Below are 72089 nucleotides of genomic sequence, written 5' to 3'. Positions count from 1 at the left end.
GAATTTTATTAAAACATTCTGTACCCTTTATAATATAACCCAACATGTAAGTGTTTTCTGTAAAACTTGCGTTTGCTGTATAGGCTTATCCGAACGAATCAGAAAGATTATGATGTAACAATTTGAAACAACTCATTGCTGAATATTATTTATAATAAAATACGCTTTTGCGGTGAGAAAAAAAAAAGAAGAAAAAAAAAAGAAAAAAGAAAACAACAATTGAATACACTTAAAGAAAAAATCGACCACCACGGGATTCGAACCATTCGCATCAATCAATAGTCAAAAGATTACCAGTCGAAGGACTAAGCCGTTGAGCCACGCTGCCATTTCGCAATCGAAGTAACCAGTTTTGGTCTTTTATAGTAGTCAGGTATCGGGGAAAGTGTAAAGCTGTATGGTGCAAACGGCAAAGTGCATCAGTTTACCATAATGACAAAATGGTCCAAAATCGAGAGTTTATGGTTTTTAGGCCGCATCTCATGACGCGTGATGTTCGTTTACATTGGCTATACCAATTGAGAATGTTTGAATACAAAAGTAATGACACATTGATCGCATTTATGAAATTTGTTAGCAGTTTGCCATTTTGAATTGAAATAGATATCTATACGTATATATTAATATTAATACAGGGCAATCTGCTCAGTATGCACGTTGTTCAATTCAGCTGTTTACCATTACAGATTACCATTATGGGTTTACACTTTACACCATTTGACTATTCGTGTTTTAATTGCGTGAATCATTGCTAAATTATGAATTCATTATTTCTATGCTTTTTTTCTTTCTTTGTATTAAAAAGAAAGAAAGAAAGAAAGAAAGAAAGAAAGAAAGAAAGAAAGAAAGAAAGAAGGAAAGAAAGAAAGATCAATTAATGAATCAATGACAGAATGAACGAAAGTCATTTTAAATAAAATACTTAGTTTCAATCAATGAAAGAATGAACGAAAGGCATTTTAAATAAATAAAACATGAACTTGGAAAAAAAGTTGAAGTGACCGCTTATAGGTTCAAATTACAAGCGTCTTAATCACGAAGCTCCCGTGGCGAAGTGGTTAAGGCAGAGGTCTTGTAAACCTGAGGGTCTGGGTTCGATTCCCATGCGGTATCACTTTTTCTGTCTCATTTATTATTTGCGACGGTGAACCCGGTGAAAATTTTTGTTTATTATAAATACATGAAGTATACATTTTGGCTTTATTTTTTCTGTCTTTTTTCTTCCTTTCTTTCTCTATGTTTGATTTTAATTTATTTAATCATTTCTTTATTTCTTTCCCAAAAGCTCCCAAATAAAATACTTTCCGATTTAAATGTGATCTTATAATAGTCCTACAAACCCCCTCCGCCCTACCCCACATACATCCCACGCCCTACACCATGCACGCACACACCCCACGCATTATACATACACAAATTTGTGAAGCACACATCTGCTGAAGATAGTTGTTACAAAAAAAAAAAACAAGTTAATGCTATCTACTGAAGATAGTCGTAGTTTATTATTTACTTCATTACAAATCGTAACGTACATGCGGTTTTAGTATTAAATTAAAACTCAATTTTCTTTTTCTAACGTTCATTCACCTATCTGACAAGTGCTATGAAGGTGAACTTTAATATTAATTTTAAATATAAATTAGGCAACTCGGAATCATGCAGCTTAGAGCCGTAATTACGAGATATGTGTTTGAAACGATTTCTCGGTTTTGAGATATAGCATAAAAATTTCATTAAATGCGTGTAAGTTGGGGTATGGGGTGTTTCAGTGCCCACTCCCTGAACCAACCAATTTCTTTATCAGCAATTGTATTATGATTCCTAAGTACATGGTGTACTTCCAAATCCTGTGAAATATGAAGCTCATACAACATTCTGTTTTTGAGTTATGGGACAAAAACGACATTTTAGAGCAGTTTAGAGCTATAATTGCGAAATGTGTGTATTTTAGCATAGGGGGGGATTGCAGTGACCACTTCCTAGAGAAACCAATTTCTTTATCAACAATTTTGCTATGATTCCAAAGCATATAATCCACTCTCAAATCGTGCAATGAGAAGCTCATACGACATTCTGTTTTTGAGTTATGAGCCAAAAACGAAATTTAGATGAAATATTTTGCATTCGGCAGAGACAATCTACGAAAAAGTCCTTGGAACGCTTGGTACACTCTGTCGAAATTCCGTGCAGAATTTCATATGATCATGGAAATGACGTATATTTTGCCCGGGAACAAGAATGACATCTACAACAATGATTAACCCTTCCCCTCTCCCCATCAATCAATGTTGGAACACATTGGGAAACCGCTGAAGACTTTGGTATTTCTCAACATTGAACGGGGGGAGAGGGGTGACAGTTTTCCGTTATTTAACCGCAAGCGTTCCAAGATTTTTTTCGTTGATTGTCTCTACCGAATGCAAAATATTTCATCTAAATTTCGTTTTTGGCTCATAACTCAAAAACGGAATGTCGTATGAGCTTCTCATTGCACACGATTTGAGAGTGGATTATATGCTTTGGAATCATAACAAAATTGTTGATAAAGAAATTGGTTTATTTAGGGAGTGGTCACTGAAACCATCCCCTATGCTAAACAACACACGTTTCGTTATTATGGCTCTAAACTGCTCTAAAATGTCATTTTTGTCCCATAACCTAAAAACAAAATGTTGTATGAGCTTCATATTGCACACGATTTGGGAGTATATAATATCCCTTTGAATCATAATAAAATTGTTGATAAAGATGTTGGATTATTTAGGCAATGGTCACTGAAAACACCTCCTATGCTAAATTACACATTTCGTAATTATGACTAAAATCTCGTTTTTGTCTCATAATTCAAAAACACTACAAATATAGTTTTTTAAAAATATTACAATGTTTTGCAGCATGTTTTCCAAAATGTTTTTGAATTTTATTAAAACATTCTGTACCCTTTATAATATAACCCAACATGTAAATGTTTTCTGTAAAACTTGTGTTTGCTGAGTATAGGCTTATCCGAACGAATCAGAAAGATTATGATGTAACAATTTGAAACAACTCATTGCTGAATATTATTTATAATAAAATACGCTTTTGCGGTGAGAAAAAAAAAAAAAAAAGAAAACAACAATTGAATACACTTAAAGAAAAAAATCGACCACCACGGGATTCGAACCATTCGCATCAATCAATAGTCAAAAGATTACCAGTCGAAGGACTAAGCCGTTGAGCCACGCTGCCATTTCGCAATCGAAGTAACCAGTTTTGGTCTTTTATAGTAGTCAGGTATCGGGGAAAGTGTAAAGCTGTATGGTGCAAACGGCAAAGTGCATCAGTTTACCATAATGACAAAATGGTCCAAAATCGACCTTTATGGTTTTTTAGGCCGCATCTCATGAAGCGTGATGTTCGTTTACATTGGCTATACCAATTGAGAATGTTTGAATACAAAAGTAATGACACATTGATCGCATTTATGAAATTTGTTAGCAGTTTGCCATTTTGAATTGAAATAGATATCTATACGTATATATTAATATTAATACAGGGCAAACTGCTCAGTATGCACGTTGTTCAATGCAGCAGTTTACCATTACAGATTACCATTATGGGTTTACACTTTACACCATTTGACTATTCGTGTTTTAATTGCGTGAATCATTGCTAAATTATGAATTCATTATTTCTATGCTTCTTTTTTCTTTCTTTGTATTAAAAAAAGAAAGAAGAAAGAAAGAAAGAAAGAAAGAAAGAAAGAAAGAAAGAAAGAAAGAAGGAAAGAAAGAAAGATCAATTAATGAATCAATGACAGAATGAACGAAAGTCATTTTAAATAAAATACTTAGTTTCAATCAATGAAAGAATGAACGAAAGGCATTTTAAATAAATAAAAAACATGAACTTGGAAAAAAGTTGAAGTGACCGCTTATAGGTTCAAATTACAAGCGTCTTAATCACGAAGCTCCCGTGGCGAAGTGGTTAAGGCAGAGGTCTTGTAAACCTGAGGGTCTGGGTTCGATTCCCATGCGGTATCACTTTTTCTGTCTCATTTATTATTTGCGACGGTGAACCCGGTGAAATTTTTTGTTTATTATAAATACATGAATTATACATTTTTGCTTAATTTTTCTGTCTTTTTTCTTCCTTTCTTTCTCTATGTTTGATTTTAATTTATTTAATCATTTCTTTATTTCTTTCCCAAAAGCTCCCAAATGAATTACTTTCCGATTTAAATGTGATCTTATAATAGTCCTACAAACCCCCTCCGCCCTACCCCACATACATCCCACGCCCTACACCATGCACGCACACACCCCACGCATTATACATACACAAATTTGTGAAGCACACATCTGCTGAAGATAGTTGTTACATCATGTCAAAACAAGTTAATGCTATCTACTGAAGATAGTCGTAGTTTATTATTTACTTCATTACAAATCGTAACGTACATGCGGTTTTAGTATTAAATTAAAACTCAATTTTCTTTTTCTAACGTTCATTCACCTATCTGACAAGTGCTATGAAGGTGAACTTTAATATTAATTTTAAAAATAAATTAGGCAACTCGGAATCATGCAGCTTAGAGCCGTAATTACGAGATATGTGTTTGAAACGATTTCTCGGTTTTGAGATATAGCATAAAAATTTCATTAAATGCGTGTAAGTTGGGGTATGGGGTGTTTCAGTGCCCACTCCCTGAACCAACCAATTTCTTTATCAGCAATTGTATTATGATTCCTAAGTACATGGTGTACTTCCAAATCCTGTGAAATATGAAGCTCATACAACATTCTGTTTTTGAGTTATGGGACAAAAACGACATTTTAGAGCAGTTTAGAGCTATAATTGCAAAATGCGTGTATTTTAGCATAGGGGGTCATTGCAGTGACCACTTCCTAGAGAAACCAATTTCTTTATCAACAATTTTGCTATGATTCCAAAGCATATAATCCACTCTCAAATCGTGTGCAATGAGAAGCTCATACGACATTCTGTTTTTGAGTTATGAGCCAAAACGAAATTTAGATGAAATATTTTGCATTCGGCAGAGACAATCTACGAAAAAAGTCCTTGGAACGCTTGGTACACTCTGTCGAAATTCCGTGCAGAATTTCATATGATCATGGAAATGACGTATATTTTGCCCGGGAACAAGAATGACATCTACAACAATGATTGACCCTTCCCCTCTCCCCATCAATCAATGTTGGAACACATTGGGAAACCGCTGAAGACTTTGGTATTTCTCAACATTGAACGGGGGAGAGGGGTGACAGTTTTCCGTTATTTAACCGCAAGCGTTCCAAGACTTTTTTCGTTGATTGTCTCTACCGAATGCAAAATATTTCATTTAAATTTCGTTTTTTTCTCATAACTCAAAAACGGAATGTCGTATGAGCTTCTCATTGCACACGATTTGAGAGTGGATTATATGCTTTGGAATCATAACAAAATTGTTGATAAAGAAATTGGTTTATTTAGGGAGTGGTCACTGAAACCATCCCCTATGCTAAACAACACACGTTTCGTAATTATGGCTCTAAACTGCTCTAATATGTCATTTTTGTCCCATAACCTAAAAACAAAATGTTGTATGAGCTTCATATTGCACACGATTTGGGAGTATATAATATCCCTTTGAATCATAATAAAATTGTTGATAAAGATGTTGGATTATTTAGGGAATGGTCACTGAAAACACCTCCTATGCTAAATTACACACATTTCGTAATTATGACTAAAATCTCGTTTTTGTCTCATAATTCAAAAACACTACAAATATAGTTTTTAAAAAATATTACAATGTTTTGCAGCATGTTTTCCAAAATGTTTTTGAATTTTATTAAAACATTCTGTACCCTTTATAATATAACCCAACATGTAAATGTTTTCTGTAAAACTTGTGTTTGCTGAGTATAGGCTTATCCGAACGAATCAGAAAGATTATGATGTAACAATTTGAAACAACTCATTGCTGAATATTATTTATAATAAAATACGCTTTTGCGGTGAGAAAAAAAAAAAAAAAAAAAGAAAACAACAATTGAATACACTTAAAGAAAAAAATCGACCACCACGGGGATTCGAACCATTCGCATCAATCAATAGTCAAAAGATTACCAGTCGAAGGACTAAGCCGTTGAGCCACGCTGCCATTTCGCAATCGAAGTAACCAGTTTTGGTCTTTTATAGTAGTCAGGTATCGGGGAAAGTGTAAAGCTGTATGGTGCAAACGGCAAAGTGCATCAGTTTACCATAATGACAAAATGGTCCAAAATCGACCTTTTATGGTTTTAGGCCGCATCTCATGACGCGTGATGTTCGTTTACATTGGCTATACCAATTGAGAATGTTTGAATACAAAAGTAATGACACATTGATCGCATTTATGAAATTTGTTAGCAGTTTGCCATTTTGAATTGAAATAGATATCTATACGTATATATTAATATTAATACAGGCAAACTGCTCAGTATGCACGTTGTTCAATGCAGCAGTTTACCATTACAGATTACCATTATGGGTTTACACTTTACACCATTTGACTATTCGTGTTTTAATTGCGTGAATCATTGCTAAATTATGAATTCATTATTTTATGCTTTTTTTCTTTCTTTGTATTAAAAGAAAGAAAGAAAGAAAGAAAGAAAGAAAGAAAGAAAGAAAGAAAGAAAGAAAGAAAGAAGGAAAGAAAGAAAGATCAATTAATGAATCAATGACAGAATGAACGAAAGTCATTTTAAATAAAATACTTAGTTTCAATCAATGAAAGAATGAACGAAAGGCATTTTAAATAAATAAAACATGAACTTGGAAAAAAGTTGAAGTGACCGCTTATAGGTTCAAATTACAAGCGTCTTAATCACGAAGCTCCCGTGGCGAAGTGGTTAAGGCAGAGGTCTTGTAAACCTGAGGGTCTGGGTTCGATTCCCATGCGGTATCACTTTTTCTGTCTCATTTATTATTTGCGACGGTGAACCCGGTGAAAATTTTTGTTTATTATAAATACATGAAGTATACATTTTGGCTTTATTTTTCTGTCTTTTTCTTCCTTTCTTTCTCTATGTTTGATTTTAATTTATTTAATCATTTCTTTATTTCTTTCCCAAAAGCTCCCAAATAAAATACTTTCCGATTTAAATGTGATCTTATAATTGTCCTACAAACTCCCTCCGCCCTACCCCACATACATCCCACGCCCTACACCATGCACGCACACTCCCCACGCATTATACATACACAAATTTGTGAAGCACACATCTGCTGAAGATAGTTGTTACATCATGTCAAAAACAAGTTAATGCTATCTACTGAAGATAGTCGTAGTTTATTATTTACTTCATTACAAATCGTAACGTACATGCGGTTTTAGTATTAAATTAAAACTCAATTTTCTTTTTCTAACGTTCATTCACCTATCTGACAAGTGCTATGAAGGTGAACTTTAATATTAATTTTAAAATAAATTAGGCAACTCGGAATCATGCAGCTTAGAGCCGTAATTACGAGATATGTGTTTGAAACGATTTCTCGGTTTTGAGATATAGCATAAAAATTTCATTAAATGCGTGTAAGTTGGGGTATGGGGTGTTTCAGTGCCCACTCCCTGAACCAACCAATTTCTTTATCAGCAATTGTATTATGATTCCTAAGTACATGGTGTACTTCCAAATCCTGTGAAATATGAAGCTCATACAACATTCTGTTTTTGAGTTATGGGACAAAACGACATTTTAGAGCAGTTTAGAGCTATAATTGCAACATGCGTGTATTTTAGCACGCGGGTGATTGCAGTGACCACTTCCTAGAGAAACCAATTTCTTTATCAACAATTTTGCTATGATTCCAAAGCATATAATCCACTCTCAAATCGTGTGCAATGAGAAGCTCATACGACATTCTGTTTTTGAGTTATGAGCCAAAAACGAAATTTAGATGAAATATTTTGCATTCGGCAGAGACAATCTACGAAAAAAGTCCTTGGAACGCTTGGTACACTCTGTCGAAATTCCGTGCAGAATTTCATATGATCATGGAAATGACGTATATTTTGCCCGGGAACAAGAATGACATCTACAACAATGATTAACCCTTCCCCTCTCCCCATCAATCAATGTTGGAACACATTGGGAAACCGCTGAAGACATTGGCATTTCTCAACATTGAACGGGGGAGAGGGGGTGAGAGTTTTCCGTTATTTACACCGCAAGCGTTCCAAGACTTTTTTCGTTGATTGTCTCTACCGAATGCAAAATATTTCATCTAAATTTCGTTTTTGGCTCATAACTCAAAAAACGGAATGTCGTATGAGCTTCTCATTGCACACGATTTGAGAGTGGATTATATGCTTTGGAATCATAACAAAATTGTTGATAAAGAAATTGGTTTATTTAGGAGTGGTCACTGAAACCATCCCTATGCTAAACAACACACGTTTCGTAATTATGGCTCTAAACTGCTCTAAAATGTCATTTTTGTCCCATAACCTAAAAACAAAATGTTGTATGAGCTTCATATTGCACACGATTTGGGGAGTATATAATATCCCTTTGAATCATAATAAAATTGTTGATAAAGATGTTGGATTATTTAGGAATGGTCACTGAAAACACCTCCTATGCTAAATTACACACATTTCGTAATTATGACTAAAATCTCGTTTTTGTCTCATAATTCAAAAACACTACAAATATAGTTTTTAAAAAATATTACAATGTTTTGCAAAAAGCATGTTTTCCAAAATGTTTTTGAATTTTATTAAAACATTCTGTACCCTTTATAATATAACCCAACATGTAAATGTTTTCTGTAAAACTTGTGTTTGCTGAGTATAGGCTTATCCGAACGAATCAGAAAGATTATGATGTAACAATTTGAAACAACTCATTGCTGAATATTATTTATAATAAAATACGCTTTTGCGGTGAGAAAAAAAAAAAAAAAAAAAAAAAAAACAACAATAGAATACACTTAAAGAAAAAATCGACCACCACGGGGATTCGAACCATTCGCATCAATCAATAGTCAAAAGATTACCAGTCGAAGGACTAAGCCGTTGAGCCACGCTGCCATTTCGCAATCGAAGTAACCAGTTTTGGTCTTTTATAGTAGTCAGGTATCGGGGAAAGTGTAAAGCTGTATGGTGCAAACGGCAAAGTGCATCAGTTTACCATAATGACAAAATGGTCCAAAATCGACCTTTTATGGTTTTTAGGCCGCATCTCATGACGCGTGATGTTCGTTTACATTGGCTATACCAATTGAGAATGTTTGAATACAAAAGTAATGACACATTGATCGCATTTATGAAATTTGTTAGCAGTTTGCCATTTTGAATTGAAATAGATATCTATACGTATATATTAATATTAATACAGGCAAACTGCTCAGTATGCACGTTGTTCAATGCAGCAGTTTACCATTACAGATTACCATTATGGGTTTACACTTTACACCATTTGACTATTCGTGTTTTAATTGCGTGAATCATTGCTAAATTATGAATTCATTATTTCTATGCTTCTTTTTTCTTTTTTTGTATTAAAAAAAAAAAAAAGAAAGAAAGAAAGAAAAGAAAGAAAGAAGAAAGAAAGAAAGAAGGAAAGAAAGAAAGATCAATTAATGAATCAATGACAGAATGAACGAAAGTCATTTTAAATAAAATACTTAGTTTCAATCAATGAAAGAATGAACGAAAGGCATTTTAAATAAATAAAACATGAACTTGGAAAAAAGTTGAAGTGACCGCTTATAGGTTCAAATTACAAGCGTCTTAATCACGAAGCTCCCGTGGCGAAGTGGTTAAGGCAGAGGTCTTGTAAACCTGAGGGTCTGGGTTCGATTCCCATGCGGTATCACTTTTTCTGTCTCATTTATTATTTGCGACGGTGAACCCGGTGAAAATTTTTGTTTATTATAAATACATGAAGTATACATTTTGGCTTTATTTTTCTGTCTTTTTTTTCTTCCTTTCTTTCTCTATGTTTGATTTTAATTTATTTAATCATTTCTTTATTTCTTTCCCAAAAGCTCCCAAATAAAATACTTTCCGATTTAAATGTGATCTTATAATAGTCCTACAAACCCCCTCCGCCCTACCCCACATACATCCCACGCCCTACACCATGCACGCACACACCCCACGCATTATACATACACAAATTTGTGAAGCACACATCTGCTGAAGATAGTTGTTACATCATGTCAAAAACAAGTTAATGCTATCTACTGAAGATAGTCGTAGTTTATTATTTACTTCATTACAAATCGTAACGTACATGCGGTTTTAGTATTAAATTAAAACTCAATTTTCTTTTTCTAACGTTCATTCACCTATCTGACAAGTGCTATGAAGGTGAACTTTAATATTAATTTTAAAAATAAATTAGGCAACTCGGAATCATGCAGCTTAGAGCCGTAATTACGAGATATGTGTTTGAAACGATTTCTCGGTTTTGAGATATAGCATAAAATTTCATTAAATGCGTGTAAGTTGGGGTATGGGGTGTTTCAGTGCCCACTCCCTGAACCAACCAATTTCTTTATCAGCAATTGTATTATGATTCCTAAGTACATGGTGTACTTCCAAATCCTGTGAAATATGAAGCTCATACAACATTCTGTTTTTGAGTTATGGGACAAAAAACGACATTTTAGAGCAGTTTAGAGCTATAATTGCAAAATGCGTGTATTTTAGCATAGGGGTGATTGCAGTGACCACTTCCTAGAGAAACCAATTTCTTTATCAACAATTTTGCTATGATTCCAAAGCATATAATCCACTCTCAAATCGTGTGCAATGAGAAGCTCATACGACATTCTGTTTTTGAGTTATGAGCCAAAAACGAAATTTAGATGAAATATTTTGCATTCGGCAGAGACAATCTACGAAAAAGTCCTTGGAACGCTTGGTACACTCTGTCGAAATTCCGTGCAGAATTTCATATGATCATGGAAATGACGTATATTTTGCCCGGGAACAAGAATGACATCTACAACAATGATTAACCCTTCCCCTCTCCCCATCAATCAATGTTGGAACACATTGGGAAACCGCTGAAGACTTTGGTATTTCTCAACATTGAACGGGGGAGAGGGGGTGACAGTTTTCCGTTATTTAACCGCAAGCGTTCCAAGACTTTTTTCGTTGATTGTCTCTACCGAATGCAAAATATTTCATTTAAATTTCGTTTTTGGCTCATAACTCAAAAACGGAATGTCGTATGAGCTTCTCATTGCACACGATTTGAGAGTGGATTATATGCTTTGGAATCATAACAAAATTGTTGATAAAGAAATTGGTTTATTTAGGGAGTGGTCACTGAAACCATCCCCTATGCTAAACAACACACGTTTCGTAATTATGGCTCTAAACTGCTCTAAAATGTCATTTTGGTCTCATAACTTAAAAACAAAAGGTTCTATGAGCTTCATATTGCACACGATTTGGGAGTATATAATATCCCTTTGAATCATAATAAAATTGTTGATAAAGATGTTGGATTATTTAGGGAATGGTCACTGAAAACACCTCCTATGCTAAATTACACACATTTCGTAATTATGACTAAAATCTCGTTTTTGTCTCATAATTCAAAAAACACTACAAATATAGTTTTTAAAAAATATTACAATGTTTTGCAGCATGTTTTCCAAAATGTTTTTGAATTTTATTAAAACATTCTGTACCCTTTATAATATAACCCAACATGTAAATGTTTTCTGTAAAACTTGTGTTTGCTGAGTATAGGCTTATCCGAACGAATCAGAAAGATTATGATGTAACAATTTGAAACAACTCATTGCTGAATATTATTTATAATAAAATACGCTTTTGCGGTGAGAAAAAAAAAGAAAAAAAAAAGAAAACAACAATTGAATACACTTAAAGAAAAAAATCGACCACCACGGGGATTCGAACCATTCGCATCAATCAATAGTCAAAAGATTACCAGTCGAAGGACTAAGCCGTTGAGCCACGCTGCCATTTCGCAATCGAAGTAACCAGTTTTGGTCTTTTATAGTAGTCAGGTATCGGGGAAAGTGTAAAGCTGTATGGTGCAAACGGCAAAGTGCATCAGTTTACCATAATGACAAAATGGTCCAAAATCGACCTTTTATGGTTTTAGGCCGCATCTCATGACGCGTGATGTTCGTTTACATTGGCTATACCAATTGAGAATGTTTGAATACAAAAGTAATGACACATTGATCGCATTTATGAAATTTGTTAGCAGTTTGCCATTTTGAATTGAAATAGATATCTATACGTATATATTAATATTAATACAGGGCAAACTGCTCAGTATGCACGTTGTTCAATGCAGCAGTTTACCATTACAGATTACCATTATGGGTTTACACTTTACACCATTTGACTATTCGTGTTTTAATTGCGTGAATCATTGCTAAATTATGAATTCATTATTTCTATGCTTCTTTTTTCTTTCTTTGTATTAAAAAGAAAGAAAGAAAGAAAGAAAGAAAGAAAGAAAGAAAGAAAGAAAGAAAGAAGGAAAGAAAGAAAGATCAATTAATGAATCAATGACAGAATGAACGAAAGTCATTTTAAATAAAATACTTAGTTTCAATCAATGAAAGAATGAACGAAAGGCATTTTAAATAAATAAAAACATGAACTTGGAAAAAAAGTTGAAGTGACCGCTTATAGGTTCAAATTACAAGCGTCTTAATCACGAAGCTCCCGTGGCGAAGTGGTTAAGGCAGAGGTCTTGTAAACCTGAGGGTCTGGGTTCGATTCCCATGCGGTATCACTTTTTCTGTCTCATTTATTATTTGCGACGGTGAACCCGGTGAAAATTTTTGTTTATTATAAATACATGAAGTATACATTTTGGCTTTATTTTTTCTGTCTTTTTTCTTCCTTTCTTTCTCTATGTTTGATTTTAATTTATTTAATCATTTCTTTATTTCTTTCCCAAAAGCTCCCAAATAAAATACTTTCCGATTTAAATGTGATCTTATAATAGTCCTACAAACCCCCTCCGCCCTACCCCCACATACATCCCACGCCCTACACCATGCACGCACACACCCCACGCATTATACATACACAAATTTGTGAAGCACACATCTGCTGAAGATAGTTGTTACATCATGTCAAAAACAAGTTAATGCTATCTACTGAAGATAGTCGTAGTTTATTATTTACTTCATTACAAATCGTAACGTACATGCGGTTTTAGTATTAAATTAAAACTCAATTTTCTTTTTTCTAACGTTCATTCACCTATCTGACAAGTGCTATGAAGGTGAACTTTAATATTAATTTTAAAAATAAATTAGGCAACTCGGAATCATGCAGCTTAGAGCCGTAATTACGAGATATGTGTTTGAAACGATTTCTCGGTTTTGAGATATAGCATAAAAATTTCATTAAATGCGTGTAAGTTGGGGTATGGGGTGTTTCAGTGCCCACTCCCTGAACCAACCAATTTCTTTATCAGCAATTGTATTATGATTCCTAAGTACATGGTGTACTTCCAAATCCTGTGAAATATGAAGCTCATACAACATTCTGTTTTTGAGTTATGGGACAAAAACGACATTTTAGAGCAGTTTAGAGCTATAATTGCAAAATGCGTGTATTTTAGCATAGGGGGTGATTGCAGTGACCACTTCCTAGAGAAACCAATTTCTTTATCAACAATTTTGCTATGATTCCAAAGCATATAATCCACTCTCAAATCGTGTGCAATGAGAAGCTCATACGACATTCTGTTTTTGAGTTATGAGCCAAAAACGAAATTTAGATGAAATATTTTGCATTCGGCAGAGACAATCTACGAAAAAAGTCCTTGGAACGCTTGGTACACTCTGTCGAAATTCCGTGCAGAATTTCATATGATCATGGAAATGACGTATATTTTGCCCGGGAACAAGAATGACATCTACAACAATGATTAACCCTTCCCCTCTCCCCATCAATCAATGTTGGAACACATTGGGAAACCGCTGAAGACTTTGGTATTTCTCAACATTGAACGGGGGAGAGGGGGTGACAGTTTTCCGTTATTTAACCGCAAGCGTTCCAAGACTTTTTTCGTTGATTGTAGTTTATCGCTTGGAAAACCAGGTTTTCGGCGAAAAACGAAAAACCAACGCCCAATGACAATCTCTTGCTGACTTTTTATGGGGGTATCAAATTAAGGAGCACATCTTCCGTAATCAACTTCACCTGCTTATAAAAATAGATGCTTCCTGGCGCGACTTAAAAAAGAGTATACATTTTGTGCTATGTGCGGCTAACAAATCGCCTTATCTCAATGGTCTTGCTTGTGATATGTAATGAGATAAGATATGAATAAATAAATACAGATTTGCTGGTATTATATTTAATTAAACTTTGGACTTGACTACTCACCTATTTCGGAAGCCTTCAGTTGAAATGTCGGCGAGATTAACCAGGGATATGGGTTAACCAACTGGTTTCATCAGGTAAATTTGTTGCATATTAGGTGGGGGGTGTGTTGGGTGGGGTATGTTGTGGGTGGGGAAGGGGGTGTGTATCAAAGAAAATAACATTATTCAACACTGATCTTATAGTCATTCATTCATTCATTCATTCATCTTTATTTCATTCAAATATAAAATATAACAGCACAACAATTAAACACATACATTGAATGAGGAGGTTCTCGGAAGGCCGGATGGCCTGTATTAAGAACCCCTGTCCTAACAACAACAAAAAATGTTTCAAAATAACAACAACAACAAAATATACCGCAAAATGTCAAAAACACCCCCCATTTACCCTAACAAAACCAAAAGAGCCTGTTTTGTGATCAAGAATATGCAAGAAATTACCGAGATAAATTCAATACTACATTAACTATATTACAGATAATACGATACACAATTAAATTACTTTAAGCCGTACAAGGAAGTTAGATAAAATACTAAATGTAATTAAGAATAATATTATCTTTCACTTTGGTTTTGAAATGCTTGATCGTCTTTATAGTCTTTATATGTTTCTCAAGTGAATTCCACTTAATTGGGCCCGCTGTTTTTAAGGTTTTATGAGCGAAATTCGTTTTAGATTTAGGAACCTGGTAATCTTCATTGTTTCTCGTGTGGTACTTGTGCAGAGTACTCTGCCTTACAAAATACTTTTGAAATGCTTCAGGAAGTTGATTGGTAAAATGTTTATACATAAAAGTACTTAATTCAAGATTATAGGTATCGTAGACATTAAGTACTTTATAGTTCTGAAAGAGAGGAGCTGAATGACTTAGGTAATGACTATTTGATACAATTCGAAGTGCCCTCTTTTGCAGCTTGAAAAGTTTATCTAAGTATGTTTTACAAGTGCTGCCCCATGCTATAATACCGTAATTAACATAAGGAAGTACCAGTGTACAATATAATGAATATAGAATATGCTCAGGTACGAAATGTTTAATTTTGTTAATGATTCCTATACCCTTAGACATGTTCTTTGCAATGTTATCAATATGATTTTTCCATGTCAGGTTCTCGTCAATTGTAACTCCAAGAAATTTTGTATTTTTAACTCTTTCCAAATTCGTTTTATCCAATACAATGTTAACACTATCATTGCAAATACATGTTTTACGACTTGTACCAAGTAGCATATAATTTGTCTTGCTTGCATTTACAGACAGCTTATTTGCTTTAAACAAATTATTGACCTCTTCTAGTTCCTTGTTAATGAGATCAAATTTAGATATAATATCTGGGTGTGAATAGGTAATAGTAGTGTCGTCTGCAAACAAAACAAATTCTAGAACAGAGGTAGTATTTATAATATCATTAACATACAGTATGAATAGTAATGGGCCTAAAATCGACCCCTGAGGTACACCACATGAAATGCTCATATAGCTGGATTTACATGAATTGTAATATACATATTGTTTCCTATTGTACAAATAATCTGTAAACCAATTTAATACATTTCCCCTGACCCGTAATACTCTAATTTGTATAACAAAATGCTGTGATCAATTGTGTCGAAGGCTTTAGACAAATCTAAAAATATTCCTGCTGTACTTTCATTATTTTCAACTGAAGTACTGATTTTATCAACTAATTCCAAAATTGCCATATACGTAGAATGATTAGACCTAAAACCAAATTGTTTTTCATTTAAAATATTGTATTTATTAATGTAATTCATGCATCTGTTGAACACTAGTCTTTCAAGAATCTTTGAAAAACATGGAAGAACAGAGACAGGTCGATAGTTGGAAAACACGGCATGACTATCCTTCTTATAGATAGGGATTACTTTTGCAATCTTCAATTCATCAGGGACTTTTCCAGAAGTAATGGAAATATTAAAAATTACAGTGAGAGGTATTGATATTTCATTTGCTATCCTTTTGACAACAAAATTGCCTATATCGTCATGACCGGCACTTTTATTTTGGTTTGAACTTATGTATAATCTTTACAATTTCCTCTTTTACAACTGGTTTCATATACATGCTACTATTTGATGGTGTTTTCAAGTAATCATAATAGTTCTTCCCGTCTGTAACTATTGTGGATGCTAATTTTGGCCCAATGCTTGTAAAAAAGTCATTAAATTCGTCGGAAATTATTTGAGGATCAGAGATCACATGACCTTGTGTACTTGTGAATTGAGTTTGAATGTTACTTTTCTTATTACGGCCAATGATATTATTGATTGTTTTCCAAGTTTTTCGTAAATTATGCTTTACTGTTTCAAATTTCCTTTTGTAATACTCCCTTTTAGATTTTCGTATTAAACTGTTTAATTTGTTTCTGTATTTCTTGAATGTATTAAGCCTTTCATTACATGGCTTCTGTACATACCTCTTATACAACTTATTTTTAGTATTTATGCTTATGAGTAAGCCTCATAAGTCTTTATTCAAGTCAGTATCCACCCGAAGCCACATGCTACATTACTGTGTAGTGCTGCTGCTGAACTTGCCGGTGACATACTACGTCAAAGATGGTTAAAGATATCGTCTTGTTGAGCCTGTATTCACTGCTTAATGTTTTACTTTAAAAAATCGTGAATCCGGGGACTCTTATATTCAGGTATATTCAGGTATATTTATTAAAAACACTCAAATAGCAGCCAAAATGGCTGAATTGCATGGTGAATTACAATAATTACAATCATTCAATCAAATTTATATAAAGAAATGCAAATAATAAAAAATACATAAAAAAACTTGAATTATTGCACAATACATACTCAATGAAAATTTTAAAAGGTACAATCAAAGAAATAATAAATAGCTATAGCTCATACTCAACCGAGCTCACCAACACCATATCTCAAACACATCCCTGCACACACCCCCCACACACCCCCTCCCATACCCATACACACCCACCAACATCCACTGATACACTCCCACACTTACCATTGCACAAAAACTCAACCAAATAGAATATCAATGTGACGGCATAATAAAAAGATATGATAATATGACAATATGACAGGAGAGGGAATTGCACTAAAGGGGTTGGACTACCAAATCACACCAGCCCCTCCCATCCATCCGTTCGCACAAAACAATGATTCAAACCAAATCACTAGATGGACAGGAGAACACTAAGCATGATTCAGGAGTTCAGCCATGTATGGAACTGGGCTTTCCTTGAATCTTTTGGTTTTCCACCTGTAACTCTTGACTTTAGGGGCTTTCTTAGGGTCATTGAGGATGAATAGTCAGTGGCAGGGAACCATCTGGAGAATTTTTCAGATGCATGTGCTTTGGAGGCAAACTCCTTGCAAATCTGCAGTCTACGGGAGTGTAGAGGCTCAAGATCCAGAGTTGCAAGGGAGTCGGGGTAAGATTTATACTCCTTTCCAAGGAGCAGCTTACATACACGTTTCTGAATTCTCTCCAGACGGTCCTCCTGGCTCTGAGCGAGACCTGCATGCCATAAGGGGGCTGCATACTCTAACACTGGTCTCATATAACCTTTGTAGACAGAGAGGATTTCACCTGCATTGAGACCTGCTTCTTTAAGTTTGCGTAACATGAACATTTTTCCATTAGCTTTGGAATGCATATTGTCTACCTGGCCTTGCCATTTCAAATCATTTTGGATGATAACTCCCAGCAACTTGACTTTCTGGACTACTGCCAGGGAGTGCTCAGAGATGCGTAGATCAACATCCGGGGGATTGTTTTTACCAAAGTACACACTCATGGCTTGGCATTTACTTGGATTCAACTTAAGTTTGTTACTGACAGACCACTCATGGAGAGATTCCAAACACTTCTGTACCTCAGTGACATCATCAATGGCTCTATTTTCACCTATTGTAAGGTCGTCAACATACTTCCAAACCTTCATTCTGTTGTCATCAAACTCAGTGAGCGCATCATTGATAATGCCTAAAAAGGCAATAGGGCCAATGAGAGTTAAGAATACCAAATATAGAAAATAATGAGATGTCGCTAGCTAAATATAAATATCTATGAGTAGTCATCCAATTATGTACCGAGATAACAAAGTTCACGTGTTCGTCAAAGTTTGTTGTACGTATTAATCCACGTATTCCCTCATTTACATGTGAATGGACTACAATTTCAACAATACTCATGGCCACCCATTTAATTTTTATGTGGCGTAGTATTCCGTTAAGGGATCTGGAATGAGCGTTTTGAGCGTTTCGACAGTATTTTTTGTGGGACATGAATTCTGAATACGAAGAATGTCTTTCTGATATCAAATAATTTTCATTTTTTGAAATTCACGATATAATACAAATTTTATGACAAATTATTAAAATTTGATATTGTGTAAAAAATGTGTATTACATTGCTAATTTCAAAATTCAAAATTATTTGATATCAGAAGGACATTCTTCGTATTCAGAATGCAATTCGATATGTCTGATGTGCTCTAATGTCCCACAATAAATACTGTCCAAACGTTCATACCCCACCCCTTAAGTATTACGAATTTACTCAGCGAATTCAATTTTTAAGATCCCACGGGCATGAAATTACTTTTTATAGTAAATGACCGATTAATCTCAATAAAGGCATAATTGCAAATTGCTGATTAAGGCTAAAACATATTTGATGATGGTAGAGGTCTTATAAGACAATATCAATCAAAGTTGTTGTAGAGGCCGCTTTTCAAAATGGCTACTAGTTCCGATTAAATGGGATATTTTGAGGCTCATACACGGTTAATAATGACTGCAAATTGATTCTATTTGAAAACTATTTTGAGCGGTGCAGAGACAGTTCAAAACAGTATTTGTTAAATGTCCACTATTAAAGAACTTAATTACTTGCCAATTTTTAAAAGCAAGGTACTGTATAACATTAAAAAGATCAAATTACGGCAGTTAGAAGTCACTTACATTACCCCTGTCATCATCAAAGAGAATCAATTTGTGTTTAGTGTTATCGATTTCTTTATTACGAAATGTAATAAGATTTAGAAGCCATTTTGAACAATACCCTTTACCAGATTAGAAAAAGTCATGTCTTCATGATCTAAAGTCTGCACAAAAAGTAACTCAGCTGTTATAAATACGCCTATAGATTCTGAACAAATAATTGTTTTCACAATATTTCAACATAGAGAGAAGGATGATTTATTTACACGCATTTTGATACCCCATTCGTCAAATGTCGTTCAATATTAACAACACAGTAGTGCTTTTACAGAAAAATACCCCGAATTTAAAAGTTGCAGTTTACAGCGATCAATGGTTATAATGCCAACACTGTAAACACGTAAAGCCCGCCATTATCTTCGCGCTTACTTCCAAATCAATACAAATAACTGCAACTTTTAAATTGGGGTATTTTTCTTTCAAAACACTGATGTGTTGTCAATATTGAACAAAATTGGACAAATGGGGTATCAAAATGCGCGTAAATAAATCATCCTTCTTTTTATGTTGAAATATTGTGAAAACAATTATTAGTGCTGAATGTATAGGCGTATTTATAACAGCTGAGTTACATTTTGTGCAGACTTTACTTCCTAACTCTGAACTTAGGGGACCTTTCATGCACCTGGAGGCGGTCTCAGGGAGTAGACTACAAGCCTTATAAAATAAACAGAAAGTTTCAGAAATCCAATATTCCTATTCTTATACGTATACTGTCCCCGACAGGCTCATTGGTGTTACCATATCACATGAACGATTCTTAACAGATCACAAGCTGCTTCAATGCTACAAGAGTTGAGCGTCTCAAACAAAGACCTCGATTTGTATACAATTTTAAAGCAGCTAATTTTAATGACATACGTTGTGAGCTGCAAAACACTGATTTTAGTGAAGTATATTGTGCAATAGATGTTAATTCATCATGGAATTTATTTTCTGAAATATAAATAAATAAACATTACCTCTGATTTTATTAATAGATAAATGAAGATCAAACCAAGTCATTATTCTTGTTATCAATATTATATAATTATATAATTGCAATATATAAGGAGTTGTTTGCCTAGCAGGATTTACATACATGTATTAAGATTTCTGGCCACTGAATATCTATTTAATAAGTACATGTAAATCGCATCTTTTGTAAAAATCAAAAAATGTTAACATTTGACATGATCATTCTGCTGTCTCCAAAGTAACGAACCAGATTGTTCCACCATATCATCAAAATGTACAAAAGTCCATTTCATTTAGAATTCTGCATTATTTCATGGTAGCCGAACCTAACGTGGGGGGGGGGTGGGGGGGAGGTCATTGAGAACTGCTATTCGGCCTCAGAAAAGGGGGCCGATTGACAGGCACATTTAATCATTGGGTAATCCCCGCGTCAACGTCCTCGATTGCAGGCAATAACAACGCACCCCCGCCCCATACAGCTAGTCTATTAGCAGTTTGTATGCTTTGAGATCTTTTCCTTAACTGGTGGTGATGATGAGCCTCTCGTAGGTAGAATCAGTTTCTCTAATGCCATAAATGGTGCTTCAGCACACACAGACATGATATATGCTGCTGCATAGGACAACACTAAGTTTCCTAAGAAGAGATAGACCTGAAAAGGAAAATAACAAAAATGTTAAATAAATAAAATTAAGTAAATAAAGAATACAGGTATAAAGAAAGAGACACAAATTAGTTTCATTTAAGGAGGTCTCCGGCAATCATAATGTTCAGTATGCCTTATATGTTAGAAAAAGTCGATATATATCTATAGCCCAGGGGAGGGACGCAATCGCCTTTCAATTTGACGGAGTGTGCGGATAGCGTTTTGAAACAAGTAGTCTTTCGGTGTGAGAATGCCAAAAAGGGCGATTATTAATGTGCGGAGTTCCTAAAATTGGGGGTTATTCAGTGAGACATGGAGAATTTTGGGTCCATATTACGGCTCAAATGCGAGTTTAAATTGAATGAATGGGAAGTGAAAAATGGGAGGTCAATGTGGCCACACATTCCCGCCATCCATTTTATGAGTGTATGACTCCGATTATGGCAGAGTGGGTTGGGTTGGGATGGGTGTTGGATTATCTTGGTACTCAGATCCACAGACTACCACAGACGAATCACAAACAGTCAAAGTCACCGTGTTTTTTATACTGTAGCTTACTGTGAATGCTCCCATATTCATCAGGGCCGATCGTTCGATAGAGTAATGCGAAAGACCGTCAAAATACACGATATGTGCGTATAGCAGTTTCGTCTGTCGCACTTCATGGTACGATCGGCCCTTATCATGACTATTTGTGATTCGTTTGCGGTAGTCGATGCTCAGACCATTTTGGAAATTGCCCAATACCGCAGTTTATTATGATCAATACGGGAGACAAGTAGGATCAATATATTCTTGGAATGAAAACCCAGTTTTAGATGCAGGCGGAAACATGAATACCATATGAAAATCAAATGTATATCAAGTCGTCTGGGAACGACCAGGGCTCGAACTCATGACCTCAGTGAGGTGAAGACAAAACCGGTATGCCAGCTCACTTCCCTTATTGCATAGGTGAAGGACAATACTTGACATCATGACTTGTGCTTTAATTAATTTCCTGAGCTTATCCGTGACACCTTCTCCCGTGTTACACTTCGCATATGAAACTTACCATGTTGTAGTCGTTGGAATGAAATGGTATGACACTACTCCAGTAGTACACCTCCATGATGATGGGATGTAGTAGATAAGCACAGTATGTAAGCTTAGCTAATGGTGCAAACGCTGACCAACTAAGTATACTGTTTACTGGACCTAAGTAATGACAATATAAAAGCACAACTCAAATATTACAGTTTTTGGCAGAGAAAAACGGCAGAGCGCAAACACGGAATGTGGTTCTGATTGGCTGAATCAATCGTCTAACGATCGTCTGGCAACAGATCGATAATCTGATTGGCCAATTATGCGTTAAAATGTTGGACAGCGCAGATCGGCGTCCTTAATATAAACGCAAAGGTCCGCGTATGTCTCTCATTAACAGGGCGCTTGCGTCAATCTGAGCAAGGGTTTGCCGTTCTTCTCCGAAATCCAGTGTAGTAACCCAACTTTCAACTCGTGGTTTAACCCCGGGTGAAGTACTTCTATATATTATTTGATTAAATGTAAGGCCAAGACCTAAAAAAAAGCCTCAAAATAAAACAAAGGGCGGATGAGAAAAAAGTTTTAACAGTGACCTAGAATATTATAAATCAATTAAAAGTGGCTTCAACAGTACAGCAAATACTCGTCGTGCTATTATTCCAAGGATCTCTGTGAATATTGTTGATTAACTGGTTAAAAGTGTTAACCATGACATTTTGTTTAATAACGCCCGTGTTAAAAGAGCGTAATTAATCAACAAATGCTTAAAAGTTTTAACCAACCTTATATTGAAGTTGAACAAACAAATTAATCAACAAGTTTTAACCAACATCTGTTGTGTAAAATAGAAGTATTCAACAAATGATTAAAGGTTTAACCAACATGAACAACCACATGTTAAAGTTGGTTTGGGTTAGAGTTAGGCATACATTTTAGGATATATTCGACAAAGCGAACCTTATGTCATATTCGACATAGCAAGCCTTCAACATAGGGCCATCGACAGGCTCCAATGTTCTTATTCCTTTTATTTAATTTACCTCCTTTTCCAATTGCACAAGCGAATGCAACCCAAGCCACAGCCGATGACCATAATGTTCTGGACACAGTTTGGTAAAATACTGCTTGGGGTTGCGTCTGGTAGTGCCCCTGCGTTGTTCTGTATAGACCATATACCATCCCAATACCTGTTGCTATAGCATAACACCATCCTAGTAGAACACCCCACTGAATTGAGAGATAAAAATATTTTGTTATCCGGGCCCTTTTGGGGGGGTGTTTCGGTCATAATTGGTTATTGAACATTTTGAAGGCAAAATATCTTAACGGGGAAAAAACTGAAAACAGTATTTATTTATTTATTAACTAAAATACATTATTATCTTCATGAACAATCCTTTCTATGGTATAAAAAAATGCATTATTTTTTGAATTAATTTTCAGGTCCTATTTTGTCAATTCACCATTTCACCATCTGCCTCCCTGTTATGAACATAGACGCCCAACCGAGATCTAGGACATCCCGACATTCTCCTCAAGGAGAGTAGGGAGTGTATCACCAGTTCTCATTCTCACCTTTGGCATTTTCCATTGTTTCCTGTACATCTGATATAACACGTAACCTGCAATCATTCCCACAAGATAACTGTTGATTCGAGCCCACGGTTTGATGTAGATATAATCTATGCCATCAGTAGAATTGTGAAAGTTCCTGTTAAGTATATAATATGTGATATATCATACATTGTTTACATTTTATGGCTAGACTAACCGGGGAAAAGAGGAACCGGAGAAACTGAGAAAAACAAATAAAATACAATATTGATTAAGTCGCGATTTTTAAAGTTCATAATTTTGGCACTATGAAATGCCATTGTTTTTCAACATTTAACACGAAAGCGAAAGACCTTCATATTTTTAGGCACCTATTTTCACAAAATTTTTATCCGAAAGACCCCAATGTGGAAAATTGCGGCCACACATGTATGTCACTTTACTACTGGAGTGCCCCCCCCCTGAATTTTCTTCACTCTGTGAAATGGCAGTGTGTCTCCACTTTAGACAAGTTATAAAACTTACGGTTGTGTTGAGCTGGGAGATAGATCATGTTTCCACGACAAAATAGCACGGCTTGTAAAACATGCAGTCATTAGTGCAGCTATTAGGGCATATCCAATCTTGGAATATCTGAAAGTATTCCGAATTGCACATCACCTTAATAAGTAAGTAAAATTTTGGGAATAACGTCTTTTCTGAGCAACGTCCGTTTTTCTCATTCACAATTAATTAGTAGTGACGTTAAAACACATTAAAATGACATAAAATTTCTGAATTTATTAAACTAAAAACATGCAATTTTTACGCTGTTGGTATAAAAAAATAATTTTGTCTGAAATAACCCCTCCCGCCATTAAATTCCGCCATTAAAAACCCGCCATTAAAAACGTATATTGTTTTTTCAAAAAGAAACCGATCGCTGAGACCTATAATTTAAATTCATCAATCGGACGGCGAAACGATGAGAACACTTTGGGATGGGCTTCTTGCTTTGACATAGTCGGTGCTCGTGAACAAAGTATTAGATATTTTTATCTCGAACAAAGTGGAAAAGTATTAATTGTTCTGTGTTGTATTTTGTGTATCTATTGTTAATATGTTACCGTTTTGACGATTTAAATTTAAGTGGGGGCAACATTTGTATAATTTTATCTGAAATAACCCCTCCCGCCATTAAAATTCGCGATGCATTGTGGGACGGTTTTGTTACACGTTGAACTCTGACCTATTGGGCAAATTGCTCTATTTATTTTGCATTTATTTATTATTGTAATAATGTTTAAATTTAAATATTTTAATAAATTAATTTGTGAGATAAACATTTTTGTTTGTTTTTTGTTTGTTTGTTTGGTTGTTTTTTCATTTTTTTTAACAAAAGCATTGTAATGATATTTGGTACACAAAAAAAGACCATTTTTCCGATTGGTAAGAGTTCAAAGTGTAATGCATAAAGTGTCCCACAATGCATTGCGAATTCTAATGCCAATTTGGCTTATAATCATGCTATACTGTTTACAAACCTGTATAACAAGTAGAGAATAAAAGGACTTATGATGAAGAACTGCATATCATTTGCCAAATACCACGACCACGCCAGACACTGAAAGATAAAGCAACGATATCGTTTTGTATTTTGCTTGTGATAATCATTATTATTATCATAATCTCCTCGTCACCATCATAATTATCTTGATCACCATCAACAACAACAACAACAACAACAACAACATCAACAACAACACCAATAACAACAACAACAACAACACCATAATCATCTCCATCATCATTATCGGCATCATCATCACCACCATCACCATCGTCATCATCACCATCGCCATAATCATCTTCAGGAACTTCTTTCATCATCACCATCGTCGTCATCATCATCATAATCAACATCATTTTCTTCTCCATCATCATCACCAGCATCATCATCATTAACATCATCATCACCATCGTCATCGTTATCATCATTATCATCATCGCCATCATCACCACCATGGTCATCACCAACATCATCATCTTTATCATTAACACCATCATCAATGCCATCGTCAGGTTCGCCATCATCATCATCATCATCATCATCATCATCATCATCATCATCATCAACAACAACAACAACAACAACAACAATAACAACAGCAACAACATCATCACCACCACTCCAGATGTAAATCACAACACTCACTTCGTCGTTCAAATATTTTGGATAAAAGTTATTAATGTAGAGCAGATTCGTCCACCAATATTTTTGGCAAGCGGTAGCAGGACTTGACAGTTGCCCGGGGATATCGGTGGTAAATATCCAATAGAATGGTCCATTGGTGAAGTGTGGTGCCAATGTTGTATAGAGCATGATTATCAGCATATAGACAGGGGTCAGCCTGTTAGCAGAAATGAAAAGTAGCACGATCATGGGGGTTCGTCAACTCTAGCTTTAGTCTCCTCCGCCTTCACAGCATGCTAGTGTGATATGTGGAGTGACTGGAATTACACTGATGACGGCGAAGGAGAATACTAGCTGATGTTCTAATTCTATCACCCATAAATACCTGATTCCATCGATTAACTAGATAATATATCGTATACACAAATCAGAGAAGCGTTTACTGTATTTGGCCCTCTATTGACGGAACCACAGATGTACCAGTGCGGGAGATTTAATTTGTTCAATCAATTCATGATCGTGTATTGAAAATCACTGTTGTGTACAATTATGTATAACACACTAACAAGTAATAGGTGGAACCCCCCGACCTTGGGACACCGCAGTTTTACGCCGGGGACACCACAGTAATGGCCTAGTCGGATTGGTGTATAATTGTAAACCTGTTAACTAATGTATTTTTGTAACAAAGTATTACTAATTAGGACACGTTAATAACATCATATAGGAAGCAATATGGCTTTTGGCTGCTAATGGATATTATAATTGTCTAAACCTTGGATACATATTCTAAAATTGTGACGTAAACTACTCGTCCTTCCCATAATGACTTCCCCGATTGCGCTATAAGCCAAAATGATATCATTAAATTACTATGACAAAATAAGTTGGTAATTGGCGTACTGCTTAAATTTGGGAATGCTGAATTCGAATCTGTTGTGTGCCACAAACCAAATCCAATTTAGCAACCTACATTTAGCAGTGTTATACTGCAGCTGTGACTTTTATATGTATATGGTCAATTCCAGCGAAAGCGGGACAAAATTCTCTCTATGTTAACTTTCCACTTTAAAATGTCATTAGTAAAGGAAATCACGTTATTGATAGAGCATATCATGTCACGTCCAATGTGCTCTCTTTGTGCATATAGGCCTTTACTAGCAAGTCATACCAGGGACAAGTTATGATGGCTTAAATGAATTGGCGTTACCCACGAATTCAAAGATAAAGCACCATATATGTCATTGAATGTCCTTCAATCAAAATGAAATTATTACCGTTAGAAAGACGTTTGCATGATCTCTCATCATATGTAAAACGATTGAATTCCACCAACGTTTGCGGACTCTAGAGGCCATTAAGTCAATTTGGCTAATAATTTTGTTACCCGCGTATCAAAAATAAAATGATCGTTCTGAAAAAGTTAAGTGAATATGCCATAAATGACTATATCATGAAACGAAGTTTCGTTCTATAATTCTGAGGTCCAAGTGATTATTTTATGCAAATACGTTTTACCCATAAAATTCCATAAAATCAAATTTGACGTTACCCACGTATCAACTGTTACCCACGAGTCCAGCAAACATAATTGCCACAACTTAAATTAACATTTAATGACTTTGGACACTGAATTTAGTTTGACAAGCGCTTAAAATTGTAAATCGTAAAAATACGTTCACCGCTTAAAAAAGAATCTACGACGGTTTAATCTTTTGTTACCCACGAATCCCGAATAGATGCTAACCTTGAAAAACAAGGAGATTGTTTATTTTAAGTTTAAATCAGCACATATTCAAGCCATGGGTATGCTATAATTTTTACAGTACTTACAGTTTATGCACCTAAGAAACGCAAACCCCAAACGGTACTATAGTACTTATAGCTTTACCCACGAATTCGGCGTTACCCACGAATTCAAGGATTTACTCGTAAATTATATGTTTCTTATGCATCTTAACATTTTGAAAACATGCGAAATAGGTTCCAAAACAGTCCTGTTTAATAGCGTCCTCTTGAAGGCATACTGAAGCTGTATCATGAAGTTTTGATTGATTATCCTAAATTACCATTGTTTGGGTAAATGCAATTGGTTAGAGAAACGGGAATCATTGAAACACAATGGAGGAATAACCGCATGATGGTTTCCAACCTTCTGTAATATTTTCTATTTTGCCGCTTACCAATACATACCTTCAAATATGTGTTACCCACGAACATTTTGGTTACCCACGAATCCCTACTTAAATTATAGTTAACAATGTATTGATAGTGTTTTAGTTCATAGGAACTGTCAAACACGAGTTAATAGAATATTGCTGCATGAAAATATGTAATGATTTTACTAAAATAATAATATAAAACTGTTTGCTCTGTCTATTTGAATTTGGCAACTTCATTATTCTCAAAATTTGTATACCCAAAATGCCATAATGATCCATTCTAAATATTCCATGTCGTTTGTAGTTTGATTAAAATTCATTTTAGTGCCATTGTAGCCTGAATTATTAACATACGAAACATTATTTTTTAGTTTTTATTTAAAAAAATTGATAGGAATTGCTATTTTCCAGACGCTGTTACCCACGAATCCATCCGAGATCCTCATCCTGCGACGAGATACAAAATCTAACTTTATATTTATATGAAGCATTTATTCTAATCTTTCGAAATAATACAATAATGTCAAATGATAGCCACTTCGGAAAGAGTTCGAAGAATTGACACAATCTTAACTGTACACCTGGTTCTTTCTTAAAATTTGTAATAACCAAAATATTTCTTTGTAGATATAGTAAGATATATGTAATAAAATTATATTTTACGTTCAAAGTCTTCACCGATTTCTAGTGTATATGAGTCACACATAAAATATTGAAAGATATTAAAGAAAGTGAAATTTGATGGCGTACAACAGGTGAAAAAGGCTTGAATTCGTTGGTAACATGCATATGCGCATTTAACACTTTATTTGGTCTAGCAAGAAAAGTTATTTTTCAATCCGATGGCACTTCCACCTGATGATTCACTAGATATGATCGTCTCATTTGATAAGTCTAGAATTGAAAAGGAAAACATTTTCAAAATGGCCCCCAGAGAGAATTTTGTCCCGCTTTGGCTGGAATTGACCATATAGATTAATGCGGAACGCATCTAAACAAACACATTTTCAATTGTTAAAATAGTATGTATATTGATGAAAAAACACACGATTATTATTCTATCCCCTTTTGATTTATAAAACAAAATTATTACAACTGACATGTTTGCCACCGGGGTTTACCAATGGCGAAAGATAATGGAGACGACTGAGTAACTCATGCAAGTCTACCAGTCCTTAGTGTAGTGGTGAAACGTCACTAAAATGTGAGTTTAACACTTTCATATTATTTGATTTGCATAAAAAGTGTTAACAGGTATTTCAAAAAGTTGTAAGCTTACCTCCAAAATCTGTGAAAGTAATAAAGTGCCCAGTTCAATCGCCCGTCTCTCTTCATGAGTTCATTCAAAGTAAAATACGTTATTAACATGCCACTGTAATGAAAACGCTATTTATATTAAAATTCGTTTTAATGAAAATACTCATTTTTTCGTTATTTACAACAGTTATTGAATTACGAATTATCTATTGACTCAAAAGGTTGGCAGTAAAATTATTCACTTCCGCGAGTATATTAAGGTTATACGATGTATTGTTGGTCGAAGCAGCAGAAAAATAGTAGAAGAATTCAAATATCACAGATAAACTTTTGTAGGTCCTGTGGTTCTTGAGTTATGTTGTAAAGAGGACCGAAACAACAACACTTTTGTAAAACGTACATAACTCATTAACAACAATTAAGTAAATTTTCAAATATATGATTTGAAGAATGAACTTTTGCAAAACACCAAAGTGTTATTTTTCAATAATATATTGATTCAGATAATGAAAATCGATTTTTGGCTGCTTCGAAAGAAAGAAAGAAAGAAAGAAAGAAAGAAAGAAAGAAAGAAAGAAAGAAAGAAAGGATAAAACCCACACCCAAACCAGCAAACATAAAAACAAACCTCAGAACGAAAAAGGAATCGACGGAGAAAGTAGCATTACCGATAGCTTGAAAGCTGAATCGTTTGTAAACCGAATAAGCGGCTGCTTGGTTATCTGAGAAGAAATTAGCCAGTGATTTAGGATTTTATTTATTGATGTTGTGAATAGTAGGTAATATCAAACCATCCTCCATTATCAACAACATCACCGCCTTTGTTTACCCCACTACCACCAAATGCATCAGTACCACTATCACCATCATCACAACACCATAACTAGCACCAGCAGCAGGGCCATCACAAGAAACAACACTCCGCCACCGCTGCCGCCACCACCACCACCACCACCACCACCACCACCACCACCACCACCACCACCAACAACAACAACAACAACAACAACAACAACAACAACAACAACAACAACATCTCTACAACCACCACCACAATTAGTCAACACCACCACCACCATCATCATCATTACAACCATCTTTATCATCATCATCACCATCATTATTATTATGTCACGTCCTCCTCCTCATTACGTATACATCTTAACCATGACAACATCATGTCGCCCACACGTACACTTACACGCACACCCCCACGTGTAATCGCCTCCAAACGTGGGCGCTGTTGAGGACCATGCAAACGTGGTCGTCTGAATCCGTACTCAATCGACATACCGAGGACGTTTTCCGCCATTTTGTTTGTGTATTTTTGTGTGTATGGAATTTAACCTAGCGACTGCGGACGTTATTTCTTATACATTATACATGCATTCGCGGCGGTTTGCAAACCGAGGACGGTCCCCCATTGCAGGGTAGTCCGCGGTTTGAATATGAAGTACGAGTGTGTGTCCTCGTTTACTGGCAAAAACAAACACAAATTATTATCAAAAACCTACCAACAAAACCAATAATAAAAGCATATGTGTGTCCCAGAATAACCCAAAACATGCTGAGCACACGGATCCCATTCAGAGCCGCCAAATGACTGTATGGTCCTGATTTTTGAATTGTCAAAATCTTCTTTCCATTTGTTATAGCACAGAAGCATGTCAATATTTGTTCAATCAAGTCTGTGGGAGAAAAATGCAAGTTAGTATTAAATTATATTCATGAGTTTTTATATATCTATAGTAGCGAGTCAATAAACTTCATTAGGTTTCACTGCCTGAACAGAATTGATCATGTCTCATCTCCGTTTTCAACCAAATCGACGGTAATAACTCGTGTAGTTAAGTAAGGGATCAACATTTAACCACACAAGGTAATTTTTATGTAACTAAATGACCTATTAGTGTCACTGCCTCTGGTTATAACGATAGCCTGGTGATCTGGTAAACGTCATGACAGATGCCGACCGCAGGAGATATCCAATTTCTGATCAATTCTCTTCAGGTAGTGACACCTAATGTTAACTTTTTGAACTAAAATGGATAATGTTATTGACATTTATGACTGCAATACACAAACATAAAAAGCTGTAAACATTCTTTTGTGTGTAAACCTTCCAGTTGTTACTACATTGTACCAATTGATTCAATATATTAGTTTAGTAATGTTTCTTATCACAATCTAACTAGTAAGAAACAACTTACTGGCGATCCGACTGAAAATTGACTCTTTAGGTTTTGCTGAAGTGATGGACACAAGTTGTATATTATCGGGAACATCCACAGAGTTTTCATTTTGAATTGAACCCTTCTCAGTATCCGTAATTATTGTTTCCGATGGCTCGGTGCAATTACTGGCAGTCGTTCTATTATTGGACTGTTTGAGTGTGTCATCTTTGTCGTCGTCATCGTCGATTGAAAATATTATACTTCTTAGATACCTTAAAACGCCGATACTCGTGCCACCAACAATGAGTAAACCCAGAATAGAAAAAATGCATCTACAAGAAAGCAAATGTCATGATTCATTATGCTTGATGGTGGTGAATGGGCTATTCCACTTAAAATCCACACTACCCATGTGGAAGATTTTAGAAATATCTTCCACGAGGAAGATGGAATTGATCGGAGTTAATCATTTTGAAACCCATACTCCCTCTGTCTTATGGTTTTACCTATATCTTCCACAACTTGAGTGAGTATTTCAAATGGAAGTTACCTAATTATTCTATTATATTCAAAACTTATACTCCCTCTGTGGAAGATTTTAGCTCAATCTTTCACAGGGGTAGTGTTGATTTTAAATGGAATAGCCCAATATTTGCTTTAGAGTGGAACCATGAATGTCTGATGTATGTCGTCATTCGATTACATGGAGATTTGTTAACACATTTAATTCACAACCATTTATGTCTTGTCCGGTAATTGAGACGAATCGTAATTGTGTTAACATTGCTCACCGTAGTCAACATACAGCAAAACAAAGCATGCAAGCATATTGTTATCCAAAATACCGAAATGTCATTGTTAAAATCGTTATTTCGACTGAGTCTACTTTTTAAACGTGGACGTGTTATTGGTAGTATGATTACTTATATACAGGGAAATAAATTGAGTGTTAACTTACAATGCAACAATAGCACCGGCTGAATATTCTGGGTCTATGCTACAAATGGTATAGGGATTGTATCCAAGAATATCAAGAAGAATAGTTCCAAATACACCTTGAAAAAATAAAAACAAAAATAAATATGTTATAAAGACGTTGGCATTGAACATATTTGGAATAAATGTATTTTTGTTGTTATAGTTTTCAGCACAGTACTTCAGCGGTCGGCCAATATGGCGCAGTTTATGGCGTATACGGAAGTGGTGTTCTGATTGGTTAATTGAATCACGTCATCATCACATTTAGTTCTTTTTACGCTTTAATCAGACAGAGCAGACGGACACCGCTGAATTATTTTGCCGAATAGTATAACTGTGTCGTTAATTGCTGAAAAATTTTATGAGGACTGGATCCATCGTTTGAGCTAGAGACGAGGGGTAATACAATCTTAGTCACACATTTGATGATCTTGTGTTGAAACATTAACATTGAGAGCTAATTTATCGGACCAGAATTAAGACTTTTCACTTTTATGTTGGGTCATTGTTTTCAATAAGTCAACATAATATCTCGGCAAAAACATTTAAAGAAAACTTGATGCAAAACATTCTCACATCATGTTAAAGTGTTCGCAATTTTTTTTACAAAAAAGTCTGTCAAAAATATTGTGCAATAACAATTTGGAAGCATTTTATAAATGTTGTTGAAGTGGTTTTTTTTCATTATAAAACGTTTTAATAATATTATCATAATCAAATTCAAATCTTATTCAAATGTTTTGACCAACACCAAAACGCGTTTATAACAGGTTTAAAACGTTTTCAAGACATGTATGTGTTTACTGGACTGTTGTCCCGTTTGCGTATCGAAAAATCGTTACAGTACTACGTATTTGCTTCCAGCGAATTTTTATTAAACAGAAACTGACCAGTTACCCCACACATCCACAATCACCACGCACAAACCACGCACACAACCCACCCAACCAAACGCCTCTAATAGTACACCCACTTACCACAAGCTTACATACGCACCACAACTACACACCCTCGTTATTAAGCATACAAATATACAGTATATTTCCAGGATCTGAACAAATCTGAAGAACAGAGTTAATTATTGTCAGTTTCGGAATAGGGCAGTGTCATACTGAAGCAGTGTTTTCAGATTCGGACTAGCAAAGTGTTGGACTATAGTACATTGCATTTCATATTCGGTCTAGCAGCATGTTGGACTAACCCCCTCTCAGTTTCCGTAATAGTAATAAATCCCACACCCCGCAGACACAACCCTCCGCCCGACAAACAAACCCCACATACCCTCACAAAACCAACAACATTGCGCGCATAAAACATCAACAGTATTAATGTCGTCTTACACTTTCCGCAAAACCAATGTTTAATATGAACTTTTTTCGTTCCTACACAAAATACACATACCCCGTATACATTTAAAGTTTACCTGATAAAATCAATTGGTCGACCTCGGCTGCACTGCAACTGTCAGGAACGCACACGCCTAAATCGATACTCTTTTTTTATGAAAAGAAAAAGAATAAAGAACTCAAGTTATTCTTTCAAAGATTCATGATGCAGTCATGTCTACAGTAGAATTCATTTCGACCTTTGCAGGACTTAAACCCCAATAAAAGCCATTAAACCAAGATAACACTCATTGAAAACAGCTCAACTGATTACATCAGATCTTCTCTGGTTGTGCACATGTGTCTGTTTTATATGTGCGGTATCGTAATGAGCTGGTATTATAGCTTCAGTTGGGTAACCGATTATAAAGGAAACGCAAGGAAACAATGGTATGTGGACCTTTGTTCACGAAATGAGACAATGGTCTGCTTTTTGTTAACCAGCATTCTTGAAAATGAGCAACATAATGATTGTTGACTTAACACGGTTTGGAAATAATTTCTTCATATTTTTTGGTGTTATCTGTCGTTTACATATCCTTCCTAAAACACCAAAGTACGAATATTTCCAAACATCTAAATTAGCTAAAAATTTAGGACATGTTACAAAACTATATTTTCTAGAATTTTTGAAGAATACTTTTAATATTGGCCGGTTATTTTTCACACAGCGACGTTAACTAGGCAAATCCCCATACTTCTAACGTACGCTATTGTAGAGGTCACGCGTCAATGGTAAGAGCACTGTGTATTGTGTATAGGAAAACGGACAGTAACTGCAGTATGTTCCAAAACATCAAGGCCTCGGGCCTCGGGATCTCATTTAAATTTACCGCCATTTTAATAAATTGATAGATTTATTTATGATATGATTGTGGATCACCATCCGTCAATAGGGTACGTACCCTGAGCAGAGTTAAAATATGGCAAATTCCAAGGTAAAAAGGGGTCTTTTGAAGCTGCGAGCTGTGAAAAACAAGGTTCTTTCTTGATTTCCGGGTTTAGAATATTTTGGATAAAACTGAGAGGAACAAGCAACTTCTCTTTATCAAATTAAGGTCTGTTTTGATCAAGTTCAGATCAGGGGTCTTCTCTGGGGAACAACTTATTGAGGTCATTGACCTCAAAAGAAATAACCGAAGAAGTGATCACTGTTTACGGCACGTACGGATTGGCAACCCTAATGTGCTATTCCAGTTGAAATCCGGACACAATCTATGGAAGACATGACCCTATATTCCAAACAGGGGTGTAGATTTCAAATGGAGTCACCCATTCAGGTAACCCCATTCTGTATTAAGGTCATGTCTTCTAGAGGTGGTGCATAGATTTCAAATAGAATGGCCCATTTTGACATCAATAATAGCTAATGTGAACAACAACGTAGTACTTAATATACTTACAGGTATCAGAGTCGGTTTATATGCACTAAGTATTGTCAAGCAATAACGCCCATTAAACTCATGCTGACTGTTAATGTTGGGGGCTGTTACGTCCCGACATTGGTCGTATCTTCCAGTCCAGAGAACATTCCCATCCAGAATTCCACTTTGGAGTTTGCCAGCTGCATCCAACACTATGGAAAAGTATTAGAAAAATGAACTTTGAGCCACAGACTAAACATTAAAATATGGAATTAGACGTTTTTGCGATTTTAAATGCATTGTTTTCCAATACTCGCTCTCAGAAGTTTGTCCGGGTTCTCCGGTTCCCTCCTGCATGAAAACTGAACTTTTCTCCATGAATATAGTTGTGATCAAAATAAAGGTATTTGGAAATTGATCTGCGTAACCAATAGGCTCCAATAAAGCTGGACCAAATCCAAACTCATGCATTCCGGCAACCAATCGAAAGGGACACCTCAGAGAAGAATATTATAATATATAAATTCTCATAGTCTCTGGACACACATAGGGGGCTGTCATGAAAATACAATGATGAAAAACATGAAATTAATCACAGCCTACTGGCGCATTGAGTGGATCGAGTTGGAGATGTAAAGTTAAAAGGAATTTCCTTTTTACTCAGAGTGTTATTCTTTTCAAGGACCATGGGAATCTACAAAAGAATGAAGAAAGATAAGGCGATTGTATTACTCATTAACGGAATTAGCAGTTAACTTACTTTTCAAGGCATACATCTGTCCTTGGGAAAGATCCGACATCATCTGACTGAAATCTTGCTGACATTGTTTTGACACATTTTGAGGTATGTCTATATCCAGCATAATCTCTTCTTCGTGTTCTTGGGTTTCATAATCGAATAGCTCACTCACTATATACTCATAGAGCGTGCCACTTGCAAGGGTTTCTACAAGACTGCGTATATCTTCTGGGGACTTCGGTGGCTCTAGTGACAAAAACTGAGATTGTTTCACGTTGAGGTTGTATTGTCCCCTTCTCTGTGGAAGTGGCCCTTGTCCATTGACGGTGATCAACAGAAGAACCACCAACAGTGTGCAATGTACAACTTTATTTCCGGTGCGCATTGTACTTTAATTGCAAGATCTAACAACCTAGTTAGCCTAGTAGACTGTGTTTTGCAGCTTATGTCAGGCAAATGCAATAAACACTGTTAGCTAGTAAATTGGTTATGAAGTTCGAAATTCTAGGTGTGAAAAGGCGTAAATATCCGTGTGCATTTCCCAAATGCGTGAGTGCTAGTATACAAGTCCAAAGTCTAGACTTCGACACTAGTCAAGCTGCGATGTTAGTGTTTTAATTGAAACTATATATATTATTTATTTTAACCCTGACGTCGACGGAAACCAGGTTTGTACAAATCATGTGCCCCTTTTCTGTAAATCTCGTGATTATTATTCACAATAATGCCAAGCAGTTCTGCATTTATCTCAATCACTTATATAAATATCTCAAGTACGGCCATTGATATAAGTCAATATTTGCCGGGAATATGTGTTGGTTAGCTAGACCTATATTCAGCCGGGAGGTCATGCATACAGGGTGTCCCAGAAAAAAATACCGAGTGAATAATATTGAACGTAAGTCGAGAAATAGACATCAGAATTAAAACCTTTAAAATGTAGCGCATAGTCTACATTATTGTGCGTTACATACGAAAATTGTATTTGATTCGGTTGACTAGTTGCGAAGAAGCATAATGCGCGATTTATTGCAGTTCATGCCAAGTTTGATCAACATGCGCTTTTTTCATACTCGCTCACCGCTTCCTAAAGTTTGTGTATCTCATTAAATTTAGTCCACATTATCTATTTTATAATCCAACGGTGTTATGTTATTCATGCTTTCACTGAAGATGAATAACAGTTTGTCCGAGAAAGCTTTGATTTATGCGATTGGAAGCTTTCCAATTTTAATTCTTTAGCAAATGTGTTATATTTTAACTTTCCAAAGAACATTTGAGCCAAGAATTTACAATGATCAAGTGCTTACAGCTTTACGTGTGATTTTTGATACCATGCAACATTAATGTTGAAGTATTATTAATGTGTGAGAGAAATTTTAAAGCCAGCTGGAAGTCATTATTCTATAATTATTTATGCAACATTTATATCAACATTAACGAAAAAAGATATTTACAAGTACCGAGCATCATCTTACATGGAAGCTTTCATTTTCAATATGATCGTGCAGACGTGCAGGTTTTCAAATTTGAACGAAACCTAATTAATTTTTTTGCAAGAAAGAAACAGATTATTTAAAGAACGAAAAGGGTTTCACAGAACACAATATGAAGCTCGTTGACAGTTGACAGTGCGCATATTTCTTTCAAACTTGGAATGAAGTGAATTGACGCATGTGTTAGGTAATCGCTCATTTCTTCGCAATTCCAGTAAAATTGGCGTATAAAATGCAGAATGCAGAAAATACGCGCTGATGTTTAGATTTTTGAATTCTGATGTCTATTTCTCGACTTCCGTTCAAATTCATTCACCCGCTAATTTTTTTCTGGGACACCCTGTATAACTACTCTATATTACAGGGTGTCTCAAAAAATAGGCGCAGTGGTTTTGGGGATATAATAAAGACAATTTAAAGACCATGAAGTGTCTTTAAATATAAAAAACCATTCACGCTTCACTGAGATGATTGGAAAACTACAAATAGACTAATTTTTGCCCTTTCCGATCGGGCAATACACATTAACAATAATGTGCTACATGGTAGTAACTATGCCTCTATACCTCTTCTATTATTGATGTTATTTCTTATTAATTTTGGTTTATTTCACCATCAATGCTATCAGCTGGATCATTCCATTTTGATGGAACAAAATTCGTTAGAAACAGTTATCACAGCTTCAACAAAAGCCAACCCTACTGTTGCTTGATGTGAACAAAATTTTAAGAAGATACACTTTATTGTTAACCCAAAGAGAAAAGTGTGAAAACGTTCTTTGGGATATTGAATGATTGATTAATTGGTTGAATAATTGATGGATCGATTGATTGATTGATCGATTTTGAACTCCTATCCAATAACACTTTATTTCTTTCATTCTCAACTATACTGTGCACAAAGGTTATCCGAACACTAAAGCATAAAACAAAAGCAATATCTTTAAAAAACACTACCTCCCCTTCTTTTCAGTATGCATATTACACTTTAATATTTGAGACCTTCATTAATTTGTGTTTTATCCAGCAATTTTTGGCTTATTTTTCACTATACATGTATTGTGTAGGTCTATAAACATTATTTGTTCTTTATTTTATATGCATTACTTTTCTCATAATATTGCAGTTTGAGTGACATTAGTCCACTTATCCTATCTATTCATTCTCTACAAACCTCTATTGATTGCGACCCCACTTGACATTCACTTCCTGTCAATTAGGACAACACCTTATTGTCCTGTGGTGGTGCTTATTTACATATGTGAGTGGACGCGGCGAATCAGCCGTAAACTCGGCAAATTGTATTCTGAGGTAAAGTGTAAAATGTATGTGAAGGTCGTATTCATAGGTGTATCAATTCGTTGCGACAAGTATCTTATCAAACGCTGTTTAAATCAATCAATAATACTACTGCTGAAGAGGATAATAAGCTTCTACCTATTTCTATAGAATAGTTCTTGTCTTTGTTTGCTTTGGCTAAATCCTGTTCAAGTGGTAGATAACAAAGCATTGTATTTTGTCTAGGTATGTATAATCAACAATGAACAATGAGAGGATATTTCTGAACCTCGTTGACTTGGGGATGATTTGAAATGACCGCCAATTATGACTGTTGGATATTTATTACCAGAAATGTAGAAAAGGAGAAACATGTAGAACCGATGAAAAATACAATTTTGTCGAAGGAACAGAGTTCAACAAATCATAACTCCGCTTTTGGATATCGTTTGAAGTCAAATGATATACCATTTTAAAGCTTATGGTATATATTTTCTAAACACAAAATAAAACAAAATTGACCGGGGCCGAATTTACGGCTGATTCGCCGCGTCCAGTCACATATTGTTTCCCAGTCTAACTTTGTAGTGAATTTGCTCTCAATGAGAGAAGACACAACTTATTTTGCTCTGAGTTTGTTGTCTTTTTTGCTACTTAATTCAATTTGAACTTGCCTTCAATTTTTGACTTGAATTTGTTTTTAAACTACAGCATGTAGTTTTTGTTGTTTGCTTTATATTTTGTTGTCTGTCCCTGAAGAAGAGCAGTTTATCTGCTCGAAACGTCGGTTGCTTTTTGTCTGTTTAGTGTTTGACTGCTATGTACACAGTGATTGTCATCACTTCCAGTGTACTGTTTTCCTGACACTTTTGTGGGCTCTGGAATTGGCAATTGTTGGCCATCGAACTTTGCCTGTTTTGTGCCTACTCTGGATGTTTGGTTAAGCGTGTCTGTTTATATGCACAGTGATTTTCATCACTTGCTCTAGTGCAGTTTTGTATTACCATTGATACTTGTTGTTTTTGCAGGTTCAGCACTTACTTCTGTGGGCCTTGGAACTGGTAAATTTTGGCTATCGAACTTTGCCTACTTCTTCTGCCTACATTTGCTGTTTTTGTCCCCCTGCATACTGTCTAGTCTGCATTTTACATGTTTCCCCACATCAAGTTGGTGTACCTTGCTTTTTTCTTTCCTGTTGTTCTTATTCAAGGTATCCTCTTGTATCATTTATTGATCCTTGATGTGTTTTGTGTCCTCGTCCGTTGGATTCACCATTACCTACTTTTTTTTTTATTTAATAGATAGTTTTTTTCTGCGTAGTTTGATACCATAATTGGCACGAAACTTTATTTTCTTACGTTATTCCAAATTGAATCGAAAAGGGGTGATCCCTGCCGGATATTCTAACGGGTTTATCATAGCGTAATACATGTAGAGAAACACTCACTCGCCGCGGCGGTGCTCATAATTAGTGTGTTTTGAGAGAAAAGAATGTAAATTGTGTCACTTTTGAAATGCTTCCTTTTTTATTCAAATTGCAATATCTTCGCATAAATAAAAAAATTAGCATATTGTCGAATGATGTATCAAAATACGCAGAACAAAATTCTCCAACTAAATCGATTACTAGATTGGTAAATTAGGTTAAGTGTCTGCAAGGTAATGCAGCGCATTATTGTAATGCCCCATTGGAAAGGCTAAAAAATGTGTGTATTTTGTACAATCCCAATTATCTTAGCGACGCTTGAACGGATTTTGACAACCTCTTCACCGTTTTATAGAATCTCTAACAAATTTGTTATTTTACTGTTAATGTTTTACGGTTGTTTAGAGAGACTGGACATGTAAAGTCTTCGAGCTTCCAAAAAACGGGCTTTATTGGAACAATAGCCCTTTGCGCTAGTAGAGCGCAATTTGTCTTTTATTTTACACTATTTTGGTACACGATCGGGATGAATATTGGTGGGAAACTCGATAATTAGTTACAGCTAAACAGATTTTGACCCAATAAAGAATCCTATTGTTGAAGGAACCAATAAGCTTGTTGTATTATTTCTTATGAATTGCTGTACAGCAGTAGACTTCCTGGTTGATTTCAGCTGGTGTCCTCTTAATTGAATAATTCGCAGCTGGTCTGTAATTTTTAAGTATTTGTTTATAATGGTCTCATTTTTAATTTAAATTCATATTTTGTATTTTGATAGTTTGGTATTTTTTTATAATAGTGTAAAGAGCAGTGAGGAATCTGAGTATTACAATGCGCTATATAAATGTTTTATTATTATTGTTATTATTATTATTATTTTTATTATTATTATTATTATTATTATTATTATTATTATTATTATTATTATTATTATTATTATTATTATTGTTGTTGTTTTTTTGCTTTTGTTGTTGTTGTTGTTATTATTATATTATTATTACTATTATTATTATTATTATTATCATTAAAATTAGTTATGTGTGACGATTGCCATGGAAACGGCGGCCATGTTAGATTTTTCCAATATTACGCTTCTGCGCAGTTTTAAAGTAACTTCCTGAAGTCCAATTTCTATGTTAAAAAGCCGAAATTTGAAATTTTGCGTAATTTGCATTTAAAGACTAAATACACTGAATTTTTACAATTTGGTAAAATGATTTAACTTATCAGTTGTGAAAGTGTCAAATAAATTGTAAATCTCTGCAAACTAGTCGAAATTTTTAATAAATTGCACCCTTAAGGTTTCTGATGGGGACGTTTTAATGTATTTTTTGTGGGACCTGAGAGCATATCAAACATATCGAATTGCATTTTAGAGAACAGGAATGTCCTTCTGATATCAAACGATTATGATATTTTGAAATTTTGCGATATAATACACATTTTATGTCAAATGATTAAAAATTGATATTTTTGACCTTTTGTCACTCGCCATTCCCGAGTAGATGGACATTCCCTGATATACCTGACTTGGCATTTGGATTTTGGCATGGAAGTAAAGCGGGTACCACAACTCAACTTTTTTTTAATATATAATTGAAGCTGTATACCGAATGTGCGTAGTATCTATTTCTAACATTTTACATGACTGACCTGTGCATCTTATAAATGCAAAATCTAGTGTTACGTGTTTGAAAAGCTAATGCAAACTCTAGTGATACGTGTTTGAAAAACTAATGTTTTTCACCATGTTTATTCACTTTATTCGAAAAGTCCCTAATTGAAGGAAACCAAACTCGACATGATAATACAGAAGCATCAAAAAATTCCAGATTGAATAAAATATTTTGTATTTTTGTAATTTGTTAATTAAAAATGAAATTTAATAAAGTCACCATTTACTCGGTGCCGAATTTATTCAAATGAATTTTGGTCTGGCCTTCCAGATGTCGCTTAAATAGCAACTGCTAGACTGTCAGAGAAACCGAGTCTAAGTTCAAGTGATAGAGATGAAATGGAGCACCGCAGATACCAACACCATCCAATTGACATCTGATACAAATAATTCAGGTGGCTTTTCTTGTCGGCTATCTGGTATTATTTAAAATGTGCTACCGGAATAAATTTCTACAGCCTACACTGATCATGTTGGTTCTACTATTCATTGTGATAAATGGACAAGGGCTGCCGCAGAGAAGGATACAATACAACCTCAACGTGCAACAATCTAAAAGTTCATCAATAGAATTAAAGCCGCCGAAGTCCCCTGAAGATATACGCAGTGTCGTAGAGACCCTTGCAAGAGGCACACTCTATGAACATTTAATTAACGAGATATTTGATTATGTATCCCAAGAAGGGGATGTTGTTATATTGGATATAGATGTGCCTCAAAATGTATCGACACAATGTCAGCAAGATTTCAGTCAGATGATGTCGGATCTAACCCAAGGACAGATTTATGCCTTGAACAGTAAGTTAGTTAACACTATTGTTAATGTAAATTTTAATTTCTTTCATCGGTAAAATAATTGTCCATGATTATAACCTTTGTGTTTTATCCAGCTTGTAAGAAAATTTAGTATCAATATATTTTTTCATTTGTTGAAGGCGAAGTGAAAATGAAACCATGGAAATGGAGATAATAATTATATACTTATCTCTAGAAGCAATGACAAGGAAGAGGTAGACCAATTTGAATAAAATACCATTTGATCACTTCAGATGGCTAAAATTGACGTACAGCAAAATAGCAAAAATTATAGAAAATGACAAAATAAAGCTGCTTCACTCCTTCAAAATATGTTGCTTTTTTGCAAAGAAACGAAAAGAGCAGATAAGAACTGTAATCAAATTGCATGTTTTTCTTTAAAATGCCCAAAAAACATTTATACAGAAATTATCTGTATTAGAAAAAATGGCTTACTGGAAGTATTATCAACTTGCTATGGAAATAGCACTTGGTAATTGAACACTAAGGAAACTGATTTGTAAAAGCTCAGTGTGAATTCATAACCGATCGATAGTGTGCCTCACTTTCTAGCTCGCAAACCAGCGGAATTTATCATAGGTTTGCGTTACTAATATGAAAACCGTGATTTAGTGTTACCTCCTTGCTGAAAGGTCGCGCGCTTTAAAGTAGCACCGTGCACAAAACACCCAAAAGTCCAATATTTATAGTTATATTATTTTTTCAAACAATTTTTCACAGTGTTGGATACAACTGGCAATGCAGCCATAATTTTTCTAATATTTTTCTATAGTGTTGGATGCAGCTGGCAAACTCCCAAGTGGAATTATGGAAGGAAATGTTTTCTGGACAGGAAGATACGACCAATGTCGGGACGTAAAAGCCTCCCTAACTCATAGTGATTTTAATGGACGCTATTGCCTGACAATACTGACTGCAATTAAGCAGACTACAATACCTGTATGTAATGAAATCCTACAACTTTGAATCATAAAATGCATAGTTCATGGGTCACACGACTCTAGCCACATTTGAATAAGAGCTATTATTGATGTAAATAAAGGGTTGCTAACCATGCTATACCGGAGAACACTCATACGAGGAAATGTGACTCAAATATTTGGCCAATGTAAACCATCTGGTATAATAATAGAAATGCAACAGTTGGAACGGATGGTGACGCAAGTTTGCGTCGCGTGGCATTTGCAATCGCGCCATGGTAGGCTAACATAAACCTATATAAATTAATGTAGTATCATATTAGAAATGCATATTAGAAATTTCGTTCTGGTATACCAGAACGAAATTCAAATATGACGATATTTTTGCTAAACGAATTAATCTGCGAGAAATTTTTGGTACATAAACATTATGTAGCCAGAGATTTCCAGTGGCATAAAAATCTCAACTTTTTTGGAGAAAAGTGGGGGGATGAGGCTGTGGATCACGAAATGCCCTTTTAAATGAGATGATGTAGGCCATGGACTGTTTTGAAATCTTAGAAAGAATAACTTTACTATTTTCTCTACTTTCATGAAAAGAAAATCGATTTGGGTGTATGCGTTCCTGACAGTTGCAGTGCCGCCGATGTTAACAAATTAATTTTATCAGGTAAAAATGATATGGGGTGATTTACAACATTGGTTTTGCGGAATGTGGTAAGACCACATTGACATATGTTGTTGTTTATGCGTGTATTGTTGGTTCCGTCAAATATTTGTCGTGTTGTGTTGGTGAATGTTTAAAGAGGGTGTTTTTCAAGGATGTGGTTGTGTTGAGTGTGTAAGTTATGCTGATTACCATGAAACTAATTTTTCCAACACCAAATTTATTTAAGACAGCATGTTATGTTCTAACGCTAAACGTTAGTGCGTATATGCTTTCTAAACATAATAAACACATGCTCCAATAGCAAATCAGTCCTCTCACTTTCAATGAAAATTTCTGATAAGATTGACTTATTTTACTTTTATTTTTTTACCAATTTTCTTTCAAGGTTTATTACGAACGGGGTTTCCTGATATTCGAAGATACTATCCATATACCATTTGTAGCATAGACCCAGAATATTCAGCCGGCGCTATTGCGGTACTGTGAGTTAACATATTATTTGTTTTCTTGTATTATACCGTGTAGCATCTGTTTAATATTGAGCATGACACTGTTTCGTACATTTTCCTGCAAAAAGAAACCAACAGCAACAAAACAAAAACAAATGGATACTTAGGGAAAGAAGTGCCGAAATCATGCATTGCTTGCAGAATATGCTGAATGGGTACCTGAGGTACCGCGTTCTACCATCCTTCCCATTCTATTTCCAGCAATGCTTAACTTAAAATCGTAAAATCGATTGTATATTTCCACCAGTTATTCGACATAACATAACTGATTTTCCGTCAACATACTTTCGCTAGAACACGGTTGTTTGATGGCATGTAAACCTGAGTCATTTATTAGAAAAGTTGAACACAATGATGGCGCTATTCATCTAAAATCTTGTTTGCATCTTTACAAGGGAGAGACACTTTTAAAATAGTATTAGAACATCAGCAAACAAACTAACAAATGATTAGGGCATTTTCAAAAGCTTTTATCAAGAAATGTAAGGTATAACTCATATTATTTGGCTAATTTAAAAAAAATTTTAATATGTAAATAGCGCCCTCAATTTGCACACAAATGTACAGTTCTGAGTTTATAGAATTAAGATTACCACTAAAAAAGCAGAAACATCTATGTTAAAAATTGCTACAAAATATATGTGTATAATGCCGTTAATTAGTGTGATAGCTGTTGGTATTATTCAGGTCTAGAATTGAACATTATAATAATGTTTTGTTAGAAAAATTAATAGATGATCACATCAAACAACCGTGAGAAATGAATGGAAATAGATTGTTTACCGAATACTTCTTGAAAGAATATTCTACGTTGAATATTCGAAGCTTGCATGGCCCTTCATGTTCTAATCATGAGACATATCAGAAGGCGGCTATGTAAATAAAGCGAAGCTATGTCAGTGGAGGTATCATGATTTTTTTCCATACACTTGAGAGCTCTTTCATTCTTCACTGCAAAGATTCACTCTATAAAATGTATGGTTATTTTGCTTTTTCATTGTTATTGTAGATCTATTTTCTCTATTCTGGGTTTACTGACTGTTGGCGGCACGGGTATCGGCGTTTTCAGGTATATACGAAAAATAATAATTTCAACCGACGATGACGACAAAGATGTTGATGACACACAAACCGCAACTCAATCAGCCGACAGTAGAACGGCTAAATGCACTGAGCCGTCGGAATCTGCGAGAAATACTGTGAAAGGTTCAGTTAAAACGCTGTACATGTTAGATATTCCAAATAACAAACAACAGTTATGTATATGTATGACGCATTGAAGTCCTAAATTTCATATTTAACGTTTCAAGTTCAATTAAGTTTAGCAGTTTAGCATTATAATGTACTTATAAAACGTTTTATTAATAGTAACCAGAATTTTTCTTAGCAGATGGAGTGATTGTAAAAACATTGTTATGTTTCTGTGCTATAACAAATGGAAGGAAGATTTTGACGATTCAAAAGTCAGGTCCATACAGACATTTGGCAGCTCTGAATGGGATCCGTGTGCTCAGCATGTTTTGGGTTATTCTGTACCATACACACCGCTTTGTTCTTGGTGTTAGTGGTAAGTCTTGATAAATAATTTGTGTGGGACAGAAATAAATTATAATGTTGTCGACGACCGCGATCATGATAATGACGATGATGGGATGACGGTTAGGAGCATGCAGGCATCACTCCCAGGATGACGACGACGGCGATGATAAGGATGAGAAGGCGGCATTATGATTGTTTTGTTTTTGTTATTGTTTTTGTTGTTGTTGTTGTTGTTGTTGTTGCCGTTGCTGCTGCTGCTGTTGTTGCAGCTGCTGCTGATGATGATAGTCGTGCTAGTTCAGGTGGTAGTGTAGTAAGGCACAGATATTTGAGTAGGTAGGAAAAGGGAGGACAATTCACAAAATGAATAAATAATATGAATAAAAAGTAATCCATAACTCGCTGACTAATCTCTTCACAGACAACCCAAACGCAACAATATCAGTTTTCAAACGATTCAGCGGTCAAGTTCTTGCTAACCCTGCTTTCTCCGTTGATTCCTTCTTCGTTCTAAGGTTTGTACGTTGTTTGTGTGTTTAAAACTTGGTTGAAGTGGTTGGTCTGTTTGTTCAAAAAAAGTTAAATAATCTTACAATCAGACTTTTTACATGTTTGGGTAAATATAGAGGAAATACCAAATCCAGTTCTGAATTGCCACAGAGGCCTTTTGTGAGGAAGATCAGAAAAATTTAGGAAAAAAGATATCCTCGTGCTATTTGAAAATGTATTTACATATTGTCACACTACGTACGTGCTTGTAATCAATTCGCTTATTTTGGAATGAAACTCTAAGCAGCTTATAATCTGTAATAATCATGGTTGTCATTGCAGTGGCATGTTAGTAACGTATTTCACTTTGAATGAACTCAAGAAGAGAGACGGACGATTGAACTGGGCACTTTATTACTTTCACAGATTTTGGAGGTAAGTGTGTGGTAAAATAAAGCTTATACTACTTTTTAAAATACCATTTTCATAGACTGGCAAGCATGTCTGATATACCGTAATACATCTATACAATACATGTACCGGTATTAGATGAGTACAATGTTGTGTCTCGCAAACCCTTATAACAAGAGCAATGGTTAACGGCTCGGATAGCAACGTTTTCATAGTACTTTTCTGGGACATGAGAGGATATCAGTCATGAATTCTGAATACAAGGAATGTCCATGTATTTTAAAATTCGCAATGCAAATTATTAAAATTGATATTTTGATAGGACTGTTAAAACTGTTAAAACAGTCCTCGAAGTAAACGTTATAAATCTAATGATATGTACTTAAAGTGTACTAGCTGGGAGGTAAAGCCGACGATCATTTAAAAATATAGATCTTTCGTATTGAAAATGACCTAAAATGTTACAGGCATAGATAAATCTCTGCCAAATCTGGCAAATTTAACATGAATTGCACGATGATTATGAGATTCTAAGAAGGCCATATCATTTACTGCACAAATCAGAGATTATAGTTAGAATGCACAGCATGCGCAGTACGGATGAAGAGGATGAAAAGTACTAAGAGATGTAAAAGCTGCGATTGGTTGCTCAGATGATAATAAATGATGTAATTAACCAATGATGTGTACTGTAATAAAGGCATTAGTTCCCATGATATAACGAGGAAGCTGCAACGCTATTGGATATTATGGTCTTAGAATTACTTTTAATTTCCGCTAACAGGCTGACCCCTGTCTATATGCTGATAATCATGCTCTGGACGACATTGGTACCACAATTCACAAATGGACCACTGTATTGGGTTTTGACCACCGATTTCCCCGGGCAACTGCCAAGTCTAGTCACCGCTTGCCAAAAATATTGGTGGACGAATCTCCTGTATATCAATAACATATATCCAACATGTATGTACGAGGAAGTAAGTGTTGTGACTTACATCTACTTTTGATAATATTTTATCATTGAATATAAGAAAAAGTTTCCATTAATTTTTGCACAATTATTAATGATTACAATGAAAGTGATGATGATGACGACGACGATTATGATGATGATGTAAGTAATGATAAACATAAACAATAACAGCAAAAAGTAAAATACTAAACTTTACAAAGATAAACCAAATCGTTGCTTTGTCTTTCCAGTGTATGTTTTGGTCGTGGTACTTGGCAAATGATATGCAGTTCTTCATCATAAGTCCTTTGATTATCTACTTCTTATACAGGTATTGGCAGACACACTGATAAAACGAACAAAAATCAAACAAGTGTAGGGGTATGTGTGTGGTGGGGTGGTATTTTTCAGGTACCAACGACACAAAGTACTTGTTTTTGTAGAAATGTTACCGGTTTAAAACTAAAATTGAAAAATAAAAAACTTTCTGCTCAAAGGAATTACCCCATCGAGTATTTCTACGCAACTACGCGGCTCAGTGATTTAACAAAATATTCTGACTTACTTTAAGATATTCTGAGGTTGGATATACTATAATAGCTGCTCTCATGACTACATGTTTTACAAGTCTTGCTGTTTTGTCATGGAAGCATGACATATCTCCAGGTAGAACACAACCGTAAGTGGAGTAAGCAATTAATTTGAAAGACTTTGCCTGTAGTGCACAGGTTATTGCATCCCGTGCATGTCCCAGTAAACAAGGTTTTCGTTACTTTTTGCAACAGGGTGCGTAAAAGTCATTTAAATATCGGGTTATAGGGAAAGAAATATGTTTTAGTAACATTTTGGCAACAAGAGTTTTCTAAAATATTTTTTCTATGTTTAAAACTTTTTTGATACAATGTTTTACAACATTATTTTATTATTATCTTTTTATAGCCAGATATATAATGTTATTAAGGCGTGTGGACATAAAGGTGTTTCGTGTGGACATAAAGGTGTTTCGGGTGTATGGCCTTTCTGGGAGCTTGGACTAAACCCCCTCATGCACCCACTACTGCAGTGTTGTGTATATTTTATTAAAGTTGGGGCACATATTTATTTTTCCCGTTTAGTCTAGTCATAACAATAACAAAGTAAAACTCATCTATGATATCACATTAATTTTGCTAAACAGGAATTTTCACAATTCTACTGACGGTAATGGTATTAGTTTTATCTACATCAAGCCATGGGCTCGAATCAACAGTTATCTTGTCGGCATAATTACAGGTTACATCTTATTTGAGATGTCAAGGAAACAATGGAAAATACCAAAGGTGAGGTTAAGTGTGACTGAGCGAAGCCTGTACCCTCCTTAGGGGTAGGTAAGGGGCCGGAATGTCCTAGATCTTGGTTGGACGGAGAGCGTAAGCTAAAACAAAGAACTTTAAACCCTCCTGACATCCTGCGAACTACCGAGTTACTGATAGGTTTAGTACGCGATATAGGCCTATTTATCTGAGTGACTACAAATAAACTGAAACCCCTGAAAACTACTGCCTTTTTACAGCGTTTCTGATTGGTTAGTTTATTCATATGAGTGACCAAATAAAACAAATAAAAGCGCAGTGATTTGTAGTGCGCTACGCACAGTGAACGCCTAGACTTTGATCCATAAGCTTCAGCACACTTTACAGGTTGTCGCTGACCATTACGGCCCCAATATCATTCCACAAACAATTTAACAACAACACGGGAACATGTAGCTAAGATGTGCACACTCTAGACATTACATCATCGATTTTTTGCAGGCAGGGTCAGCTTCCTGAGTTTCATACGGATTACAACGAGACAATCAGCAGTATTAAAGTTTCCTTAATTTTAAACGAGAGCAACCTATCCACCGCCCAGGTTGGAACCTACAATCTTTTGCACCATATCGATTGAGCTAACTTGACTGTTAATTAAAATATTAAGCCATATCCTCTCCAGTCCTACCATCATCCTTACCATAATACTGACTAACATTAACACATTGTTTCATCTTGTAAATTCAGTGGGGTGCTCTGATAGGATGGTGTTATGCCACAGCAACAGGCATTGGATTAGTATATGGTCTGTACAGAACAACACAAGGGGACTACCAAACACAACCCCAAGCTGTATTTTACCAAACTGTTTCCAGAACATTATGGTCGTCGGCTGTGGCTTGGGTTGCATTCGCTTGTGCAATTGGAAAAGGAGGTAGGTAAAGCAGATGAAAGGAAGACCGGGGATAGAGAACTGCCATGACGAACCTAGGGGTTCCAGTTTGCAATTGGCCAAAAGTTTGAACAAATGTCAAACTTTTTGGCTAATGTATTAAGCAAAATTTGGCTGTTTTGGGGGAACCAATCAAATGTGACATGTCAGAAAGTACGGCCCATGTTTGAGGCACATACCCGTATGGCCATCTGTACTGAGTATCCCTCCCCCAAACTGCGTTGAGAATGGTCTGAAATATGATACCTTCAACGTTCTCTGTTCTTTTGCTTATATACGCCATGCAAAATCTCTGTTGTCACCAATCTATTGACAACCCCCTACAATCAATCTCTCACCCTTAAGACCCTATTTGTTCACTTATTTTCCTCGTCTAAGCCTTTAATACGCATGTATCAATCGGATGTATTACTCCCGGGGTTACTCTACTAGTTGAAAGCTGAGTTACTGATAATACGTGGGTCACATATTTTCATTGTTCCAGGTCCTGTAAACAGCATACTTGGTTGGTCAGCTTTTGCACCATTGGCTAAGCTCACATACACTGCCTATCTACTACATCCTATCTTAATATATGTCTACTACATGAGTGCCGTCACACCATTTTTACATTACAATGACTACAATATGGTAAGTTTCATTTGCCTACCGTGGTAATGAAGGTATCATGAGGATGTTGATTTTTCTATTGATACATGCTGCGGAAGTAAATGTTTTAAACCAAACCACCGCATGTTTCAGATCATCATCATCTTTTGCAGGCCAGCTTCCGCGAGAAATAGCTTGTGTTTATCTCTTCTCTCATTCATTCGGGATATGGTTAAAATGTTATTTTCAAGTACTCTACGAAGCAGCACCAATGACAATCCATTTGAAAGCGTAATAAACTCCCTCGGTTTCTTTTAGCCTAGTGGAAGTCGGAGTCGCGTCATCAAACCGCGGTCCAATAATAGTAAAATACAATGCATCATTTAGCAATTCTGTCCTCGCATTGCACCACTGATGTCAATTCCAGTCGCAACCGCTCCCAGTTGACTTCTCGTGCATTTGGTTTCCATTAAATACTTGCTCTTGCAGCTTTTCCTGGGCACTCCGGTTTCCCCCGAACCTGTATCTCAAACTGGACTTTCTCCCTGTTATATATTGATCCGCCTTGTCTCTCGCCCGTATTGATTGTGATATTGAAAGGTATGTATTGGCAAACAGTCTCAGTAACCGATAAGCAATAAAATCCAACACCCGACTCAACAACCCATCTATGCAAAATCGGATTCCTCACTATAGCCACGCAAGGAACATGACTCAGAGTCGGTACCCCGTGGGTCTAATGTCTTTGTATTTCCCACAAAATAAATAACAAGTGAAACCATGGAAAGACCCACTATGTTAACCCAATGAGAACTACCTGCCGATTGGCCAAAAAGAAGTTTTCATTATCAATTGGACCAATCAGCAACATTGTTAGAATAAATTTCACCACGCAAAAATAATTGGGGTAACTTATTTGCAAAGCTCCATTCTGATTGGTAATTAAAGTGAAGATATCATGTAATTGACCAATCAGAGGCAATGTTAGATCGGCAGGTAGTGCTCAGGGGTTATTTGTTCATTTATTGACTGTCACATTGTAACATTTTGTTCATTTCCTATTCAGGTCTATAACTACTTAGGAACCCTAGTGTTGACCTATGCCGCAGCATATATCATGTCTGTGTGTGCTGAAGCACCATTTATGGCATTGGAGAAATTGATTCTACCTACGAGAGGCTCACCACCACCAGATAAGACACAGAGCTCTGAAACATCCAAACTTCTAAAAGACTAGCTAGGAGGGAGTCTGTAAAACGTGTAGAACGGGGATACGCTCATAACTATGAAACATCGTATTCACTTGAAAATCTAGCGTTGTCCAAAATCATTCGTAGAATACTTTGATTGGTGTGTGCTGAATTACCATTTATGGCAGTTGATTCTACCTAAGAGAGAATTACCTCCATCACCACCACCACTAGTCAAAAAACATAAATAGGTCAAGGCTGGGTGTGTGTGGGGGTGTGTGTGTGTGTGTGTGTGTGGGGGGTGTGGGGGTGTGTGTGTGTGGTGTATATGCTAGTCTCAGATGAAATTCTAAGCTCAAATTTTGTATTTATTTTTTAGGCTGAACAGTTTCATCTGTAGGATTGGTTTGGTTATCAAAGTAAATTTAGGTAGACAAATCCAGTAAATTACTCACGTCTTTAGCTTTCGCCATCTCGGATGATGGCTTTCTCAAAAGTGACTTGGTTCACTGCTTCTCCCGCGGAAAGCGGCTGTAGCCTCATTCCCAGAGTGTGATGGTGCAAGCAGTGAGTCATATACGTGATCTAGAGTGTATGTAGACTGCAGAAAACACACCGAGACTGTATTGTATCTAGACTGCAGAAAACACACCGAGCATGTATTGCACCACCAAAATACATAAACAAGGTGACCTGATCCGGCCAATTGTGGATTACATACACTAGTGGAAATTGTAAAATGAGAATTCTTTCAAAGCGATGAGAATTGGACAAAACTATGAGAATTGAAATTTTCTCATCCAAATGTATGAGAAATACTAATTCACCTGTCAACAACCTGTCACAGATGGTCGTTTCACACTGAAATTAATGTGAGCTTCAATTTTCTCATAAGGAATTATTATGATTACTTTGTTTTGATGCAAAACACCTATATTGCGTTATTTGTGTCCAAATAGGTGAAAGTAAAATCTAAGGAAGTCATAACCAGTACCTTGAGACTTTGCTAATTTTAATTTATAATCTCACGGAATTCATTATTGATCATAATTTTTAAAACAAATTTAAATCGATAAACTGCGCCGTCGTAGGTGTCATCTGAGATTTTAAAAAGGGATAAAGAACAAAATTTTAAAGGAAAGAAAATCGGCGACAATTGGACTCGCAGTAGGGCCGTTGTCAGTCGTGCAGAGTTATTTATAATAAGAATAACAGGTTGATGGCCAAACGGTCGACACAAACAATGTTAAAAGAAATTAATGTAATTTTCTTTATTTAAATTGTGTCCACCGTGAGGAAAGTGCACGAATCAAAATTCCAAGTTTATTTTCTTAACCCTAAATACATTGCCAACAAATATATTCGTAGTAAACCGATACAATTCTGTCCATTTGAGACGTTTCAGTTCAGTTTTGCACTGGCAGCCACGGGCCATATGTACATTGAATAACTTAATATACATTACAAATCGATTAAATGTTCATAGAGTTCCTCGTGGTGCAGCGTTAGAGGATCTGACTGGTAAACTACATGTATAGGCTTTATTGAGGGTCATGGGTTCGAATCTTCTGTAGTGCTGTTTATTTATTATTGTTACTTTTCCTCTTCTCTTCTATAAGATATGTTTCAAACTCTTTTTTTATCTCAACTTATTTATTAAAAACCTCGCGTCGAGGTTTTGCCAAGTTTAAAAATAACGGTTACTTAATGAAATAACGGTTAGTTCGTGAAAAAGAAGAAGCGAAATTTAGCAAAACGCGACGAGGTTTATTTACCCGTAAGATAGCTCTATTGTCCCGCTATTGTATCCGCTATTGTATCCACTATTGTATGCTATTCATAAAAGCTACTGCAAGAATCGCGGCAATCCCTGATATCGCTGGTGTCTACCGCCGGCGTTTCGTATTTATTAACATTCAAAATGATCCGATACTCTTACATTTATAGACTTATTCCCGCTTTTTATATAATATTCAGAAATTGCAATTATGAAAACTACAAACTTTGAAAGTGAAAATATATTACCATCGAAAATATATCATACTTAAATTCTATAGAATCTATAGAGGCATTGCATGTGACGTATCATCCCGTAAATATGGCAGACTACTCAAATGCATTCAACAAAAGCATGATTGCAATCTACCGTGACAGTTCGTCTCACACATAACCCTGCACTACGATCAAATAGGTTGATGACAACATTTGATTGAATGGACTGTACTCCGCCATAACTACGGTGAAGGACACCGGTTCAAATTCTTTGTTTGGAGCCAATCAATAATTTCATGCAGGGCCTCTATAGATACCCAACCCAGAAGTGCCCATTTATTTTCTAATTTTTTGTAATCGCGCCCAAATATCCCCGCAAATATCTTATACACGTTTTTATTGATTCATTTTGGGCATTTCAAAAGTTAGAAGTCGTCAAAAATGGCAACATCCATTGATAGCAATGGTTGAGTAAACATTGTCTAAACACTAGATAAAAAGACAGCTTTGTACTACAGAGAAGATGTGAGGAAAAGGAGATAGATCCAGCTATCCTCAAACAAAATATGTGTGCTGCCGCTCATTCAAAAGTAATCATGCTATTCAGGTTTAACAATAAAATACAATAAAGGGGTTCGAACCCATGATGGGTGTGATACACAACTTGCTGCTTTATATAATAGTTTTAGGGAAAGGTCAGTGTCTGTATATCATCATAGGCCTACTATGCATACCATGCATGCAGACCCTAACATCCAGTTATATTTCAAATAAAATATGACCGAAGTTCCATGGCAAATTATAATTTCTGACGCTTGTTGACTCTTTCAACCTCTACGATTTATGATACAGACTCTTTTCAATTATCAAAATATCTTTATTAGGTTTGCAGGAAATGACAGGAAAATACATACAACAATAAAATAAACATGATCAACAATCATCCCTTTTCTAACAAAATCCTAAAACACTCTCCCTAAATAATTATAATTCGAAATGGAAACAAACAGGTACTATAATATTATTCAAAATCAAGAAAAATATCAAACAAATCCTCCTACTCGAACAGTACACTTAATTTAGGCCCGGGATTTAGGCCTGCATTATGATTATAGACCTATGGTAAAAATACTTGAAGAGATAACAAGAAACCTTTCGTGCTTGGCCACTGTAGTGCTTGGCTGATCCTTGCTGGATGAAGGTCAATATTGATCTATTATGTGAGTGAAATCAAACACCGTGTCCTCGTTGCTACTCCCATGTAATCGAAGGTCGTAAAAATTAATCCAATAACAATAGAGGGTATTAGAGTCACGCGGTAGCTTGACCAGCAAGTTTTAAAAAAAAACGACTGAAAAAGAAGAATAAACAGATGTACCGCGGGACTATATTTACACGAAACAAAACGCTATTGTTCTATGATATTTTTCGCTGGGTACAAAATATATCTAAAACCATGCTAAATCTTATTTACTGTCCAAAGTGTAATATTTTAATAACTCATTAATTCAAAAAGTTACACAAATCTTACAGTCAATCCGATTGTTTGATAATAAACAAACATTCTTGCTTTATTTCACGCGGTATTTCATAGCCAAATTTAGTGGCAAATCATAGCTAATCATACTGATATCCAGAATCTTTCGACACTGCTACAGCCATACATGGCTGTCACTGGCGCACTACTTTTTGAGATTCACTTTCAAATATACCCTAGCATTTTCCTAGATACCCTACATACATATTCTGGATCACATTCGCCAAAAAAAGCAAGTTTTCACAATTCTTTTTTATTCTTTCCGGACCACAGCATACATTCATATTAATAAATACTCCACTTTCACACGTCGTTATATCGGCACGTCTCCGTGGCGAAGCGGTTAATACCATGGACTTCTAATCCATTTATGAATTTTTGCTCAAATTCGAAACTTCCCACCACTGTTTTTTTTAAATGTTTTATTAACCAATTTATTGTCATAAATCAAGAATAACACCATTTTGAACATCCATTGCTATTGTGATATTATATATTTTTTTTCATCAAACAAACATGTTTGATTTTTTATACACATTTAGTCCTAGGCCTAGGGCCTACTTTCACCATCCAAATGCTTTCAGCATGCCTGACTATCATGACATCTTCGTCATTTAAAACACATTTATCAGTGGCTCTGTTCACAGCTCAGACTGAAATTATATTTGGAATAAATATTATAAATTCTCACAAATTAAAATCACAAACCGCGAAAGATCGCCAACAACTGTCGCTGAATATTGATATCCAACTAGATTTCCCCACAGGGCTATAAAGAACCACAAACCGCGAAATTCGGATATCCAACTAGATTGCCCCGAAGGGCTACAAAGAATCACACACCACGAAATATGGATATCCAACAAGCTTAAACTTAAATTAGCTCCCGATAGAGGGCAGGGCTTGATAAGGGAAATTAAAATCACAAACCGCGAAAGATCGCCGACAACCGCCGCTTAATAGGGATATCCAACTAGATTGCCCCGCAGGGCTACAAAGAATCACAAACCGCGAAATTCGGATATCCAACTAGATTGCCCACAGGCCTATCGATTATAAAGAACCACAAACCGCGAAATATGGATATCCAACAAATTAAGATCGCCAACAACTGCCGCTCAATATTGATATCCAACTAGATTGCCCAACAGGGCTACAAAGAACCACAAACCACGAAATATGGTTATCTAACAAGCTTAAACTATAAATTAGCTCCCGATAGAGGGCAGGGCTTGATGAAAACCACAAACCACGAAAGATCGCCGACAACCGCCACTTAATAGGAATATCCAATTAGGCTGCCCCGAAGGGCCACAAAGAACCACAAACCGCGAAATTTGGATAGCCAAGTAGATTACCCCGCAGGGCTACAAAGAACCACAAACATTAAAACACGATTATCTTGCCTAGTCGGGGCATTTAGTATAGGTTTAAATATATGCGCATTTACCAGTTCCGACTTGAAGTACGCCTAAATCGGACTTACTCTCTGTGTCTCTCTGGCATTGTCAACATTGGGTGTGTGTTGTTCATATTTATATTTTCTTTGCATATTTACGTTGCCTTGAATAATAAGTAAAGTGTATTAAAATGTATATTAACATTACAGTCACGCGTGACGAGCAAGTTTAAAAAATAAACGACTGATAAAGTTTTGTTTAATTAGGGCCTATTTATTGTCATGAATCAAGAATAGCAGCTTCAAACATCTATTTTTGGTTTTATGGAGCACTTCGTAACCTGATGACTTTCCAAGCTTGGAGCTGCTTGGCTACATTCATAAAAAGAAAAGAAATCTACCAAAAAACGTTGACAACGTAAAGAAATCAGCAAGTTTAAAAAACCCACCTCGGCTCACTTTTTGAAACTTGGTCCCTTTTTGAACACCAAGAGCAAATCAGTGTTTTTATTTTATTTCAACAGAATACAGCGTTTCCAACAAGATTACACGCCTATTTGTTATTCGTTTAATTCAATCATTAATCATGATTATTATAAATAATAGGATATTGGCTTACCATGCAAGAACAAGATAGTAACCTTTCAGGTCGTTCCAGAAAGCTTACAAATTAAAATCGCATCTGCACTTTAAAGATACATAACACTTCTGGATATGTTTAAAATTTATATAATTATGTTTAAATCAGTACCTTTTACAAATGGGACCAAGTTTCAAAAAGTCAGCCGAGGTGGGTTTTTTTAAACTTGCTGATTTCTTTACGTTGTCAACGTTTTTTTGGTAGATTCATTACTACATCATTGATGTGGTTGCTCAATGCTCATGCATAAAATTCTTCCACATAGGCTGTTTAGCTTAATCATGTTAATCGGGAAGTGACCTCTTGAAATGATATCATCACACTGATCAGAATGATCTTTATGTTATTACAGTGCGGCCCACATAAAATGTTCAACACAAAGTGAACGATGTTATAACTTGGAGGCCTAACAAACCAACACCGCCAAATTCGACTGACGTGTGTACAATGAGCGTGTTTATAGTGAGACAATCTTTCCGTTATTTAGCTAAACTACCGCGTAGTCTAGATTTACAATGGTTAGTAAAACATAAACAAATACAGACTGCGTGGCAGTCCAGCTAAATACCGCATAATCTGGCTCACTATAAACACGCTCAACGTGAGAAGCTATGAGGAAATGGAACACTCGTTGTCTGATAATGCATGTGTTTATGGTTCGGATAGCGGTTACTTAGCAGCTCTCGTTCCGCTTGGGTTTATTGAATACACTCTATATATAGTCACCAATATGTCGTTTCCAGTCCCTGGCTGAACTATAGGGTTCAGCTATTATTGTTTTAAATAATTCTTTTACCCCATGCAGCTGATTGGGGTGGTTACGGGTCGTTTAAAAACCACTAACCGCGAAATGAGGATATCGAACATAGGCCCCCGCAGGGCTACAAAAAACTGCTAACCGCGAAATATGGATATCCAACTAGTTTGCCCTCGAAGCTGTAAAAAAACACTCATCGCGAAATATGGATATCCAACTAGTTTGCCCCGCAGGGCTACAAAGAACCACAAACCGCGAAATATGGATATCCAACAAGTTTGCCCGCATGGCTACAAAGAACTGCTAACCGCGAAATATGGATATCCAACTAGTTTGCCCTCGAAGCTTCAAAAACCACTCATCGCGAAATATGGATATCCAACTAGTTTGCCCGCAGGGCTACAAAGAACCATTAACCGCGAAATATGGATATCCAACTACTTTGCCTCGCATGGCTACAACCACTTACCGCGCAATATCTTTTTACCTCAAAAAAAGAATTAATATCTACCAAAACACGTTTCAAAACGTAAAAAGGGGCCAAGTTTAAAAAATCTTTCCTGTGTGGCTTTTCACCCTTTTTTAAACTTGGTCCCATTTATGAAAGTTTCTAAAGACCCATACGAAGTCATCTTTAGGCTACTTGTTTGTTTTCTTAGTTGTCAGTGTTCATTTTGTAGAGTAAATTAATTAATGTTCGTGCTTGATTGACGTTTTTCCGTAAAGACGTTATAATGTATTTTGATTTAAGCAAAAGTAGCAAATACTCACTTTGTTAAATTCTTCATCGTCTTGTGCGATCCTGCGCCTTATGTACAGATGTAGGGCCTATAATATGTAACAGGTTGACAGACAGTCAATTTGCTAAGTATATATAATACTCTACTACTCTTTATGAACACGCAACATAATGAAACATAAACCTTCAAATGTTTTTGATAATACATAGCCTACGTCATATTGCACCGCTTTCGAACAGTCTTAAACCTAATTGTTGCATGTAGAAATTAGGACTCATTCTTCATGTTATTAAAGGTAAAGGTAAAGGAGTCGATCCTGTATGAACAGTAATCGGAGTGCCCATCTCTCTTTCATTGGCGATTGGGCCAGACTCCTCCATGTAATGTTGCTATAGGGGGATCGCTACACCTCCTCTACAGCGAATCTGTTACCTTCCCAGCATTTAAGAATGCCGGTACCCATTTAAACACCTGGGTGGAGAGGAGTAATCGAGATAAAGTGCCTTACTCAAGGGCACAACACGATGGCGTCGCCGGGGCTCGAACCCGCAACCTTTCGATTATGAGTCAGTGCCCGTTCCACTAGACCACCATGCTCCCATGTTATTACGGTACCACTTTACTGAATGGGACCAAGTTTAAAAAAGGGTGAAAAGCCACACAGGAAAGATTTTTTAAACTTGGCCCCTTTTTACGTTTTGAAACGTGTTTTGGTAGATTCAATTTATACAACTGCATTATTGGCATATATTTATACCAAAGATCTATGAGTGGATTGGAAGGTGAGCGGGTCTTTTGGTGAATCTCAATTCTTTCTTTCTTTCTTTCTTTCTTTCTTGTTCAATGTTCAACGTGTTCAATTTTGGTGTTTTTTTATATTATTATAGAAATGCATAGGCCTAATAACTGTATGCATATTTCGCAACCTCGCTTCAATAAAACCGTCCATATGAAGTTCGCCATAGGATATTTTATTTGTATAATTTTCAGGCTATTTTGAATCCCCTCCCTCCCCCACCAACCAATGTTGGAGCAAAGATAATTATGATGTAGCACATTTAAAAAAATGCGGTGTTTGGTATACAACATTGAATAAGCGGGCAGGGGGGAAGTCATTGAAAAGTGGATGTGTCACAGCAAATTTGCACTTGATTGTAGCTATATACAAGATACAGAACGTCAGGATGACGGTTGAAACTTAAATTTCCTCATTTAAAACAATGTGACAGGTGGTTGCCCGGGGTGGTTGACACGCTAATTAATATTTCTCATTTATTTGAATGCGAAAATTTCAATTCTCATACTTTTGTCCAATTCTCATCGTTTTGAAAGAATTCTCATTACAATTTTTCTACTAGTGATAGGTAGTATTGGGTACCAAACATCAAAGGCACTTGCAGAAATTCTCTCGCCGTTAGTAGGGACAACCGAACATCACGTCACCAACTCAAAACAACTCGCTGAAGAGCTTACAGGTGTACTCATCGATGATGGAGACATTTTTAACTCTCACGATGTGGTCTCACTATTCACAAACACACCAATAGACAAGACTTTAGAGATATCATGGAGAATTTATTCTCACGACGACATACTTCTCCTTCAGAGGTAACATCTACCGCCAGAAGTTTGGAGCAGCTATGGGTAGTCCTGTTAGTGCGATTGTGGCAAACCTATACATGGAATGGCTTGAACAGCAAGCGATTGCCACGGCACCACTCGATTGTGCACCAAAATACTGGCGCCGTTACGTGGATGACGTGCTTGAGGTCATCAAAAGGACACCACAGAGAAACTAACTGAACATCTAAACAAGGTGGACGAAACGGGGAATATTAAATTCACGTATGAGGAGGAGAAGGATTGTAGCATACCGTTCCTTGACACATTAGTGGTCCGTAAACAAGATGGCAGCATAAAGCTTCTCGTATACAGAAAGAAAACCCACACGGATCAATATTTGAACTTTGACTCACAACATCCCCTACATCAGAAACTCGGGGTCATTCGTACACTGTTTGACAGAATGGATAGCATAGTGACAGAGGAGGAAGATAAAAAGGAAGAAGAACAGAAGATCAGAACCGCACTTCAAAACTGTGGCTATCCAAGGTGGGCAATGGACCGTGTTAAGCAGCAAATGTCAACAAGCAAGATCAAGAGTAACAGTTCAAAGAAGAGCACCGATGATAACCCGTCAAAGGGTATGGTAGTTTTACCGTACGTTGCAGGCCTCTCAGAGAAGCTCAAGCGCATCTTTTGGAAGCACAAAATCGCAACAGCCATGAAACCTCATAACACTATTAAGAGCTTATTAGTGCACCCTAAAGACAAGAGAGAAACCAACCAGATGTGCGAGGTGGTCTATAACATCGACTGCAAGGGTAAAAAAAAAATCATACATAGGTGAAACAGGGAGAGCGTTTGGCACACGGTTGAAAGAGCACCAGAAAGATGCAGAGAAAGCGGAAAACAAGAAGTACACCCGCGCAAGACGGAAAGAATCTACCACAGAATTCAACAAATCAGCAATTACGGACCATGTCGCTGCCGACAACCATGTTATTGATTGGGAGGGAGCTACAATACTTGACAAGGAAGCAAATCAGTTCAAAAGAAAAGTCAGGGAGGCCATATGGATCAAGAGAAAGGGGGCCGCCACCATGAACCAGGACATAGGCTCATACACTCTAGATCACGTATATGACTCACTGCTTGCACCATCACACTCTGGGAATGAGGCTACAGCCGCTTTCCGCGGGAGAAGCAGTGAACCAAGTCACTTTTGAGAAAGCCATCATCCGAGATGGCGAAAGCTAAAGACGTGAGTAATTTACTGGATTTGTCTACCTAAATTTACTTTGATACTTTTTAGGCCTAATAATTCTCATGATATTGATATACATATGAATTGTAATATCACAATTTACTAATATATATAAAAAAAAGACGTCACCTTTTTTCTAGGGCAAATCTGTCTCGTTCGAAGGAACTCACCGCTTAAGTTGGTTTTTGCGGAATATCAATTTCAAACGTCTTATTTTCTTAAAAAAGGAGTCATTTTCACTGTCCTCATAATATTAGCTTGCCAATGATATGATGTTGTTTTTGCAATAGACCTGCCCTTTAACGCCAGTTTAAAATAATAACCGGTGAAGTTAGTAAAAAGTTTGCCAAACTTCCAAATTTCCGTTAAAGAGTAATTCAAGCCAACTATTGTGGCACTACATTTCCTTCCATTGTCTGATACCAATATGTGATGTGATCAAACAAAATCAGTCGAAATTGTTCAATCCTAGTTTTGAGATGTGTTCCAAATAATGTGTAGGAGTGGAAAATCAAAATTAACCTTTTTTCACAAAAAAAAAATGGAAGGGATTTCGAAGGAAAAATGTTTAAAAGGTGACTTTTTTGAGCGCCATCCAACTTCGAGAATTGTCAAAAATCGTGAAATTATTCCAAACGAAGTATGGATGTAGCGTTTTTGTTATGCCAAATTTCGAAGCCATATCTTAATCCAAATGTATCGTTGCTAAGTTGACTATGTATTTACATGTATTTTAGTTGTGCTCAATTAAAGTACTCAAAAAACACAAAAAGTAATAAGCATTTTTCCACTTGATTTTCTCCGTTCCTTCCTTTTTAATGTACCGGTGTTCAAATTGTCGTATCTTTGTAACCAAAGGTTGTATTAACATAGGGTTTTCACTAATGTGGCGCTATTTGAATACGCTAAAAATGAAAATGTAAGAATCCCAAAATTGATCGGGGCCTACTTCAGACTGGTTTTGCTTGATCTCATCACATATAAGTGATCGAACCTTCAAATTACGCTTCAGATGGCCAAAGCTCACTCAACAGTGCAGATAGACTCACCAGTAAGGTTTTGTTTACGATATACATCTACCACCATGAATACAACAGAATTCCAAGATGAATCAGAAAACAGAGGTACCTCAAATAAGTATATTGTGTTTTCTGGTAATACAGATGATGACGATCAACGCAAAAACTACTCCGTGGAAATTGATAATAAAATATATTCCATGGTAATAACTGGTCTGGTTTTAGTATGGTCCTGATACTTACTGTTGTCACAGGCGTACACATATACCAAACGATAGCAGAAACTCAAATTAGTTTTGCGAAACTTTAAGGGCGTAACAAAAATGTTGATAGCCTAGTGTTCTCTGTTTAGGTGAGTGTATGCTAACAGACTTATTTTTCATCCGCTGCACATTGTTTGTCCCACCCAGCCTCCTATCTAGTCTCCAAAAAGGTTTGTGCACTGTAAAATTGCAGCTAATTGCGGTCTTTACACTTCAGTGGTTTAAAACAAGAAGGTCCCAGATCATCTTTTGTGGAGTTAGAGGGTGTATATCAGTAACTTAGCAGACAAAGACACATATAAATATTATCATCTAGATGCCAATGCTAGTTATTTTATATATTATATTGAGCTGTTGAGCATAAATCTCTAGTCTACTATTTAGCTACATGTTACCTTCATAACACCCAAACTCCATGTCTCTCCTCTCTCATTCTCCTCCTCCAAGCAACATTCAAGATCACACCACTCTAACACCTGTTCCACTCAATCACCTTAATCCTCCACTCATGGCCAAACGTACTTTCCACCAATCACAGGCTCACATAATACTCTTTACCCATCAGCCTGTCACACTCGTCACATGCAAGTTTGACATTGTAACATTTCCACTTTAGTCAACAATTTCACAACATATTCAGAAATTTCATAACATCACATACACACATTATTTAATATACAACTTCATGACATGCCCCTTCTTTTAAAAGAGACTGTGTCGGTCTCGAACAAAGTTACTTAAAAGTTCATTTTTGTTCAGCGAATGTCCATTTAAACATCGCGAAATGTAGAAGTTCAATCAATATTGTCGCATATATCCATGCATCATTTATAATAGCTGGAATTCGAATTAATCATACAGTCAGACCATTCAGGTACAGACGGTAGAAATCGCAGAAACTCTGTGTTCCGTTGAAGGACCAAACATTTCACCAGCAGATCATTATGTCATCGCATACATAACATCACAAGATATCCATGCAGATATTAAAATAATGAAGTCACAGCTTCATTGACATCGTGTTGTGGTTTTATCTACCATGCATATTATGAAATTATACCATCACAGGTAAACAGCATGTCAATGTATTAGCTAGCCTAAGAGTACAAATGACATATTCTTCCATGTACAAAATATGTAGTAAACAAGGGGACTATGGTTTAACTCCATGTGCGACTGTTGTGTTTCACTTTGATAAAGTCTATCCAGCTCAAGTTCATCTGATAATCACTCGTGGTTTCCGCGGTGAAGTTCCTCGTAGTAGTGTATAAAGAGTTGCTGACCGCAAATAAAATATAATTGGTTAATCGCGATGAGTGCATATGAATAAAATTTTACCCAGTATTAAGGCTGTGTTGGCTTGCTTTAATTTGCTTATAATACGAGGGGTGGTCAAAAAGTTCATAGAACAAGGTATGCTACTTTGTCACACGGTATTGAATTTGGCCTCATTTGAAGTTTGTTCCTTCAAAACATTACCGCAAAAATATTAGATTTTTGCATTACTGTTTATGGGCAGGAAACCTTTCAAAGGAAGACTACCTCCATGAATTTACAGGTACTACCAGAAGTGAACACAGGGTCATCTTGGAAATTTCTCCCGACGGTGATGAAAACTCAAATGAAATTTAACAATGTGCAGTTGCAGTAAATGGTGATGAAGTCCTTGATATTCAACAGCAACGAAATGTAGATCATCCAAGGTCCAAAAGACTTGATGACGTCACCATTTATGTCCTGTGCCGTTTTCTCAGGTTGTCAAGCTGCCATTCACGACAGAGGGGTCAGCTAACTAAATCACAAATGTTGTGGTCCAGCTAGGGCCTCTAGTTAGTGAAACCAATTTTAGAATTTTAAGTCCTACATTCATTAGGTTTGTTTGTGTTCAATGCTGGTGAGCCTCCACTCAATAATGGCTCATGGAGCAGTCGGAAGACCTCCATTTTGTTGACACAGAAGGTTTCAAGAAGAATTGCGACGGATGCATTAAGGTATGCAGTGACCATGTTTAAGAGTTTAGCTAGTCCTCTTTCAAGTAGCTTGTTCTACGAACTTATTAACCGCCCCTCGTATCATGCATGACTAATTCTACTGAGATACAAATACAAAAACAAAAAATGAAAGCAACTCTCCTAAGGGCATCAGTATTTCCATATTTCCCTTTCTGTACATAATTTGAAACTCATAGGGTTTCAGGGCCAGACACCATCTCATGAGGCGGTTGTTTGACCTGTTCCTCTCAATCACCTTAATCCTCCACTCATGGCCAAACGTACTTTCCACCAATCACAGCCTCATATATACTCTTTACCCATCACCCTCTCATACTCGTCACATGCAAGTTTGACATTGTAACATTTCCACTTAAAAGGGCATTTCGTGATCCACAGCATCATTCCCCCCACTTTTCTCAAAAAAAGTTGAGATATTTATATCACTGGAAACCTATGGCTATATAATGTTTATGTACAAAATATTTCTTGCAGATTAATTCGTTTAGCAAAGATATTGTGAAATTTGAATTTCGTTCTGGTATATCAGAACGAAATTACAACACATTATCTATGGAGCAGTGTAATACCAGGCCGTTGCAACTCATATACAAGCGCAATACAAAAAGGTGACGACAGCGTCGGCTTCCCCTGCGTATTACCCTGCACTAACATGGCGTCCGATGGCGTCGCCCGGGCGAAAATGGTAAAGAATGGGCTAAAATTTACAAAAAAAGCCTCCCACAGGGGAGCAACACTTCTCATAGGTGGCAGCTTTCCCCATCTCCCCCCTCCCATTTTTTTCAAAATGTTATCATTTGTTTTGGAAAATAGCCAAAATGTTTGAAATTTCTCCAATTTTGGGGGGAAATGTTATAAAAACTAAGACAATCTGTGTTACATTTGGCAGAAAAATTTGACTGTTGATGTTTGAATGCAATAAAGATTGATTGATATCTATGGGTCCAAATTTCTTGGGTAAATTGACATATTGATGGACCCACTTTCGAATTCTCAACGGCACACCCATACCTAAACCAAACTTGATTACCCCCACCCCCGGCCATGCACCCAATATATCATTGGATATCAATAATCCTAAAACCTTCAACGATATAAATATTTTCTGAAACTGTTGTATATAAAACCCCATACCACCTGTACTGTAAAAGAACTCAATCCTAAGTTGTTTCAAACCCAAATATTACTTAGTTTCACACATGCTATACCTGTCCCATCCATCCTCTAGGTTGAGAATGGTATATTCCAGTACCTTATATCTGCATGTACTATGAATATTGAGCCACATCACGCGCGCTGACATCCTGGAGCTACTTGCGTGCTATTTCATAGTTGGCTTCAAACCAGTCAACAGTCTCCTTAATTGCTGAAAAAGATAACCAAAATTCACATACATGTTTTCCTTTTAATATGCATGTCAAACCAGAATTTTACGATTTTCAGCTTGCACGGTTTTGATGCAAAGCGTCGGCCACAACGCCTTCACCTGGACGCGCATCATTTTCCGCCGGGGCAATTTCACTGGGGTAGTGCCAATAATAAAAAAATATATATAATAAAAAACAGGTGAGGTCTGTATACTTCAAAAGATTTCCCTTCCCATGTCATTTTACCAGGTGCTAAATGGGAAAAACCACTATCAAAAAAACAAAAAAAATCATTAATTTCGTATTACAAGCGTTAATTCCCGCTGTATATAGAACTTGTTTACTTGCTTCCAAAGCATAACAGTAATAACAGTAATAAATCAAAACCAAGTTAGTTTTGTTATTTATTCAAAGCACGTAGGGGAGGGGGCTAATTTGAAACAAAACAGATGCGAAGTAAATCTAGCAAGACCCAAAATAAGAGCAACTTGCAATTCCAAGACAATACCGGGCCACCTCCGTAGAGGGTGCCCCAAAATGATATTGTTTCCTAAGAGCAAGCTAATCACACTAACACCTAAGTTTGTAAGGATATGTGAATGCATTGTCATTTTGAGCCAATTTATAGTTTCTTATCTCTCAACCTAAGAGCTAACAGCAAGATTGTTATATTGATTGTTAGGAGTGACTTTCTTTGCTTTATTCTGAAGTGTCTTTCACAATAAACAAATCGGAACATTTTGGATTTTGGTCTACATACCTTGTTTGATTGGAGTAAACTTGAAGTCTGGTAGATACTTTCTTAACTTGCATTACTGGCTGTCTGCTTAAACTGTCCATCGGATTTACTGGTGTCATACTGTTACACTGGGTCAAGGTTTAATCAACTGGAATTCTTATTGTTCTGCATGTCTGGTTATATACTTCAATCCTTTAATGGTATCTGCATTCCACCCAGTCATTTGTAAAATTTCTTGTAATCAAATCCAAATGAATATTGGGTAAAATAATGTTAAACATACCAAATACCGTATCTGATAGAATGGTACAACACGCCACCCCACTTAGTTATAATATTCAGCAAATGTCTTTAGCGGTGTCCGACTGCTCTTCCTAATTTATTGCATAAAAAGAACTAGATCCCATGTTGCTGCGTAGCTTGATCGACGAATAAGTGCCGAAGTGATGATGACGTGATTCAATTAGCCAATCAGATACACACTTCCGTGTTTAAGCGAGGTGTTATGAGTGAACCGTGGTTTGGATTCCAGAGGGAGGGTGCCTGTAAGAGGCACAGCCATCAGAAAATGAATAACTGAGATCGCGCGCCAAATAAACTTACTGCAGTAATTTTCCAAGTCTTTAAAAAAATAGACATAGGTGGGAATCGAACCCGGCACCTTCCGGTTCTGAATCAACAGATAGTATCACTAAGCCAACTTCCTATCTGCAATAAAACCTATGATATTAATTCTTGATAATGTTTCACGGAAAAATCAATACTAATGTACGATGTCATTCAAACTCTAATAGAAGTCCCACAACTAAAGTAGCAATCGATAAATCTGCTCACTCAATCATCAAATAATCAATCGAAAAAAAAAAAAAAAAAAATAAAAAAATAAATAAATAAATAAATAAATAAATAAATAAATAAATAAATAAATAATACAAAAAGAAATTATATTATAAATTAGTTTTTCTAGGACCTACGCTGGAAAAATAAATCAGCGCATAAGAAAAAGAAACAGACGCTCGGATTCGAACAAGCGACACTGAGAACAGCAACTAAGAAACCACAATGCCTTAGACCACTCGGCCATAGAAGCACACAGTCTTCTCCATGTCAAAAATATATATTAACCTTTAACGTTGCGCAATATTGGCACGTGACACGGGCACATGTCTGTGGGTAAAGATACTGCATGATAGAAAGACGTGCAAAGGATGTATCCCTGAAGTTAATGGTCATTGACATGTAACCAATTTTTTTGTATACCAGCTACACTCAACCTATACAAAGAAGTATATTATTAGGCGTTGACGCAATCATGAATGCGGGAAGTATAAAACCATAGTCGCCACTCGTTTGAGTCCACAGGTATTCCGGAAACAGCATTCAACCCCGAATTCAGAGGTCGATTTTGGGTTGTTACATGCAAATACAAACTAATTATATCATGAAAAACCCACCAAGAGGACTACGATACTTATTTAGAGCCAATCTACATTCTGTTATTTACAAAAGCCGACGGTCAAAGTAAAATTATAAAATCGCATCGAAAACGCAAAAATGCAGTCACAAAATTTATAATATTACTAAATCACCACAACGAATTGTAACGTAGGTATGCAGAAAAGAGTTGTATTAGCAATAACAAAGTATGTGCAAAAGATTTGTCTTTGGCAGGTCGCTTTTTGAAATATCATAAAAATATGAAATTTTGGAAAAACGCCCCAAAATTTAAAACAAACACGAACCTTCCAAAATAAATATATATTAGCACTCGGCGGCCCAGTCACTACCTGTCGCTGTGATTTGGGGGTAACTCGTTGCTTCCCTTCTCCAGATACCTGTACTTCAAGGTCGCTCATACCCCAGCCCTTAAGCTACAAACAGCACCAAATGCTGAAAACTATAGCTTCTTCATCAATAATTTTATAACTTTTCCATCATAAAGGATACCACCACTTCTCCTTTGAATTCAAACGCCTCGACAACCATCTCAGCTGCCTCTTTGATTGACACTTCATCTTCCTCACCCACAGACAGAATGATGGGATCGATCTCTTCATACTCTCGTAGAGTCCATAGGAATAGACGCGCCAAGTCGTAGGAGTAGATAAACTGACGACGAGGAGACCCGGTGCCCCATATTGTGAATGGTGTACCCTGTTCTGTAAAGTATTGAGAATTTGTATTGAATATAAGATAAATGGTGAGAATGTGTGTAAGAGAGATCAAGTTTAGTGTACAAAATATTCAATGGCTCAAGTCAATGTAATCATACCATTAATCGAAGAACTAGATTGAAATCACACCAATAAAACCTTTCTTTACATGCTTACGCAACCTCAAAGCAATTGATCAACTTTTAACTCTAGTTTTTAAACAATCGGGTACTTGATTGAAATAAAATAAAAAGTTTTGTTTTATTATTAAGGTTCATAATGGATTCTCAATAACAATTGTTTGATGAGAAATCGTACTATTAAATCCATTTGAAGTAGATAAAGGGAACTTTTTTTCGTTTCTTTTCGACCAGCTTCAAGCACCGCCAACGGCAGCAACTTGAAAAAAGAAGAAGCAAGGTTGCCAGTCTTGAGAAGTGCTGTGTAGCCCACCAAAAATGGATTTGATGGTATGCATTTCCATTAAACAGTTGTCATCCATGTTGTTTTTAATATGTCATGATTTAATAAACCACATGTAATCAACAAATGTCAGTCAAGGTAATCGTGATAAATCATGTAGCAATGCAAGAAGTATCATACATTAATGGATTATAGTAGACTTACTTTTGGATGTACGACACTTGTGCATAAGTCCTGGTAATACATGGCCATCTTCCAGGTTGAAGTTGTCCCATGGTCCGAAGACATTAGTAGGCATGACGGAAGTAAACTGACACCCATGTTGTTTGTGATATGCCCTAAATTAAGGAAACAACAATATCATTAGCTTTGTGGGGCCCATATTGGACTAGACTCTGTCATTTGTGACATCCGGGTTTTGACATTTGCTTAAAATTTTTCTTTCTTCAGATCGAGTCTTGATTTAGCAGCAGCGACGATTTGGCAATATGATGCTTTTTTCGCAAGAGAATATTGCACTCACATCTGAAACTGATTATTACCCAGCAGGTCAAAGTTATTTTAATAACTTCGAACTTTAAAAAGACAAGACTGCCTCATCAGCCTCATCAAAATGCAACATATCATATAACTATATACAGTCAGCCGCCTGCACAACCAATTCTTTAGAAATGCTTAGTCGCGCTAAAAGTCGATCGATACATGTTAAAATCAGCACAATTCAGAGATACACTTTTTTGCTATGAAATTAATTTTCTCGGTCAAATATAAAGCAATATATTTTTTTTCTTCAGTAATGTCAGTTAAAAACTTGGTGCTTGGATATATATTTTTTTTATATCCTGGTATTAAAATTAAGCATCAAATTGTGTCTTTTAGTGTGATATTTTTGATTTTTATAGGGCTTGAGTTCGCCTGCGAGCTTTTTACGGAATTGGTTTTTAGCGTCTCAAACTAATATAGTTTGCTAAAGAAAGATATTTCCCACCTCTGTAACGCACATCGTGTGGGTCTATATATTATAGTTTTTTGTCAGAATTTCCGTTTTTATTTTACCTTTTTCCCTTCATGATGCGAAAATGTCAAACTCAGTACTTTTATCTCGTGAGCAACCAGCTGAAATAGTCGATATTTTCATTGTTGTCATCCAGGGCAATTTTCCATTGAAAAGCAAATATTGCCCGACCAGCGATTTAGTAGCCCAAATCCCCAATTGGGTTTTCTGGTAAATGAGGTGAATTTTAAAAATTTGCTCCCGTGATAGCCTGCAATTTCAATTTATATGGATTCCATGATTATGAAAACCATTTTGTCTGTCTGTTTGTTTGTTTACCTAGGTTAGTCCGTATTTTCTCTTAAAAGAGACGCACGCTTGAGGTCCATGGGAAAATCCACGGTCCAAACCTAGAAAAATTAGCGTGTTATTATACGGAATTTTAATCTTCTGTCCCTCCTATCTCCAGGTGAATTTTGTATGACCTACACCCCCACCCCCGCCCCCCATCGCGGGTTGCCATTTTCATTACACCCTTCAGACTTGTGTTCGGGTTTGTTTTTAATTTGACATGTAGGCGTATACCTAAATGTATAGCTATGCTATATATTATTATGTAATATCATGTACATGTAGGCCTATGGGGTGGGGTGGGTGCACAGGTGTTGAAGTTTATAAAAACCTATTAAATAACCTTAAGGGAAAAAAACATTTGTGGCAACAATAAGCCTTGCATTGGAAGTCATATGGTTAAAGTGTGTTGAGTACCACCCAAAGTTTCCCTACATACACCCCCACTACCTATTTGGGCCCCGCTCCCTAGTGCAAGGAAAAAGAGGAAAAGGAGGAGAAAGAAGAAAAAGAGAGGAGAGAGAGAGGGAAGAGAGGGAGAAGAGGGGCTGAGAGATGGAGAATCCATACGATATGCAATACCATACGATTATATTCAATAAGCCTGGCAAAATTGTCTATTTGGGCCCCCCCCCCTCTCACCCCCCCCCCCCCAAGTGCAGGGAAATTTGGTGGATTTGGGCCACCGCCCATACAGACTTGCCCCCTTGGAAAAAATCCCAGCTACGCCGCTGTGATCAGTTGGAGCGCTATATTAGGCCTGGGAATTTCGTTGCTATATTGAAGTTCTGGCAACACTGTACCCATGCCGGTATTCCTATTAAACCCAGGGATATCGATCCACAATGCTAGTATCAGCCTTAGATTCCAGC

At 36.1% G+C, this 72089-nt stretch overlaps 4 protein-coding genes across 4 annotated transcripts in view; 1 reads left to right on the top strand and 3 right to left on the bottom strand.

The window, feature by feature from the left end:
- Positions 1-17583: 17583 nt before the first annotated feature.
- Positions 17584-18324, bottom strand: LOC140137008 (uncharacterized). Its single transcript, XM_072158669.1, has one exon. It carries the CDS (start codon positions 18322-18324, stop codon positions 17584-17586), a length of 741 nt encoding a protein of 246 aa, XP_072014770.1.
- Positions 18325-20828: 2504 nt separating this feature from the next.
- Positions 20829-36184, bottom strand: LOC140137007 (uncharacterized). The gene is made up of 9 exons (XM_072158668.1): positions 35821-36184; positions 32292-32388; positions 31370-31665; positions 30674-30847; positions 29788-29881; positions 23589-23724; positions 23054-23240; positions 22042-22184; positions 20829-20993 (listed from the first exon to the last, which is right to left on the bottom strand). Exons 1-9 carry the CDS (start codon positions 36182-36184, stop codon positions 20829-20831), a joined length of 1656 nt encoding a protein of 551 aa, XP_072014769.1.
- Positions 36185-48590: 12406 nt separating this feature from the next.
- LOC140137006 (nose resistant to fluoxetine protein 6-like) lies at positions 48591-52051 on the top strand. Its single transcript, XM_072158667.1, has 5 exons — positions 48591-48661; positions 49160-49301; positions 50022-50208; positions 50711-50856; positions 51881-52051. The coding sequence occupies exons 1-5, from the start codon at positions 48591-48593 to the stop codon at positions 52049-52051; spliced, it is 717 nt and encodes a 238-aa protein (XP_072014768.1).
- A 14391-nt stretch (positions 52052-66442) lies between these two features.
- The window catches only part of LOC140137370 (GDP-L-fucose synthase-like), a 19594-nt gene continuing 13947 nt past the window's right edge, over positions 66443-72089 (bottom strand). Inside the window, 5 exon segments of the mRNA XM_072159010.1 lie at positions 66443-66556; positions 67318-67368; positions 67371-67416; positions 69244-69455; positions 70077-70210. Coding sequence (XP_072015111.1) covers positions 66501-66556; positions 67318-67368; positions 67371-67416; positions 69244-69455; positions 70077-70210 — 499 coding nt within the window. The 3' untranslated portion in view covers positions 66443-66500.

The sequence above is a fragment of the Amphiura filiformis genome, chromosome 17, assembly GCF_039555335.1.
Source record: "Amphiura filiformis chromosome 17, Afil_fr2py, whole genome shotgun sequence".
Classification (NCBI taxonomy): Eukaryota; Metazoa; Echinodermata; class Ophiuroidea; order Amphilepidida; family Amphiuridae; genus Amphiura; species Amphiura filiformis.
Note: the sequence above shows the minus strand (reverse complement) of the source record. Positions and strands in the feature narration are given on the sequence as shown.

What these genes read in the sequence shown, in the direction of transcription:
- LOC140137008 (XM_072158669.1), bottom strand. Translation starts at nt 18,324, where the DNA reads ATGAAGGTTTGGAAGTATGTTGACGACCTTACAATAGGTGAAAATAGA.
- LOC140137007 (XM_072158668.1), bottom strand. Translation starts at nt 36,184, where the DNA reads ATGCGCACCGGAAATAAAGTTGTACATTGCACACTGTTGGTGGTTCTT. An exon ending in GCCGGTGCTATTGTTGCATT is followed by an intron (nt 31,666 to 32,291) that starts GTAAGTTAACAC and finishes GCTTTCTTGTAG; the next exon opens with ATGCATTTTTTCTATTCTGG. An exon ending in TTGTGCAATTGGAAAAGGAG is followed by an intron (nt 22,185 to 23,053) that starts GTAAATTAAATA and finishes GTCATTACTTAG; the next exon opens with GTCCAGTAAACAGTATACTT.
- LOC140137006 (XM_072158667.1), top strand. Translation starts at nt 48,591, where the DNA reads ATGACTACATGTTTTACAAGTCTTGCTGTTTTGTCATGGAAGCATGAC. An exon ending in TCTCCAGGTAGAACACAACC is followed by an intron (nt 48,662 to 49,159) that starts GTAAGTGGAGTA and finishes TTTGCTAAACAG; the next exon opens with GAATTTTCACAATTCTACTG. An exon ending in ATTACAATGACTACAATATG is followed by an intron (nt 50,857 to 51,880) that starts GTAAGTTTCATT and finishes TTTCCTATTCAG; the next exon opens with GTCTATAACTACTTAGGAAC.